We start from the raw sequence: 72,089 nt of genomic DNA on the forward strand, positions 1-72,089 counted from the left end.
TAAAATCCATGTGAAATTACTGCATTCCTTAAGCAGTCCTTAATAAAACTTCACCTCCTGTATGTATGGATATGTAAGCATGCTATTTTGCAATAGACAGAGCATAATTTTCATTTAATAATTTCAGTAGAAACTAGTGCATAGACATAGGAAGGCTGTGTGAACCGCTTTTTAAAATTTATTTATAGTGCAATGGAACTGCTTATTGTTTCTATTAAATGGAAATGTGCTTATCTATTGCTTCTTGCTTACAAGTCCAGTGGATGTTCTGTTATCACTCATTTGATATTGTCCTCATGGGACAACCTCTTTTCCTCAGATCTTGGCTATTGCAAGCCTCACACACCAGGACAGAAGAGGCTTCTGTGGCAGGACCTGCTGACTTCCAACAGGAAGAATTCCAGGAGGTCTGAGTGGGATGGACCCCCCCGAGGGATGAGCACATGCTGAGAGTCTGGCCTGGCAATATTTCTGTCTAGGCAATAAATAAACATTTTCTCAAACACAAAATATTGCTTGCAGCTGTCTCTGCGGATCAGGGATGAAGTTTGGGGTGTTTTTTTACTGCTTGAGGTTTTTTTTTAAATTTAACGCTGTGATAGAGAAATACTAGTCATGTGTAGATTCCAGTGCCTGGTCTCCACCATGTGTAATTGGGCACCTCTACCTTCAGTTATTGCAAAAATTAAAACACTGTTTTACTATGTAGTGGAGCTTCCTCTGCTCCAATAGTAAAGAATAGTAAAATTATCTCTGGCCATTGTGTGAATTGACTCCTCAGAGGAAGACTGCTGCATTTCCCCTTTTTTTAAAATAGATTTTTAGAATAAAGAGGTCCAAGCTGGCACAAGTAATTGTACACAGCGAGCTCTTAGAGATAAATTTCTGCTAACTAAAGCTCACAGCCCAACACCATCAGGGAAGCATTTAGTAGCACACAGTTATGTATAAACTAATAGTTAGTTGCACATTTTGCCAATAACCTGTGAAATCCACCAAGGAAACATCATTATTTCCAAGTTCTTGCATACAAAAGCCATTGCAGGCTCATCGAGGTGCTGCTGCTAAGTGTTGCACCTTTGCTTTGTCGTTTGAATTTCATACAGGAACCAGCGATGCTCTGGTCCTGCTGTCAGCACAACTCTATCTCAACTCTCCCATTACTCCATTCACAGGAAAAAACAAATCTTCTGAAGGATCTTTCCAATGAAAACACTGAGTGAAAGTCTCTTTTCCCTGCTGTCAGACAGCTCTCCATTGGGCTGACATCAGATTCTGTTGTTGGAAGAAAATTAAAACCAGAGCAACTATTCTGCACTCAAAGGAACAAAAGTTTATTTTGGCTTTGCATGAATTCTGGCCACAGTCTAATACTTTTGCCTGTTCTTCAGAACCCTGATGTGTTCTTCAGAATCCTGCCTGACAGTCCTGTCTGACAACAGATGTTCTCTACAGCTTCCTGTGATTTCTGAATTGAATCACACTGCAATAATCCAAACACTGCAGATGGGCACTTTAATTTTTATATTTTCAGTTATACTGAGTTTTGAATCCAATATCCATTGCAAATAGTCACATTAAAGAAGAACTCTTTTGTAAATAGAGACCTTTTTCTGGTTTTGTTCAGGTTGTTTCTAAGAGTAATTTTGTAATTCATCATGACAAAGTCTCCTACTCTGTGCCAATCACTCCTGTTGCTCACTATGTAATGCTTCTGACACATCCATTCAGTTGTTTTTCCCCTTCTTGGTGCATATGATCTTCTGTTGTCCTCTGCCAAGTGCTGCAATAATGGAACAGACACTTTATTCACAAGCCCCTTATTCCCAGAGAGGTAATCACCCTCCCTGAAATATCTATATTTACAGGAAAACGGTGCACTCATAAGAGAATTAGATCTAGCTTCTCAGCATTCTTATTAGCCACAATACTGCACATTTAAATGAGAATTAGTCACAGGGAGTGTGCTGCTCCATTCGTCTTCTTGATGACTTTTACATTCCTAAACACTTGCAGAATTAGGTATTTAGGGTGCAATGGCACAGAATGGGCATTAGGAAGTATTGCTTTCACCAGGCCTGAATGAAAGTGGTTTGAAAGGCAGTTTAAGTTCCTGCAGATGAAGAGGCTGGCACTTAATAACCTGTGTTTAGCAGTCATTTGCCTCAGCTGAGATGGTGGCAGGATGGTTTTGTTTCCTGATGAAGAATCCTTCCCAGTCGCTGCTCTGGGTAACAATGGGCATCTCTCAAGGCAGCTTTGTTTCTGGGAAAGTCTTCAACGTTTTTCTCTGACAAAAACAGCCATCCTCTCTCTCTTACATTTGTGTTACTGCTTCACCCTTCAGAAAACACAAAAACAATTCTCTGGGAAGGTGTTCACATGCAGCTCTAGGTGTGTGAGCAGCAAGGGGATTGTAGAACCTTGCATACCTGCTGGAGTTTGCTGCAGAAAGCCACAACCAGAGCCTTTGTTTTCCTTCACACTCAAACCTGAAACTCTCTAAATCCCCTTTGGTTTTACCCCATTTTCTGTTTTTAAAACAGATTTCTGGTGTTCAATGTTATGTCTCCAGGGCAAAGTGAGCTATTTGCACTTCTGAGAAGGAGCAGGGAGATCAAGGTATTGGTTTAACATCTGCAGGGGTCACTGCAGTCTCAGTCGGAATGGGAGGGTTGTGTTGTTGTAGAAAATAAAAAGAAAGCAGGCGGGTAGGCTGGGGGCGCGCGGCAGAAGGACGCACAGCAGGCAGTCTGCGGTTCTCCAGTGGTTTATTATGCGGTGCAGTAGGGAAGGTCCGGGGAAGGAGAGACGGGGCGGAGAAGCAGGGACGGGCGTGGGGTCTGGAGCTCCGGAGGCTGCAAGCTGTCAGCGGCAGTTGGTGTCAGGCAGCAAGGTGTCCCGGTGAGCAGGACAAAATGGCCGTTGAGCACACAGTGGAATAGGGTCTTAAGGGGAAGGAGAGAGGGAGTGGTTTGGCACGCAGGCCAACCGGGAAAGCCATAGGGAAGAGGGACAGGGGTAACAACCAATCATTACAAGGGAGGGGAGGATACATAATCCAAACCAACCAATGGGGTACAACTTAGGAGGGGAACAAAGAAGAACAGTCTGGAAACTAAGCCATATATGGGAAAGGGGCGGGGGAGGCGTCTGGGCCAATGATCTTCTTAGCTGGTGCATACATTGCCGCAGGGGCTCATGGGCTGATCTCACTGTCACCATGACTGAGACAGCACAGGCTGTCCCTGCCCCCACGGCCGGCCCTCTAGCTGGCAACTCGGAGGTAAAACCTCCACATTGTGTGGCTTCCAGCTTTTCCTCTCCAGGACACTGGAGGCTGGCAGCACCAGAAATACTCTCAGAGAAATGCTGCTGGCCTAGCCATCACCATAGGAAAGTGTCACTTTCCATCAGAAAAAGCTTTTACCCGGAAAATTAACAGTTTTTCTTTCTTCCTCATGTATGGATTTTTACCTTCCCCCAAAAGCAGCAGATTTGACTCTCAAGATCTTTTTATTAGTGATCTTGGCCCATTAGGGGTTAAACAATTCAACAGTGCTTCTACATAGGGACCCAGCCACAACAGATGAGCTTTGAATGTTTTAGTAATTTTCTATTTTCTCATTACCACTGCTCTTCTTGACCTAGTCCCTGACACCTTTCTCATCTTTGGCTATTCTTATTCTAAAAGAGATGTCACTGACACAAAAAGATTTTAACAAAAAGATTTTCAACTCTGTACTTGCTGCAAATGTTTCAGTTTCTCTACATCTTTCAGCAGACAAAATCCTGGTTTTTCCAAGTGTTCTCTTTCAGGCTTGATAAAGTCTTCATAACCATCAAGAATTTCTTGTACTACTCACCCTCACCCTGCCCTTCTGTCCCACAGTACTTGGAAAAGAGAGGAGACTCCAGGAGCATCAAGTAGATTTAACTTCAGCCCACTTTTCCCCAGAGGTCACTGCTCTTTTGGGTGCTCTTGGCTCTGTCCAGGGCTTAAAAAAAATACCAATATCAATATTTTCCCAGTCCTTAGTAAGACCTCAGCAGCAGCCTTGCAGCCAAAGAGGCTGGAAATGACCCAAAGGGCTGAGGATGCACTTTGTCAGAGCTGCTTGTGGGGGTTTTGTGCTGATGGTTTGTGACTCACAGGCTGCTGTTGGAATAGCAAGCACCAGCACAGAGCTGTCTTCTTTTTAATGACTTTCTACTTGGTAAGGTGAACCTGTCCAGAAACCCCCAATTTCTGTCCTGGTGAGAACGAATCTTGTCTCAAAGAGCTCACACCCCTGTGGAAATGGGTATTTGGTGCTCTAAACAAACAAAACAATTAAGCTCCTGCCTGAAGAGCTTTGTCTTTTCCTTCCTTCTCTCTGTCATGCTGAAGCAGTAATGGGAGATGAAGGCCTGCCTGCCTCTTTCTTTCCTTCTACTTTTAGGAAAATTTACCGTGCTTGTAAACCATCCAGGATCTGAAAGTCAAGCTCAACAGAAGCTCCTCCCAGATGGGAACAGCTGCACACCATCCCTGTCTGTGTCTCACAGCCCCTAAATACTAAAAACAAACCCAAGTGAGGCTTGTCTGGGTGATTTGCTGTGCTGCCAGCCTCAAGAGAGGTCCAGGCAGGAAATAAAATTTCATTAACCCGTTTGATGACAGGACACCTTCCAAATCCCTGGCAGCTGTGCTGCTCTGGAAAGAGCTGCATTCACACAGGGACTGGAGTGCATTGGAAAATTGGGAATGGGAGGCACTTTAACCTGAGGAAGGTTCTTCTGTCCTTCTCAGCCACATAAACAGCAGTGTCATGAATAACAGTGAGATCTATGGATCAACTAGGAGATTTCCTCCACCTTCATCCCCCTGAGGGTGGCTCTGCTGGGAACAGCTCTTGCAGAGCAATAAAAAAGAGCTCAGGGAAGGACTTAGCTTCCTTGAATTCTCCTGTCCCTGCTAAACCCTCTACAATCAGCCTTTCCAAGTGATATCAGCATTAAAGTTGATTTGGTTTATGTCATGTCACCCTTGAGCTTAAAGGAAAAAAGCCCCATTGAGAATATATGGAATTCAAAAGGCACAAGGTGGTTTTTCACTCAGGAAAAAAGCAAGAAAATTATCTGTCTAGAAAAAAAAATTATTTTAACATCATCAAACATAATGGGAAACAGACAATAAAGCTGTGCTTAGTTGTTTGAGTTTCTTTTTCTGAAAAAAAACCCCTATATTTTTTTTTCAGTACAAGTGTGTATTCCTCAAACATCTCCAAACCACAGATAGGTCATCATTCTCCTCTTCATTATGGAACAGCAGAGAAAGCTACATATGAGCCAGGAACACTAGGGTACAGCTACCTTCATAAAAGACAAAAGGATAACTTTTGGGCACAGGTGAAAGTTTAGCTTTTTAGAAATCTTTTTCCAGAAGAAAACCTGAGTGTGAAGCACCAGAATTACACATCTTCAAGGAACCATGGAGATGCTATGAATCACAAAATATCTGAGCATTGGCTCTTGGAACAAGGTTTAAGTATGTAAATATTCCCCATGGAAGAGAAACTCACTCTATTGTGTTTATTCCAGTCTTTTGTCACAGAATGTTGAGCTGGAAATTGCTAAACCTTTTTTTGTTTTGGTAAGGCTGTCAGAGCAGAAATGAAGCATTTGGACATGTGATGATTACTGAACATTAAATTCTCTTCCATTGGTAAAAGTAGAGTCTCTGCATATCAATTCCTGAGAATATGTCCAAGTAGGTAAATTAATTAACAAGAATGGAGAATACTGTTGGCTAGTAAGTTATTCTGGTGCAATGAAGGAAGAAAAGCCCTGTACAATAGTTACACCAACCCCTTCCTCTAAATCCCAAACCCAGCCCAACCTCAAGGCATGGTTCTTACACAAACTCACTTTGCCTCACATGCTGCTGCTCCTAGGCAACTTCACTAACATCTTGCCTTGTGAATTGTTCTTCCTTTTTCCTTCCTTCCTTCCTCCTTAAATCTTACTTCCTATTTTCCTTGCTCCATTTCTCACACTCATCCTCATACTGCTGTTGTGGCACATTTGATGTCACCTTCTGTTCATCTGGAGACAAATGCAAATTTCTCTGAACTGTGGCGGCACTGGAGGGGAACACAACCTCAGGAGGAGTTGGAGAATCCTCACATGGCCACATGGACAGTGCAGCATGGCAGAGCTCAGTCACCCACTGCAGCAAGGCTCCTCAGGGACTCCTGAGCACTCCAGCAAAAATCAAGTTCTAGGAAGGAAAAACAATTTTCCCATTCTGATCCCCTGAGTCTGAGCCATTCCTGCCAGAATCTATCAAGGATGCAAAAATATTTTCCTCATAATGTAAATTGATGTTTTTCTGAGAGGAAGCATAATGTCCCAGTCCCTCCTGGGCTGTCCTGGAGAAGTGGGAGCTCTCTCCAGGGTCAGGGGATAATTCTGTTTCCCAGAGGGGCCAGCACCAATAAATATGGTGGTACCAACGCATGTGAGCTTCTACTGTCACCCTTCCCTGCTTGTGGCACAGTTAATTAATTGACTGCTCATGTGTAGTTTGTTCAAGGCTGAGCAATTCTTTTAGTCATGGCTGTAACTGATGAAATTTTGGGCTTTCTATCAGCTTTAGTTTCCAGCTGCTCCTGAGTGACCTTTTGGGACAGATCTTCAGGCCACTTGAATCAACTGTCCCTAAGCAGCAGGTCAGCCAGAAGTTTCGTTGACCCTTAAAAATGTGGGATCTACTTTTGGGAAGAAGACAGGCAGAAAGCTGAAAAAACTTAGGAGAGTATTGGCGTGCTGTTTTCCTGAGACCTGGTGGCTCTCTTTTTGCCATGAAATGCAGCATTAATCTCACACAGGCAGTCTATAAAATACAATGCAGCTCCACAACAACAGGGTCAAGGGACCTCTGCACGTGTGAATTTGATGCTAAATGCCCCTAGTCTGCAAGTTGTTCATAAAATGCACTAAGGAAAAACCTTCATCAAGGTATGGACAAACATTCCTGTAAGGGAAAAATAGCATCAACAGCAACCCTGCAGCAACAACAGCAGCCCCAGAGTGAGGTGGTCCATGCTGAATGGAGCAGGCTGTCTGTCCCTGCAGTGCCACAGTCTGTCTTGTCCCACCAGCCAACTTCTAAAGCTGCTCAGGCTGCAAAAACGTCCTCAGCTCCCTCCACCAAAGACAAACTTTCCACTTTGCATCCCTGAAAAGTGTCTCCACTCATTAGATGCTGCTCAGCTCCTACCACGTTGAAAAACTGCTCTCACTCCATGGCTTATGACACCTTCCCCAGAACCCACTTCTGTTCAATATTTCCTCACCTTACCTCCTTCTGCTGTCCACAGGGCAGCTTGAGTTTGGATTTCTGTCTGCATAAACCCATAGGGGGATTTATGGCAAACTCATCATTGTTTCCCTTCCCTTAAAATCCTCTTAGTCATGTGCTCATTCCCATGGCAGGTCCATTCCTGTGATTCCAAGAGATATTTTATCCCTGGTAGCGTTTAAGAGCCAGAATACCTCTGTTCCAGAGATAAACACACTGAATTTTTTACCTATTCCTCTTGTCCTTTCCCAGATACTACCCTTCATAGAATTTATGCACCAGTACTGCATGGAAGGTTGTTCAAAATAAACTGGAACTGCTGTGCACCAACTGAAGTAGTCCTGCTCCACAAATTGGCACTGCCAATACCTTAACAAAGCGGTGCCTTTATGTGAATATTGCAAATAAGGCTTTGGTTTCCTTTATTTTCAGAGGACTTGAGATTACTCTTTCAACTGCAAGAGGTTTCCAGCAGCAACAGCTGCTGGGAAAGAGGAAAGAGATAATGATAGCAGATATTTGTTAATCTTCTATTCCACTCCAAAACCTGAGAACATTAAGGGTATTTGCACTGTGTCCTTCTCCTTCCTCAGGTTTGGTTCTGGCTAACTGTACAGGGAGGGGAAAATGCTGCAGTGAATTCTGATATAGACAACAGAATGATGAATAGCCCTGTCTTCCAATGATGGCAATGTTTCAGCTATAAAACTGAAGTGCAGACATAAAAATTCTGCCATTCATTCTGACTTCATAAAGTTTTGCCATTTCATGGCAGCAATTGTGTTTTACCTCCTCTAATTCTCATTACCACAGAGCTGATGAGAATGAGAAATGAGAGCTTCAGAACAAAATGTGAAGTCTAAGTTACCACCCTGCTCTATCCCTGACCCTTCCAACACTATTCCTTCTGGCTGCCTGCTCCCCAAAGAGCAGGGCAGCAAAGTTGGCCTCTCCCAACACCCATGGGCTTCATCAGCAAGAACCCTCTGGTGGCTGCTTCCCCTTGCCTCCCTCCAAGGAATTATGGTGTGCTGTTTCCCCCTCTCTTCCCTCTCCTGGGCACCCAGAGACCCCTCCAAACAGGCATGGGGATGTGGAGCAGAGCTGGCAGCCAGCAGCTCTGAGCCTGGGGTCAAGTCCTTCCTCAGGCTGTCTATGGTGCAAAGAGTGACCACAGGAACAAAAAAAGAGCAGAACATAAAGGAGCAAGACCAGAGTCAGCAGAGTCACCTTTTTAACCATTTTTTGCATTTCAAAAAGCAGTAACATCTGTGTCATCTCTGGGAGAGCAGCAAACACATCCCTGAGAGGCTGCTCAGTGCCATAACTCAGGAAAAAGCAGAGGTGTTTGCCTGATTTTTGCTTTGAACCCCTGGGACTTGCAGATTCTGCTCAGTCCACACTCTGCCCCATAGCAATCCCCCTTGTCCAGCCTCACCTCCTGAAGCTTCCCTTGCTATGTTAAACTGATTGCTTCCATCATACCTGGGAGGCACAAAGGGCAATCAATTTCATTCCCCCTTTTTAGCAGCCTTCTAAACATTTGAATGTTTTCCTGCCTCCCCCAGGCTGTTGCTTTGTCGATTAAACAATCCCTACTTTTTGCAGAGCCACAGACTCTTCCAAATTACTCCCATTCTTCCTTTAAATCCTTTGCCCCTGAGGAACCTGCTCACTCATCGAGATGGATGGATTCTGACCTTCCCATCCCAAAGTGGTGGGGTGATGCTGCTGGCTCAGCAGGCCAGGTCAAAGTTGGCTGTCAGTGCCTGGTTTTTCCACTTAAATTATGCACTTTCTTAATGAATCTCTGGCTAGTTGTCACCCGGGTAGAAATTGCAGTTGTTCTGCAAGATAAAGAGGTTTTAGGAAGAAACCTCAAGTGTGTTTCTGCTCTATATCATGTGACAAGAGCGAACAAGGAGACACCATCAACATTTAAAATGCAGGAATACAACATTCCCTCAGAAGCCTCCTGCAAACTGGTGATTGAGGACTTAAGTTGGTAGACTTGAGTGAATTAGTTAAGTCCTTATGGAATCCCTCCCTCTTCCATCCTTCACTTCGTGTTGGCATTCCCTGCAACTGTGGTCATCTTTGAGGCGCTGGAACACAAACAATCTAATTAAGACAGGAAATCAATTTGTGAAAGCGTTTGTATTCTGCTCTTCACATGTCTGTCTGAATTAAAACCACATCACTGTGCAAACAAGGGTCAGCATTGAATGTGGTCTCAAAAAGACAAACCCTTGAATGAACACGGAGCCTGCAGCTGAAACAGCCTGTGGCAAAGAAAGGCCATAATCCAACAAGGCTCAGTCACTTACTCTCTCATGGAGCCAATGATATAGTTTTAATCATGAGGGATTAGACCCCTCTCAGTTTGTTGGGTTTATGTTGTTTTTTTTAATGCAAATCTAAATAAACACAGAGAAAGTAGGTTAGTTCATAAACCATGAATAATACAAACACATCCAGGGCACTGTTGCTGACACTAATTCATGTTCAAACACTGACCCATTGCAGAGCTGCCTGGCTTGAAAGATTTGCAGAGCTGTGCACCTCCATCATTCATTTTCTCCCATTACTTCCTCCCAGGCCAAGGGGAATCATGCCTGGTGTGTAGAACTTCACCTCATTACAGCATTTCATGAATACAAACACCATTCCGCAAGTAATTTGTGCACAACCACGATGAGAACCACCTTAAATCATTTTCCCTGACAAAGTGTGTGTGCTAGATGTGGTTCTAACAGCAAGGTACAGGAAAGTCTCTGGTCCCTGGAGCTGCTCTTTCCCCTGTCAAAGAACAGCTGATGTACACTCCTTCCTAGCTGTTCCAAAAGGCTTTGTATCAGCCCATTTTTGGCTTAAGGTTGTCATAGGTACAAGATATAGGCTGAAACTAAAGCTAGAAGTAGAAATTAAAGGTTACCAGTTGGAGATCTATCAGCTGGTCAATCTCTGCTATGAATTAATAAATAACTCCATTACTCCATATTTAAATCCAAATAAATTAATGAAGCCTCCTGCTTGTCCTTAAACAGCCATTAAACGTTTAATGAACTTCTGATTACTGATTATTGCCTGGAGGAAAAGAGATGCAAATAGATAAATAACCACGTTGAAAACTTTTGTGTCACTGAAGACAATGAAAAAGAATTTAACTGATTACATACCCATGGCCTCAAGGAGACAGCTATTTACCACACCCTGTATTATTAATGACCAAAATTTCAGAGTGTGGTAACATACTGCTTATTATCTTTAATCTGGCTGAAAAAGCACCAGGTTTGTAAATAAGTATTTGTAGATAAATTTATTTGCAAATAAAACCTAATGGTTTTTAGATAAGGAAGCTTTCAAATAGTCTACCCATTTTTTATTTTCTGTGCTCACTTCTGAAGAGACAGATACATTTAATAGGATCTTTAATCCAGTTTGATGGAGCAGTTTCTGTTAAAAATGCAGATAAGTTGAAACTATAAACCTACTCTGCAGAAATACATCACCTGAAATGACAGTTTTAAAATGGGGGGGGGGGGGAGGAAATCACAACTTCAGTATTTTTTAATTATTACATAAGGCTCTTTTAATGTTATATTGAAACAATGTATATATTTAGCATATCATCATAGCATTTTATATATACTATATTAAAAAAAAAATACTATATATAAAAAAAACCCCAACCCTGACAACACTCTTTTAAAAAAAATTGTTTCAGTTATGATAGTGGTCCAGGCAGAGGCTTTGTTAGTTTTTCAAAAATAAACTACACTGAAAGAAAACTGTGGTGAAAAGCCCATCCTGTGCTGGATTCTGTAACTCCCTGTACAGAAGGTATTCATTTCGCTAGAACCCAGACAAAACATGTTCATGGAAATAGTGTCATGCTTTTCCAGAAAACATATTTGATGCCCTCCCCTCACTCATTTTCAGTGGGATGAGAAAGCAGTAAAATAAGAAGATAAAAGATGAAGGCTAGAAAAACATCTCTCTTGTTTGCTCTGGCATGCTGCTGACCTGGGTCAAGAGTCCTTGCATATTCATCCAAAGGAGACGGTGCATGAATTTATATGACACTATTTCAGTCCACACAGAACCTCATCTGGAAAGGCTGGTGATGAAGTGTTCTACCAGCACCTATCATATTAGTTAGCAGATATAATGAGGAAAATCAGCTGAAGTGGAATGGCTGGTCTCCTAGTGCCCATGCATAATGCTTTTTGCTATAATCAGATATTACAATCTAATGCATTGGTAAGACATAACTTTAAATCCATCTGCTTGATGCTGATTTAGAGACTCATCAAAGCTCACCATTAGAGCTGCAGTCTCATTGAATATTTGTGGCAATTATTTAGATAAATACATGGGAAAGATGATAAACACATTTAGGAAGACACGTTTGGATAAGCAGGTTGCCCAGAGAAGCTGTGGCTGCCCCAGTCCTGGAAGTGTTGGTTGGACCTGGAAGGCCAGGTTGGACAGGCTTGGGAGCAACCTGGGGTAGTGGAAGCTGTCCCTGCCCATGGCAGGAGGTTGGAATGAAATTATCTTTAAGGTCCCTTCCAACCTAACTCATTCTATGCTTCTATGCTTCAATGATTCTATTAAATCATTAAATCATTCTATTAAATCTCATATATTTGAAATACAGCTGGAAGCCTGGAAGGGTGTTATCCTTAACCTTTTAAAAGTTTTTCCTGCTAATAAATAACTCCATTTTGCTCAGAGAAGTGGCATATTCTCTGTGAAACTGACACTATAAGCAGGATGCATTGTTTGCATGCAGAGAATCTGGATAGGGGCTGGAATTAGGTAGAGCAGATGTCACATTAATATCTGGCTGATGAAGAGACAGATGAGTGATTATAGCATGGAAGCATCAGGCAAATTGATAATGGGCTTCCCAATTCCTGCTGTTGTTGTTTCATCTTGCTGGACTGAATCTAGCAGTGACATAGAGAGGAAAGTTTTGTGTTGCAGTTCATAGTGCTCAGTAATAGTCAATAGTAGTCATGTTCAGCTGTTAATACCTGTTCCTATTCATCATGTGCCAACATACAAAAACCAAACCAAAGAAATCATTACGTTTCTGGGGAAAAAAAAAAATGAAAAAAATTCTAAAAAAGCCTGCAGAGCAATAAATTATTCTGTTTTGCTGGAGGGAAGCTTATCCAAACACAAATGATTTCCAGTAATGAAAAACCCAGGTGATTTTTCAAATCTTTCTTTTTCCCAGAACAAAGTCAGCAGTATCACTTTTCCTGTAGGCTTGGCCCAAAGAGGTAGCTCAGTACCAGCCACTTGCTCCAATACCTGCTAAAGGTGTGGGCTTGGGTTCATACCTGGATTGTAAAGAAAAATAATTGGGGCATCATGAGCATTGCTATGGCCATTGCTATGTGCCTGCCAGGGAAAATGGGGTTTAAAAATGGGGGGAAAGGAAGGCAGACTCATTAAAAAAAATCATTTCTAGTATCTGCAACAACTCTGACAACACAAATGAAGTTCCAGCTTCAAAGCCATAGCTGGGAATTCTTCATTGCATTTGAACCAAGAGAATGAGATCTCAAAATATTAATTCTTTTCCTTGTCCAGTTTTACCATTTTCCCCTCTTACTTTCATCACTACTTTTGCTTCCTTGATACTCTACAAGATTGACTCCTGGTGATTTTGAAATAGGTTTGCAAGCAATCTCTTGGCTGCTCTCCCTGGCCACAGAGCACATGCAGGTATCATTAATCAGGGAGATTAAGGGTGATTAAAACTTCAGGTGATATGAACTCTGTGTGTGAAGAGAAGAAGGCAGGCTGGATTGAACAGGTGCAGGAGATGCACCACACACAGCATGGGTCCCACCTGTGCACACCCCAGGTTTTATCTCAGCTTGCAGCAGAATGTTCAAAGCTTAATAACTCACAATGTATCAGGCAATGACAATTACTCATCAGCTGCAGAGATGAAAGCCTTCTGCTGAGGTTCTTATCACTGCAGATGGGCCAGAGAAAAATGTTTCCTGCCTGATGTTGCTTTAACTGGAGTCATTAACCATGTCCATCATCAGTGATGTTCTAATTGACAGGAACTTGCCTTTTTCCTCTCTCTCAACATGAGGTCATTTGTCTAGTAGGGTAATGGGAATGCTGCTGGGACAAAGCAGCTTTAGAACCCTTCAGCAAGGTAGGAAAGTCTTCTATTAGGGTGGGGGAGAGCTCTGCCAGCCTTTCCCCATGAACTTGAGTGAGTCATAGTCACCACATTCTTTTCAGTCCCCTCACCTGCCCACCTCCACCCCAGCCCTTGTGTGTGCAGTTGCACAAGTCACCTCTGCTTATGTCAGATTCCAACCCTGTTTTTATGGAGTCCATGATAGTAGTAAGAATTTTCCTTCTTTTATGGCAATCTGAAGGCACATGAACAAAGGCAATCACACCCTTCTGCCCATCTTCCCAGTTATCTCTGTGTCTTGCATATATTTATTTGTTTTTCCAGCCTGGCAGACATTGCACATGAGATCTTTAACTCAGTGTCACTGCAGATCTCTTTCAACAACATTCAAGAGCTCCCCAGGCCTGCAAACACAGTGAGCTAAGCCATGTCCTGTAAATCTAAATACCTTAGAGACCTTCAGAAAAGCACATTATCCCCAGACTGCTGCCCAGTTCCCAAGGCACAAAGGCCAGGCAGGTCCTTTCAGCTGAGTGGCACAAAGCCAATGGAGAGCTTTGATTCCCTCTCTTTTATCCACAGAAAAGCAGGTGCTTTGCTAAGAGCAGTGGTAGGTCCATGTAATAATAGAAACCTATCCAGGCAGATGTTCAACCTATGCCAAAATAAACGTTCCCTTTCTAACAGAAGGGATGAACTCCAGACAGCTCCTCTTCTTTCTGCCCAGCTCCTGTCCTGGCAGGCAAAGTGAACATTCCTAGAGACTTAACTTTGGGGTGCTTAGCACTTGGAGGGGAAACACACCAATAGGTGTTGGAAAGAGGCAAAGAAACTCTGTTCAAGGCAAAGCCAGAACCCCTTGCTCCTTCTTCTGGTCACTGACAGCAAAAGCAGAGTTTTACCAGCACTACCCTTTCTTTTCAGCAGCTCAGAATCTGGCAGGGAGGTGAGAGGCAAGTCTGAAACTCCTCTGCAGAACAGAGGAGCTGCCTCTTTCGGTGGCCCTGTGTCTTCATAAACTTTTCAAGAGGCTGCAATCCCAGTTCAAGACAGGCATCTGCAGTAGAGCTATCAGCAGCTGAGGCACCAGGGAAGAGCCAGCTGAAGGAACATTTCCCCTTCAGCATTTGTCACTGATATGTCTAAGAGGTTCTTTATTCAAAATAAAACAATGATACTGCAACACACATCCAACAGATTGTTGCACTCTCTGCCATTTAGTTTGGCAGAGTAGTGCCTAACAATTTGAAATTTAACAATAAATGGTGTAACTATGGCTTTTTACAATGGCAGTTCTCCCTGGCACCCATATCCCCAAAGAGGGTTCAGTTTCATCAAGTGAAAATAAATAAAAAGCACTCTAAACACTTACATTTAGCCTGGTTTGCACAAAGAAAAACACTCACCTAATACAGATAAAAGATTTTTAAGCCATGGAGACAATGACCACACCAATATAACCCCTGCAGGAGTCCAAGGGACCAGACAAGTAAGGGGCACGTGTTATTTAGAAGCAAAGTCAAAGTGGTTTTGATAGAGATACATTAACAGAACCAATACTGATGGCAGTTAATCTCTAAAATCACAGTCCTGCTTAATTCACAATCATAATAATTCATATATTGAAATTTAAAAATCCATTTCTTACAGTATAGATGGCCACCACTTTCTTCACTCAGTCCTCTATTTTTACAAGTGGACTTGTTTTCCTTTTCTTCTCCCTAACATCCACTTTGCTTTGGCTATGCTGCTGTGTAAGAATGACAAAAACTGACATTGGAACTTGTATTAGCCCATCCTTACTTTTGCCAGAATTTTATTTCCAAGTCCACTGACTATTTCACCGTAATAATCTTCAGTCAACTTAGCAAAGAAGATCTGCAGTCTGGGTTTCTGTGCTCACAAAAGATGTTTTCTGTCTCCCTTTCTACACATCCAACACCCCTATCCATGGGATTCTCACCTAGAGATGTGGATACCTGCATGTTTGGATAGAAACCATGACTTTACCTGCAGAAATTGAGGCTTGTTAAGCATAATTTAAAGCACACCAGCAAGCAGCCAGTGTTGGCTGCTCCACCAAGGATGGGGATCCAGGGTGGAGGATGGTGACAGGTGTAGACTCAAGTATATTCATGGAGTGCCCTAATGGAGAAGTCCAAACCACCCAACATTTTCCCTATTCCTATAGAGATAGATTTTTTGTGTGCGTCCATTTTGAAGAGGGATGTATCAGTCCTTGTTAGCATGATTTTCCCTTTCATTTTTATGCATGCTGTCGTGTGTTGCTGTTGGCTGATTTTACATTTCCTACTTTACTAGTAATTTTAATTCAGTTCCATACTTTCTGTTTGAGACTGATGAACGACTCTGTCCATGTATTCTTACAGCTGTCAGGTCTCATCCATGGTGATTTATCCCAGCCACTTCCAGGAGCACTTTGGAGAACATGTCAGCAGAGTTTCACAGTTTGCTGAGAGATAAATTGCTTCTAATCAGAATCATGCATTTCTCTGATGGCATCTGCCCTAGAGGAAACTGACCAACCCGTTTTCTAAAATCATCAAGAACAGCAACAAAAGCTTATCTTTTTCAGTGAGAAAACCCAAAACTAAAACAAAACAAAACAAAGAAATGGGAGTTTTTTAAATTTGTAAAACTCGAGAAAGCAAAGATTTGTTCCTGGGACTGATTCCAGCATTCAGAGATTAATCTGATAAAACATTTCAAACTTAGTTCCTCACGCCTCCTCCTTTTTTCTATAATTCCTCAACATCCTCACCCTCTTTGTCCCTCGGCAGGAACAGAAGCATCCATGGTGAGCCACAATCCCTTACTGTGGGGGAAGCAAAACTGAGTGTCCTTCATGCTGCTGAGAAGCTTTGAAATTTCATTTCCAATTATTTGTATAGTCCGAAGTTCTTTCAGAGTACTTGTAAGAATTGGAAGTGCTAGATCAGCTAAAATAAAAGGCACAAAAAACCCCAAACAATGTAAAAGAAATAATAAAAAAAATATATAGTTGGTTTTATCCTTTTAGAAAAAAAAGGAGGATTTGATTTATTGGTGTTTCAAATATGATGCTTAAGTACAGTTTTTGCCTCACTCTCAGAGAGTACAATAAAAAGAAAATGTTGGATTAACTTGTATTTTGCTGTATAAGACTCACAGAAATGATGAAGGTCTGCACTGATTAAACCAATCTCTTGTAGTTACAGGCGTTACAGTCAACTAAACCTACAGAAAACCTACTCCAGCAGCCTCAGCCACTCAGTATTTCAACTTGCCCCTGTCAAATTTAGGATTTCCAGTCAAATATCAGGCAATACTTGAAATTTTGATGATGCTTTTCTGGTGTTCAAAGTTTTACTTCCCTCTGGCACTTGTAGATGCAGAAAGAGCAATTGTTTGGGAAACAAATTTTGGAAGTGTACAGCTCCAGAAATATGTAAATGCTTGAAATATGTAAACTTTGCATTTAATCAGAACAGCATCAGTTTCTACAACCTCTTTTCCAATCACTGCTGCAATTACAGATCAGCAAACTGCACACAGAAGCAGGTAGTAGCTCCTGATAATTCTCTGGTATAAAATTCCTTACTTAATAAAGAAAATTCAAAAAGAGCTTGTAGCCACTTTAGAGGAGCAGAAACGATCTAGAATATTATTTTTAAGGCAGTGGAGGGAAAAGTTTATTTTAATTTTTATGCAGTCAATACTTTTACTGAATATTCTTTTCAAAGAAGTATGTTTATGTTTCAAAATATTGGAAAAAATCTTCTCACCTCTTATTTGCAATTTTTAACAGAAAATAACTTCCAAATTTCACTCAAATTCAGAAATATTTTAAGCATTTTATCTATCACAGAAACTATTTGGTGATGATATCCCTGAGTTACCTATAACATTTTGGGAAGCATAATCATGCATTTTTTCAGAAGAGTCCAAGGAGATCCTGTGAATTCCTCTTATGCATCTTGAAAAAGCAGGCACTTGTCAAGGACTAAAACATACTCTTATTCTGGAATTCTTCAGCTGGCATATTATTAGTGACGATTTGGTTAAATGGGAAGGGAAGAAAGAGCAGCACGTATCATCCCCATGTTTTAATGTGGCTGAATGCAGTCACATCAAAATATTCCTTGCCTTAGGAAAAGGAAAAGACAATATAAAAGCAATATTTGTATTATTGTTATAATAAATAAAAAATACATAAAAGCAATACATGTATAGATCAGGGACAAGAAGGCCATTCAATGTCTTTTATTCAGAATATCTTAATGTTCCAGCAGCAGATCTGGGACATACATTAAGGTATCCAAAATTTTAGGCTACTAAAGGATGTCATTGCGGACAAAACAATGATGAATTAACTTGTGTGCAGCAGGTCTCCACCTGTGTGAGGCTTGTTAGTTGTTGAAAGAACCCGTTACTTTGCATACCATCATCAAATGAGATAATTTTCCTTACAAATTGCAAATAAGGTAAGTAGCCCTTTTGTGTAATTTTGATTCCCCCAAAACTCCCACGTGGAATTTCTAATCAGAAAAAAAAAAGAAAAAAGCTGACAAACAAACCTTTGACAATACCACCACTCTGCTAATTTTTCATGTTTTTATCATCTAATTTCCATTACCCAAATTTGCACAGTCCATTGCTAATGTCATTCTGGTTAATCGTTACCCTGGGGTGATCTGGAATGATTTTAATTCCTCATAACTGCACTCGTAACTTGTCACTGCATTTAAGTGTCTAAAATCCCAAACCAATCAAATCTATTAGGGGTAGCAGGAGTTACAAACCCAGATCAACTCCCTTATGTGAAGACAGCACATTTTTCCTCTTGGCCCTGATGTATGGGGGTGTAGGAAAGTACTTTACTCTTCAAGCAGCACTTTGGCACTGCAGAAAAATACCTCTGCTAGAAAAATTCACCTGGTAAAATTAAGTGTGGTGATCTGAGATTCCCAGTGACTGAGATATTGGAGTGGAAAACATGGCTTTGCCAAGCTTCACCAAATTCCCTCTAATTACCCCCTGCTGCTCTGCTCCCTGAACTTCACAATTCATCAGGAATCCAGTATGGGAACACAGGGAATAAAGCAAAAGTGTACTGAACAAAACTCTCTGATTTTTAAGAGCTAAGCCTAGACACTGAGGCACAAAAACAGGACTGACAAGCTGGTTAGTGCCTTAAACACCCAGACAGGAAAGTTTCTTAATCATGACCTAACTGATACTAAAAGAAAAGATTCTCCCTAAATCCTGTCATCCAGAGAGGAATGAGAAGTGTGTGGCAGAGAGCTCTACCATACAGAAAAGGAGGAATTTGCAACTAGAGCCACATTGCAGTTGCAGTGTTTGATGAACTCCTCCAAAGCAGTGAAACTTCTGCGCTCTGTGTGGGGGATCAGGTGGAAGAATGGGTAGAAAATAGAGCCTGAAAAAACAAACTTTTCCAAAAAGTCAGACAGGCCAGTGATTTTCAGTCTTGTCTAAGAGTCACATTTCGCCACTCTCACAGCCATTACAATACATAATGAACATTTTTCTTTCAATGCGCTTCTTCCAAAATCAAAAACACTTCAATGATTTCCTCTTTTGCTCTCAAAACACTGGTTTTGTGACAAGAAGGATTGATTTACCAACACATTCCCTCAACAGCACTGTATTTTTTTTCATGCACAATTATTTTGTCAGCCTTTGTTTTATGAGCTTTACATCTCTTTTAACAGAAGAGGCAAGAAGAAACAATTGTTTATACCCAACCTTTTGTGGCTTCACCTTAACAGATGGTCCTTGGGGAAAAGGCAGGAGTGCTGCAATGAATTGCCAATAATGGTTTCAGCTTTGTAACATATGCTTAATATTTTCTATAAACAGAAAAGTTGTGATTTTGGGATACAACTGTCCAAATACAGCTCAAAGCACATGTACCTGACACCCAAAGTTTGCCAGAATCCTGCTGATCCTTGGTTAATTTGGGATCAAGAGACCAATGACTAAACTGTCACATAACTCCACAAAATACCCCTCACTGGAAATTTATGTAATTTGTGACTGAATAAAAGTTGGAGTCTGAATAGAGAGGGACGGCAGAAAGCACAACGTAAGTGCTTAGATTAAAATTATTCCTGTCTGGACAGACCTGTTTAAGGAAGCGGATGCTTCACTTTACACATCATCCTGTGTCTGCTTTTTCATCACAAAAATTTTACTGCAAGGCATGTATCAAGTTAGAAACCTTGAAAAATCACTTTTTCTCTACATTCATATGTCTTCCACCAGAGTGCAAGCAAGAAAATGGACTATTTCATTGCCTATGACATCTTGTGGCATTTCTGGCACACTTACCTGCCACACTCTTCTTTAATGAAGACATAAACCAGAGACTGCAGCATGTTGTAGAAAAGCTGAAGTGCAAGAGGTCCTGTTTCAATCTGTGCATTTTTATCTAATGTACTCACAGTGAATAGGTGATAAAATAAAACAGGTTTTCCTGTTATGATCATTATTTGTAGACAGCCAAGCTATGGAAGGAGGAACTGAGTCCTACAAAGGTGTGATGTTTATGTGTGTCAAATATTTCTCTCATATATCTGAGCATGTCATGTAATTAATACATTTACACTAAGTATGTTAATGAGAAACAGACAGTTCATCCCTGGATGAGTGGCACCCAAGATAACTAATGATTTGTTGAAGGTGAAATGTGGTAGAGTACAAAATCCTCACACCTTCTCAAGATTACATCTTTACCATGACTGTGGTGTGCCTGAGAGAGAAAATCACCCAAGACATGTCCTGGTTTTTCCTCCAGGGAAGTCAATACCTTTGCCCCAAAGCACCACCTGTTGAAGGGATGTCATACAATATCAACCTCAATCCACTTAAATTACTGGGTTTTGTTTATTTATTTGTTGTTTGCAGTTAATAGCCAGTGTCATTCTGTTTTGGTTGCTTTGACCTTTCTCCGGTTTTATGGACTGTTTGCTAATACTCTTACCCATATGTGCTGTACATGAAGGTGACAGGAACAGAAACTGTCACCTCTGTGACCAGTTTCTGTTCCTGACAATGAGGGAATGAGGGCTCCTGAAATGAGGGTACCTCAGCATGGCTCTTTTGGCCACTGAACCCCACTGATGCTCCCTTATACCGGCAGGAATTTCGAGACTTTTGCCCCAGGAATATTCTTCAGGTTTTGTTATCACTGAATATTCTGCTTGGAGAGGAGTATTTCAGAGAACTTTTTCTTACTGTATCTCAGACATCAGAGAGATCAGGCACTGAATTTAGAGAAACTAGCTCTGTCACCTTGGATCCAGGCATTATTCCTCTCCATCCTCAGCAAATGCCACAGCTGAGACTCCAGCACACCGAGGGAGAGCCCCTGCCAAACAGAAAGCCAGTAGCTTATGACCGAGCTGTGCATTTGGAGAAACCTCCCTCACTGAGAGTCCTTCGTCCAACAACAGGATACTTACTTCATGTCTTGAGCAGGTTGGCAAACAGCCTCTTGTGCAGTATTGACACCCAGGAGTAGCAATGTTTGACTTACAGATGTGGTGAAGGCCTCCTTCCACAGGTCAGAATGGCAAAGAAGAGGGATTTGGCCTCCCACACCTCAACAGCTGACACCAAAATAGTCTTTAAATCCTGAAACAAACAGCAGACATCGTGCACTGAGAGGCTAAATTAACTTTATGGAACCACTGTGCACTGCATGAAATAAAGCACACCTTTACTTTCTCTGGTTTCAGTGCTATTTTAATATTCTTGTTCAGTTGGCAATAGACCTGAGTTATCATCACATTACAGAACAGATGCTACAAAGTCCCCTCAGAGCATAATGAGGCACAGGTCAAGTGACAGACACATTTTCCTAAGCATCCCATTCTGACTGGCATTGCTATTACACCACTGAAGTGACTTAAATATCCTTCCTCCTTTACAAGGCACATCAGAGCATTAGTGTAAATAAATGTCAACTAAAGGTATTAAACTCTTTCTTCAGCTTGGAGGAATATCTTCATGCTAAGATTTAGTGTTAGGGAAAGCCCTATTTATTTATGTCTTGATCAGGTAGTCTTCTAATACAGTGAAAGAGTCCTCTAAGAAATCACTAAAACTAGAGAAATTAAAACAGCCGTGGGCACTGAAAAATAATATTACTAGTTTAAGGTAATATTTCCCCAAGACCACCTCTAACCAAAAGGAAATGTTATGTTTGCCTTACAAACAAAGACAAAAAATACCTTATCAAAGGTAGCAAATGCTAAGACTTAAACAGGGATTGTTGGAGCATTTCTCCTCAATATATCAAAATAGATTCTGAAGTATATGAGTTTGAGTTTTTTATTCCTAAATAATTAGCCAGAAAGATTTGTTTGGTTGGTTTGGGTTTTTTGTTAAAGAAATGAAAACAAGTATGAGAATTTAAACTTGCATTAATTTCAACTCCAAATCAAACTGCTGTGGTATTGCACAGAACATGATGAAAGTTGCACCATAAGTGGCTCTAAAAGATGCAACTTCCAGAGGGAAGAAGAGCAATTTGAGCAGTTTATGTGACCAGTTACAGAATTTGATCATGCAGAAATTATACTCATTTCGACTCCAATAGCATATTTTTGCTGTAATCAGCTATTGCAGTTCCTTGAGAGTCTTTTATCACACAATCTGTATTTCCTTAATTTTGCTTTATGTCCCTGGCTCATATGTCTTTAGCAGTTCTACTTAACAGCAACAGAAGTGGTTTATTCACAGGGAAGAAAGTCATCATATTCCCAAACCAACCACCAGTTTAGCTATCAAAATTCTGGTTACAGCTGCGTACTACCACACCATTTTTGTGCACACCCATGTATTTTTCCCAGCTACCAAGAATTAATGGCTTATTGCCATGATCATTTACTTTCCCAAGATTGCAGATGGCTGCAGAGACAATCAGATTTCCTCCAGAGGGCTGCTGGACCAACCACCTGCTCCTGGGATCAGAAAGGACTTCAAACCAGGTCCCCTACGGGAATCCAGAATGGAAAGTTAGACACCACCACTCAGAGCTGTTCAGAGGGCATGGTCAAAGTATCAACATCACCAGCTGGCAATGTAGGAGCACTGAGGTATTTCACCAGATGTTATTAGTCAGAGGAAGGGTCATGGCACCCCACAGGAAGATCTGATCACAGTCACCCAGAGCAAAACTCAACCCAAGTCCAGCAGCAGTTTTTTATTACAAGGTTTTTTCATCTTCCCAGGAGCATTTTGGTGACGGTCTCTGCTGGCAATATGGTGACTCTGGGCTAGACAATACTTTATTTTGTAGGAACCAAAACTCCCAAGTCTAAAAACCTCAGACGTGGAAAGGAATCCAACTCAATGAAGAATTTGACCCTCTATTCTCAAGAAGAATATTCTGAATTTTGAATTAATTTCTTTGCCCATGCTGTGCTCAGCTCAGCTCTAATGAAAGTTAAAAGAGGAAAAAAAGGAAGGGTGTTTTAGCCAACTCCAGTCACCTCCAGTGAGATAAAGATGTGCCACCAGGAGTTGACATTCTCTCCACTGTAGAAGACGTTGCTTAAGATGTGTAGAACATGTCATAATAACTGGAGCTGGAAAGGATTTGAACCAGCATGTGTCTTCATTTCATAGCTAGCTTTTCCTTTAACCAGCAGAGCAGATGTGCTTTTTGCTACAGATGAACATGAAACCTTTAATGAGAAGGGGGATCTCATGCAAGGTGGAGGCTTTCTGAGAGAGTAAAATCTACTTATCCCCTGTAACTAGGCCAAGCATCTCCACTCTCATCACCACAGGAGAAGATTTCTGCATCTGTTCCCACTTCATTTTCTTAGACTTGTCTGATGTCAGCAGGTACAATATGAGTTGCAGACACTACCTGTAAATACTTACAGTGAAATATTCAGTGCCATGCTGCTCCAAGGCTGGTAACACTGCCAGGCACTCTAACAAGCATCTGATTTCCCCTCAGCTCCCACATAAGCAGCAGCATGTTTATGATCAACACCACAAAACATCAAAACTTAAGAGACACATGGCAGTAAAGGATGAAAGTTCCATTTTATTTTATATCAGTGAGCATGAGCACATATGATGGGATTTAGAGAGAAAATTCTTCTCATCCTTCTCTACTCAAATGCACTTTAGGCAAATTTTTCTCATCTCCAAATGAGCACAATTAAGTTTATGATGCAAAGATCCCCCAAAGGAAGAGAAAAGGCAGGTTTATCCCCAAGTATCCCTGAAGTACAGCTACTCATAGCAAAACTTGATGCTAAATTTTTGCCAGAAAGTGTTCAGAACTCCCAGGACACTCACAACTGTTTCCCTCTCCTATAGACTGCAGTGAGTGTTGGGTTCTTTGCTGCCCATGGGCTTAACCTTCAGCTCTTGAGGTTTTACAGCATAACTAAGGGAAGCTTTTGGGTTTCAATTGCTCTTGCATGTATCATCATCCACAGAAAGACGTTTTCCAGAAACAAAGTCTGGCATGGAAAAACTTCATTTAATCATGATGTTTCAGACATCTTATCATGGGCTCTGTTCCAGTGTTTTGCAAGTAACAGCCTGTAACAGGAACTAAACTGCAGTGTTTTGACTGACACATGCCACATACTTTCTCTCTCTTTTGCAGTGATTTTCAAGGATTGTAATTGTATCCTGAAATGCAAGTGGTATTTTTCATCATGTGCCCATTCAGATACTTCCTTGCTATTGTATTCTCCTAACACCAGAGCTAAGAGCAAGAAAATTTCTTCACCAAAAAGATTTTCAAGCCCTGGCACAGGCTGCCCAGGGCAGTGGTAGAGTCACCATCCCCCAGGGATTTAAAGATGTGTAAATCTGGCATTTGGGAATGTGATTCAGTGGTGGGCTTGGCAATGTTGGGTTAGTGCTTGAACTTGATGGTCCTAGAGGTCTTTGCCAACCTGATTCTATTCCAACGTGATTCTATGGTTCAAAAGTCTCTACAAACTGAATTTTCAAGTTTGTGAAGAACTGTGTAGGAAAGGAAAGCTGAAAAGGAGTAGCCTCACCTGATGGAAATGTAAACCTGACTCACAAATAGAAGAACTAAGGGTTACTGCAAATGCAAGTTTTCCAAGACAAATGCATCCTATCCTGCTTGTAAACAACAGGTGGCTGGGCAGGAAAACCCAGGGTCTGGCAGTCAACACCCTCATCTCCTAGGATGCTCAGACAAGTCCCTAAAAAGGAGAAAAATGGTTGGGTATTTTAAATTTTTTTTTCTCCCCTAAGGAGAAGAGCCTTTTAGGGATCCTTAAAAGTTCCTGCCCTTAAGAATGTGAATGGTCCAGAAGAGGCTGTGCAACATTTTTGGTGCCACCCCTGTCACTGAGCAGGGTCAGTGCAGAGAAGGAGCTGGGCAACATTCAGACCAACCACACCACTGCTGCAGAACCTGAGAAACAGTCTCGTTCTCCAAAGCAGCACAAGCTCTGATTTAGAATTTTCAGCTGTTACTGAAAGGTGCAGTCTCCTCAAACTAGAGGATCTGCTTGGCCTGCACTAGCAGAAATTAGGTATTTAGAGCCGAGGAAGGTAGGGTTGTTCAGACCACTGTGATGTGTCCAGGGCTTTCTCCTGAGAAGATAATGCCAGAGAAAATGGTAATGGAGAGGTAGAGAAACCATCCTGATGCTTAAAACACTCCCTTCCCCTTAACCCAGGCTTTCAGCTGTCACTCAATCGCTCCCCACAAGCTGTCCTTCAACAGCCCAGGGAGGCAGAGAGGACCCTGCAGGGAGCCTAGCTGCACTGATTTACAGCTCCCTGAACACTGCAGCTGAGTGGATTTGGGACCACAGTGAGGAAAGGGATCTAACCTTGCTCAGTGGCCCCACCACCTCACAGGAAGCCTTGGCAAGGTGTCAGGAATGGGGATGAGACAGGGTCAAGGGCAGGTGATGCAGGTGGCTGAGGTCGAGAAACATGCAAATGTAAAAACTCAAAAAAGGAATTGGTATTTTCATTTTCTCCTGATGTAATGTGCCTGCACGGGTGGACATCTCATTGTGATATCACTGACTCCTGGATGGTGACATCACTGAGTGGCAGATTGTGATGTCTCTGGGGATTTATTGTGACATCTCACTGCTTGTATCTGGATGTCAGCAGAGCGTGGGCCAGTCTGGCTTGAGACAAAAATGGCCACAGACACAGATGGCAACTGCCCCATCTGCCAGGACTCTCTGAGGGATGTGACTTCTGCTCGGCCCTGTCACCACCGGTTCTGCCTGGGCTGCATCCTGCGGTGGGCACAGCGAAATCCCTCATGCCCACTCTGCAGGACAGTGCTACAGACCGTCAGGTTTTCTGAGAAGAATGAATGGGACTACATAAACTTTGTCATCACCTCCCCTGCTGAGTCACCAGCAGCCCGTAACCAAGCAGGGAGGACTCACAATCACCTGGATCAAAACAGCTGCCATGGCCTTGGGGTGTCCCCTCTGTTTTCTCCACAGGGAACACTGTCCCCAGCTGAGCAGAGGGCTGCAGGGCCAGAGCCTGTGGGTGGCCTCCTGCCCGAGGTGTGGGCAGGACTGTTCCAACAACATCAGCATCTTCTGGAGCCCGTGCGGCCCTGGCTGCACCAGAGGCTGGAGCGAATGTACCGAGGCCGATGGTGGCTGGTTGAGGCCACAGAGAGCTGCATCCTGCGCTACCTCTGCCTCTGCGGCCTGGATAGAGAAGAGCTGGCCCAGAAGCTGCAGGTCTTCCTTGAGGAGCACACAGCACCGCTGCTCCGTGGCCTCATCGAGGTTATTGCAGCCCAGTGCAGTCAGGAGGCCCAGAGGCTTCTGTACTCCCACACTACTGGGGATGAGGACAGCAGCCCAGCAGAGAGCAGCAGCTCCAGCAAAGCCAAGTCCATCAGTTTTAGCTCCGGCAGCTCCCAGGAGAGCACTCCCAGCAGTGTCTGCAGTGTGGAGAAAGAAGCTGGTGCCTCAGAGGTCCCTGAGCACGGGGGTCCCAGCCAGCACCCAGCTGTGCCCAGCCCTGCAGAGCAGGACCAGCCCCCGAAGGAGCCAGAGCTGCTGGGGCAGGCAGCAGTCGCAGGTCCCTCTGCCCAGGGCAGCAGCTGCAGCCCCTCTGTTCCCCGTCAGGGCAAGGGCTGCTCGCCTCGGGTGGCTCACTGTGCCCGAAAGAGGAAAGCCCCCAGGCCTCTGGATTCTCCCTAGTCCAGCAAGAGGCCATGATGGGACTGACTTGACCCCTGCAGCCCTAAGAGACCCTTGTCATCATTTCAGATTAAATGATGAAACTTCATCTCTCTCTTCATTTCCCATCCAAGGCCAATGCAGCCCACGGCACCTTTGGGAAGCGATTTCACCTTTCCATGTCTGGCTTCCAGAAGGTGTTTGTGAGGTCTCCAATAAGTGAGTCCCACAGAGCTGGGGCCCCAATAAATCTATAAATGTCTGAGTGCCTTGGTAACTTGAGAGAGTATGACATCCTTAAATGCAAGCGTATTAGAAAATTTTGCTTCCTACACAATTTGGCTTTTGAAAGGAATGTCTGAATCAAAACCCAAAAAAGCTATGGAGAAATAGGATTCCATTAAAATTCTTAGTTCTTGCAATTATATGAGCTAATTTGAAATAGATTGTTCAAGTCTGTAAGGACCTAAACCAGAGCCCAGTAGTTGCTAGGCAGCAGTGCCTTTGCTCTGCAAAGACTCTTCTGTGAATGTGAGGTCAAGGGCAAAAAGTCTTATGATGGTTGAGTCAGTTGTTCTGCTCCAATCAACACAAAAGGTATTCTTCAGTGATCTCCAGGGCCAGGAGGCCAGTATCTGACAGACAGGGTGAAATTAAAGATTTAATAAAAATGGTGACCAGAAGTTTTCTATTTTTTTAACACTAGTAGTTACTTAAAGTTGCAATGGCAACCAAACTTACCTCACACAGAACAGTGCATGCTATACTCAGCTGCACAGAATCCTCTTGAAATAATGTATTATCTACTATATTAGTAAAGAGTGACAGCATGTCCCATCCCCACAGCAGTGGTGCAGTTGTTAAAATAAAGTAACCATTTAATCTCTAATGCAGTGGCTGATCATTTTCTTACATTACTCTGTAATTATTGCACAGCAAATTGTTCACCCAGGTGGAATAATGGACAAGGATGAGTAGTTTTTTAATCTTTCTTCTCTCCTCTCCGAGACTTCGTGCACATTTCCTCCCACCTTTCTCTCCTTTGTCATGCACAGGTGTGTTTTCAGGTCTGGGAAACCTTGATTTTAATGTATAACTTTGCAGATATGGGTTGCTTATTTTTGTTGCCCCTGACAGGCACAGGATACCACAAGTCAAGTGGCAAAAGGTCATGGTGAAAAGCTCAGAGTTAAAGCAGCTCATACATAAAAGGAACTGCACATATAGGAAGGAAGATTTCATTTTATATTGAGACCGGTGGGTGCTACAATTCCAAATGTGACTTTTGACCTGGATGTCTCTGGAGTCAGACTCCAGGATATCTGATTTTAATTCTGAGGAATTCATTCACAGTATGGATCTACCCTGGAGCTGCTGGTCCTAGGAGAACATAATGTCTTGTAGCAGCGTTTCAGGGGTCGAGATCCCCAACTTCCCCAACTGTCAGCCTCCAATGACCTCAAGTGACAGTCAGGCTCCAGTTTCTTAGTTCTTTGCTGCAGAGAGAGGTTTTTGAAAATCTCATGACCTTCAGTTCTTGCTGGAATTGTCTTTTGGTTTCAAAAGGCAGGGCATGAAAAAAAACCAGTGGCCAGCAGCACTGGCCAGCATCATGGCTTGAGCAGCACATGCCTTCTCAAAGTTATTTTCACCTATCTTCAGTTTTATCCCTCAGCAAAGTTTAATTCAAGGATGCTTTCTGTACATATGGAGGCTTCACACAATTTTTAAAACAATTCTGCTGATTTATTTCTTTAAATAAAAAAAATCCTACCTGACTGAATAGATGTGTCACCTACAACCCATTAGATGAAGAAAAAAATGCAGGATAGCTGCCTTTTGTGCTTGTTTTTCTCTTCAGTTTGTCACTCTTTATCTGCTGTTTTTTCTTTTGGAGGCAGGCTAATGAATGACAAGGTTAATAAATATTTGGTCTAACACAGTAAAACCATTTTTATTTATTTGCATTCCATTCTGGATCTGTGGGATTAACTGTCCCAGAGAAGTCTTGTGTTGCAGGTGTCCATTCCTATAAATTCTGCTCTGGGCTTGCCATTTAGGGACATGTAGTTTTGCAAGTGCAAAACCCTACCAGGACTGAGAACCTTAGTTGCAAGTAGCAGAACAAAATCTACAAGAGCACAGACTTTTACGTAATTAAATTCTTCCCATTTTATTGACATCGCAAATGAAAGGGATTTCTGCAAGACCCACAATAGCTAGAAGAGAACTCCTTTTGTGAGACAGAGCTCCCAAAGATAAGGAAAACTAGACAAAAGGAAAGCATAAAAGCAAAAATCTCCGTGTTGTAGAGGTTTAATACATGACTGCAAAAGAATTATAATGGAAGATTTTTTACACAAATTTTGCAACACTGACTGAAGCCCCATTCCAGCTGGGAGCTCACTGAGATCCAATGTGAGCGTCTCATCATCTGTCAAACTGTGGGCAGCTTGCAAACCAGTTAGATAAATGGCTTCCATCCTTGAAATATTTAAAGAAAACAAAAAAATGCCTTTACCCTTGAGGAACTTTCAGCAGATATTAGCAAACACAATTAATCCAGCTGTATGCTGGATATTTGATTTGTGCCATATCAAATGGAGCATTAAATGCATTCCAGAGGTCATGGGCTCTTAGACACAAATCACCTGAGCCTGTCAAGGAAGATTTGGTGAACACTGGCATAAGAGAGAAACAATAACATGAGCATCTTTGTGATGACAGTTTGTGAGGTATCTTCTGAATTTTAAAAAAGACAACATTTTTCTATGTCCATTTTGATCAATTCCTCTTAGATTTTGGCTCCGATTTCACTGACTATTCCCCAGACTCAGTGCCAGCATCCAAAGTCAGCTCTGCTATAGCCTTCTCCTTAAAACCTTGAAGCAAGAACCAGCTCCTTGTCACCATGGCAATTCCCATCTGTCTTCTCTCTTCAGCCATTTGGCCTCAGGATCTCTGTGACAATCCCACCAAGCTCTGCAGAGAAGAGAGCAACAGGGAACTCATCCCCAAAGTTCTCTGTCACTCACTGGACCAGCTGATTGTGAGTGACCAATGAACTTCTAAAATGGAAGGACATGCAGTGGAGATGGATAAGGGTCATGTGCTCATGAAGCTCAGGGAATATTTTGGTGTGTGATCTTCTTCCTACCTTCTGGAAAGAGGATGCATTTGTGATTGTAAGCATCACTTCAGCACAGGAAAAAAAAAATTGGATTTAGTTGGAAATTAAGTGAAAGGAGGCAGAAGATCACACGGAAAGCTTTTATAAAAAGAAAACTGCTTTGCCCCACTACAAACCTTAAATCATTCTCTGCTGAAAATTCCCCAAAGCACATTTTCTGTCGCTATTGACTGATTACTTTCAAGAATTGCCCCAGAAGGATGACACTGCCCATCCTGTTTCAGCTGCTCAGATATGTCTCTCTGTTCTTCCTCGCCCATGACTTCCTTGCCTTACATTCCCAAGAAAACCTGTTGATTTTGGAGGTGATGATATTAATCAAACCTACAAATAATACAGCCTGGCAAAGAACACAATGGACCATAATATTTGCACATTATTTGGTCTAAATGACCTTGCTCTGATTTCTGGAGGGTCATTTTGTAATTTAATGGTTCAGCTGAATTCCTTATCCTGAAAGATTAAGTTTCTCATCAGCTCATTCAATAAAGATGGAGCCATTCCAGACCTTCTCAAGATGAAACCAGCCATAAGAATACTGCACATGTATGTGGATTTTCTGAAGTGATTACTTTTCTTATCTAATCCTACAGAAAAATTATACTGCTGAAAAACAATTGCTGGAACTGAACTGAAAGGCTGGTAGGTAAAATTTATTACAAAGTATAAGTTCAATAAAATTATATGTAAAGCAAAACATTAATATTGACAATGACTCTTTACAATGCTACTCTACATCTTTTGTGTTGGTGGCAGAAATTCCTGAGGGGGTTTTTTTTTCAGTCCCACAATAACAAAAAATGCTATAAAGCAAATTGCAACTGAATATTTTCAACTCCTGCAAAAACCTTAAGCAAAATAGCAGAAAGAGTTTGAGCTACATTTCCAAAGCAGGGGGTGTTCTTTAATTATTACAGTCAGAGAAGGGAGAAGGAGAGGATTTTTTTGTTGAACAAAAAACCATAATGGAACCATAAAAATTTATTCTGTTCTTCTCCTGGATGGATATGCTCATATTCGAAACACCATTGAAAATTGAAGCCAAAATTGCAAGTGATTTTTTTTCAATCAGCTGTGTTAAACCATTAAAAAGAGCGTTGTTGGTTTGGCTTAAGATGTATCTGAATGAATGACAAGCAGAAAATCTTCACATTCAAAATGATACTTTCAGTTTCAAGTCAGATTTTCCAGAGGATTCAGAAAACTGGTTTGGGTTTGTTTGATGTATTGGGGGTTCTTTTTCTGTCTCTGAAAGAAGCCAAAAGAGCTCACACCTTTGCTTAGCTAGCTCAAGGCAAACAGTTCTGAGGGGTCACTTGGTTACTCCTGAAGACACAGATCTTGAATTCTGAGCACTTCTGAAAAGTGCTTCCTTTATTTTCAGACTCATGACTGAAAATACGTAATCAAAGAAACAATGAAATCAATTTAATTCAGACACTGTTTTGCTCTCCATTAAGCCACAAACCTACACTCTACCTTTCTCATTAATACAAACACAGAAACACTGACAGCCTTGGTTTGGAGAAAAAGGAAAACTGTCAGTACCAGCCACCTCATCATGATGAGAGCAGTCAGGGTTGGCAGAGCTGCTCTGCATTTAAGTCTCCAGCCATCATATTGACTTATTGTATTCACACTACGTGAAAAATGCAAAATAAACACAATATTTACCTCCAAATGAGATACTGTGAATTTAAATCTGTTTACTTGTTTGTCATCAAGGCATTTATGCCAAAAGGGAATGTAACATGAATCCCACAGAAGACTCCTTTTTGTCCAAATAACACTGTTACTTTATTGGTCATTTAAAATGAGTTATATATTTCAAATATCTGTGCCTCAGAGCTCTGAGGATTAATATCTACATTTCCTAGATAAATCTAGCTGCCATTTTACATTTCTAGTTCCGTCCTCAGGAAGCAAGATTGTATGAAACAAAGAGGTGAAAATGAAACTTAAAGGTAAATCTCTAAAAGATTCTGCACATTTAATCTGTAGAGAACTGATTGTAATTTAATTTAAAATTATTTAAATTAATTTGTAATTTAAAAGGAAAGAAAAATTTGACATTACACAGCACATACTTGTGATGGAAAATGGTCTTTTAAGACTGCATTATATAATAGATGATAGTAGGTGACACTAGAGCACTCATTCAAATACCTGATATATTGCAAACTCTATTTTTAAAAATTAAATAATCTAGGCAGTCCAAGTTCCAAGCTCCATCCTCCCAGAGCTAACCTGAGCAGTGTGCAGCTCAGCCTGCCATCCCCTGAAGGGTGTCTGAAGCCAAGCTCAGATCTTGGCCAAGGACTGTTTTTTGCTCTGTTTTCATGGACCATTTCCCTGCAAACTGAGAAAGACAGAAAGCTCTGCACTGCTTTCTGGTTGGCAGCAGTTGTATGACCTGGGTGACCAAGAGGCTCCAGCCACTGTGTGCTGCTGCTCAAAACAGCTTCAGGCACCATCCAGTGACACTGAAAATATGTTCTGGATGTCTGCACAAGGAAAGACTGATCCCACAGGGACAGGCTGCAGGGCTGTGACCATGCAAGGAGAGCAAAAATTACAGGAGACATGGAAATTGAGGTGATGTCAAGCAGAAAAACTAGATAAAACTACATTTAAATTCATGTTTTAACAGAACAGATAGAAAAGACATTCTGAAAAATAACATCAATTGTAAAATTGCTCAGATGGGAGGAGGAAGTAAAAGGACAGATCATGTCAGTATCATCTGGATCACTGTTCACATGGATTTATTTTCACATTTAAATAATCCATAGTGTATTGATTTCATGAAACGTCTCTCACATACGGATTCCAAGCTGTAACAGGATATAACCTGATCAGATGTAACCAGATGTTACAGGATGTAACCAGATCAGCAGCTTGATCCTGCGCTCTTTATTAAAGAACACCATCCATTGCTTAGTCACATTTTCCTGTCCATGAATCCACAGGCAAGTGTGAGGCACCACAGTGAGAAGCAAATTATATGTTAGAAAGGTCTGGAAGGGCAAAAGTTATAGCCAGAAATACAATTTAATTTTGACATCTAGACTACAGAAAATCATTTTCAAAGGAGACCAAAGGAAGAACACTTATTTAACTACCACTCACAAATTGAAGGTAAAACTGTAGAAGGCTGAAGGTCTCAGTTTTGGTTGGCAACTCCTGGTTTTGAAAAGGGGAAATTCAAAATTCAGGCTTCACCTGCTTTACCTTAGACTGGGCAACATAATCCTGGCATATGTCCAAGTAACTATTACTTGTGAAAATTCTGCTTATAATTAAAAATATCTGGCCTCTCCTGGAATGCCAATGCAAGCCTATTTCCTATGCACATGCTCTCTTCAGAAGGATCATGTGTTCCTCCTGGCTGGAGTGCAATCCAGTGCTGGGAAGGATTTCTTTTCATTCTTTGGAATAAGCTCCTTTTAAATACTTTTCTTTGTAACACTCATTTCATACATTTCAGTGCAGTTCAGTTTGCAAGTTCATGAAGAGATTCAATCTCCTGGCTTTAAAAATTTGAGATGGTATTTTAGTAAACACCAACTGGGTGAAAGATTCTGCAATTGTTTGTATTATTGCAAGTCTGGTGTGATTCCATAAAAGTGTTCTTGGTGTAACCCAGCACTTAGCTTGTGGTTGAATTTCATCAGTGATAGTGGTCCTACTTGTAATTTAATAATATGAAGACTTGGGTGAGAATAAAAATTACAATATTCAGAGTAGAAAGAGGTCAACATTACTCACTATTTCCACACAGGTGTCTTTCAGCGACCTGAAAGACCTGTGGTTGGTGGTTGTTGCACCTTCCTCTCTGCTAGCTCGTGACGTGTATCAACAGACCAAAGACCAGATGAGAAGTTTTGATCCCCTCCTCTTTGTTTGTATAGAGACTATTTCAATAATTCTTTTGTCAAGACCTGGGCCAGAACGCTCTTGGATCAGACAAATGACAGCAGTGCTCCTAAGGAAATTTATCGGCTTTCTGAGAACTTGAAGTTAAGGCTTGAGTGGTTGCAATACAAACTATAAAGAGAGTAATTCTTTAGCAGAGGGGCCTCACAATAATAAAATTCTCCTCACCATTACAGTAACAGTCAGAAATAGAAGTCATCAACTCTCTGTTTTTTTTCTCCCAAAACCTTTTAGCAAAACACTGTGCAATTTACAGAAAAAAAAAAATAATAGTATCAAAGATTTCAAAAATCAACAGCCCAAGTAAGATTAACAGATTTATTATTTGGACATTTAACTCCTTTTGCAGCTGAATTAGAAATCACAGGTTTGATTAGGACAGTGAAGCTCCAGAAAAGGAGAGGTTCAGCTGCCTTGAGTATCATTTACCAGATCATGTCAGAAATTCAGACATCCTGGTGCACCTGTACATGGCATTATAGACTCTTCTTACAATTATATAGAAACCTCCCTTTTTTCACATGCATTGACTTTGAACTACACTTGCTAAACAAGCATTTTATTAAAATGTCAGGTCTCAGCCTCTGAGGCTGCATTAGAAAGGCTGACACAGAAGTCTCTGGCTCCGATAATCCCTGGAATCTGTGTGAAATGAAAAAGGGGAGAAAAAGAGCGAGGTAGAAAATGCAAACTTTTAGCTACACTTGGAGCCAGATATATCCTGCTTCTGAGCCCTTCTAATAATTCACTTTCATAATTCAAAAAATGGTCACCAATTCTTCCTTTCTCATGAGTCAAAAGTGTGCTTAACATTCAGCAACAAAAGCATCTTCTTATCCTGTTTATTTTAAATCAGACCTACCAGTCTGCTAAAAGTAGAGGTGAAGGAGAACAGAAAATTATGATAAAGTTAGGCCTGTGCCTGAAGTCTCTTTTTATCTACAAAGTGCCATTACACATTCACTACTATTTTGCCTTTCAAAGTACATTAGAATTCCATAGTTCACAGAATCACAGAATCACAGGATGGGTCAGCTTGGAAGGGACCACAGTGGGTCATCTGGTCCTACCTCCCTGCTCCAGCAGGGCCATACCAGAGCACATAGAACAGGATTGTGTTGAGATTCGGAAATATCTCCACTGAGAGAGACTTCACAGCCTCTCTGGGCAATGTGTTCAGTGCTTGATCACAGAGAAATTCTTCCTCATGTTCAGGTGGAACTTCCCAGGCATCAGTTCCTGGCTGTTCCTCTTGTCCCAGTGCTGGGTCCCATGGAGCCTGGGCCATGCTCTGAGCCCTCCCGGCAGACACTGACAGACAGGAGTGAGAGCTCCACTCAGAAGTCTCTTCATGAGGCTGAACCACTCCCTCAACCTTTCCTCATAGGAGAGATGCTCCACTCCCTTTGTTGTCTTAGTTGCTCTCTACTGGCCCCAGAATCTGCTTCATAATTTCTTGCACAAGGCATGGTCAGATTTGTGTCTCTTTAAATCCTCATTGCAATCATCTGCCCATAATCTGTGTTTGATGGATTGTCCAACATCACCAAAGGCACACAGGACAGGGCTGGCTGCCATAGCTGACCCTCTAAAGCAGCTGATGAGGATCTGGAAGCCACTGTCCATGCAGGAGCTTATGTTGCAGCCTTCAGGTGCTGGTCAGGAGCAAAGAGTGTGCAAAGGTTACTAGTGAGGGCTCAGCTTCTCCCTTCGGTTATTCCAGTTTCCCTCTTGCAGGCTCCTTTAGAGCAGAGTTGCAGCATTCCCAGGAGCAGAATTTACAAAACACAAATATTTAGAGTGAAGCTCCAACTGAATCTTGGAATTATGGTTTGTCCACATGAAAGTGCTTTAGTGTGGTTGCTTTCTGGCAAGAAGCAAATTCTAAAAGATCTCTGATTTTCCTCCATCTTCTCCCAGGTGAAGGTAAGTCACAGCTGCTTTTGAGTTTCTGCCCTTGAAGAGACCACTTTGCAAAGGTCACCTGAGCACAGGTTCAGACCACCCTGCACCTAGAGACCTCCTTCTCTCTGCTGTCTTCAGTGGCCCCTTGCAAGTGCTCAGCACCTGATAGGATGCTTTCCTGTTAGGCATTTCCTTCAAGAACTATTTGCTTTCACAAGTACTCTCTTTCAACACAGTTTCATGAAATTTCCAACCATTGCCCTCATATGAATTTTTCTTTATTTATGTTATTTCTGCCAGGCACTGGCCCACAAGTGCTGGGTCACAACTAAGACCCTGTTTTGAAAGTCTATCCAGAATCAGGTGAATTTTATGCTATCCCCTCAGCTTTCCTTCCAAGTCAATAAATCTGAAGGGGAAACAAGAAAGCAATAGAGGTTATGAATGGATTGAGAGCAGCCCTGCAGAGAAGGACTGGGGGATACTGGAGGAGGAAACATTGGATATGAGTTGGCACTGTGTGTTTGCAGCCCTAAAACCCTTCTGTACCCTGGGCTGCATCTAAAAAGCATGCCCAGCAGGTCAAGGGAGGGAATTCTTGCCCTCTTCTTCAGTAAAACACAGGAACAGGTTGCCCACAGATGTGGTGGATGTCACATCATTGGCAGTGCTCAGGGTCAGGTTGGATGAGGGTCTGATGGACCTGCTCTAGTGGAAAGTGTCCCTCAGCATGTCTGGGGGCTTGGACTAGATGTTCTCTAGAGGTCCCTTCCATCCCCACCCTTTCATGATTTCAGGGCACGTGGGACAGGAGGAAAAAGAAATAAAATGTGATCATGGCACGCAGTTAATGGGGGGATGCTCTAGGGTACAGATGTGAAAGGAACTCAAGATGAACACAGCACCTTGGGGAAGAGTCCCCTTAAGTATACAGTGCATCTCCTGGAGTATCTGTGGCATTAGTTTTCATATAAAAGAGGGAAAATCTTGGTATTCTGAAATATCAGGTGCTGCCTGCATATTTAGACCTTTAAAAGTCCAATACCAAATGAGAAGGAATATAAATGGCATACTTTAGGACGCACTTACTCAAACAAAAAGAAATACGCCTCACAATAACAACACAAAAAGGTCCTGATGAACAAACTTCTATCTTTTTCCATGTAGATTGCTAAGCACCCAAGTATGGCAATGGACCTCCTTCATTTGCAGAGGTCTGAAAAGAGACCTTTGCGCCCTGAGCCAGAGCTATGTGGTGATTGCACACAGCACCCTCAGCTCACACCAGCCAACCCTCAGCTAACAGAGAATGCTTTTCCAAAGGGAAAAAGAACTGCTTAGGCTGATGACTCCCTGGGATGACAACAGCCAGAGGCAAGAAGGGATGATGACACAGCACAGCTCATGCGGTGATGGATCCTGGGCTCTCCTGAGTTGTGGCAGGGCTCCTCTGGCTCTTGTACCTCACTCTGGAGGGGCAGCAACTCCAGCTCCTTCCTGCAGCTCTGGGAAGGAGATGAAAGCACTGGCTTCCAGAAGCACAGAGACATGGGATGCAGAGAGGGACCTGGCACTGTTGGCCAGCAGGAGAGGATGGGGCTAGTTTGAAGCATTCCTTTCTCCTTCTCTCTGCAGCAAGGGCACAATCCACAGCAGTGGGAGACTTTCACCCAGGGCCAGATAAAAGCACCCAGGTTCTCCAAATCCCAGCATTGCCCAGAGAAAGGGAGTGACAGGAGGAGGAGTTGTCCAGACACAGGTAGTCCATGCTGATAGGTCCCAGCACTCTGCTCTTCACAGAAAACTTTGGCAAGGGTCAGGAGCAGGGATGAGACACATGACGCAGGTGGACAAGGGAGAGCAACACGGAAATGTCAAGGTTGAAAACAAGAAGAAAAGTATTTTCTTCTTTCTCCTGACAATGTGCACAGGCGGGGACATTGTGACATCACCTGCTGATGAAGGATGATGTCAGTGAGAAGCAGACTGTGACATCACCGAGCTCTGGACTGGGACATGTCACTGCTTATATATGGGCGTGGGCAGAGCCAGGGCCAGTCTGGCTCCGTTCTGAGCTCCTACCGAGCGCGACTGCGAGGTGTGGAGGATCGAGCCAGGTTTCTGTGGTGCTGAGTGGTGCCTGTTCTTGGCAGGTGCCAGTGCCAGACCCAGAGCAACCAGCAGTGTTTGCCCAGCCCTGCCTGCCTGGGGCAGCCGGGCACTGCGTGTGCTTGCAGCACTGAAGGGAAACGTCCCCTGCGGCAGGTGACAGGGCTGTAGGGAGGTGGGAGGGTGTCCTTCTCCTTCCTCCCCTCTCCTGCAGGGTGTGACCCCAGCGAAGGAGAACAGCTCCTGATCCTCAGACCTCCCCAACGTGCTGCAGAGGACAAATATGGCCACAGAGACAGGTGGCAACTGTGCCATCTGCCAGGACACCTTTGCGGACGTGGCTTCTGCTCTTCCTTGTGGCCACCATTTCTGCCGGGGCTGTATCCTGCGGTGGGCACACATAAATCCCGTGTGCCCACTGTGCAGAGGAGCAATAGAGACTGTCAGGTTTTCTGATGATGAAGGTGACTATCTGGAGATGGTCATCACAGCCCCTGAGCAGCTGCCAGCGGCCACCAGCCAGGCAGGGAGAGCTCCAGGCGGCCAGGACAGGAACAGTCCCCATCCCTCTGTGCCGCCCCATCCCTCCTCTCCTCAGGAGACACCAGCCCGAGCTGTCGGCGGTGTCCTGCCTCAGATCTGGGCACAACTTTTCCGTCAGCAAAGAGATCTCCTGGATCCTGTGCAGACTTGGCTGTGCAGGAGGATGGAGACCATCTATGGGCAGCGGTGGTGGCTGGCAGAGATCTCACAGAGTGCCATCCTGCACACTCTCTGTGTGCATGGACCAGACCAGGAGATCATGACCCAGCGTTTGCAGGACATCCTGGAGGAACACACAGTGCCAGTGGTCCAGGGCACCATCGACATCATTGTGAGGCAGTGCAGAGAGGAGGCCCAGAGGCTTCTGTGCTCCCACGCTGCTGTGGATGAGGATGACAGCCCAGCAGCCAGCAGCAGCTCCAGCAGCTCCAGCAGCTCCAGCAGCTCCAGCAGCTCCAGCTTTGCCAGCCCCAACAGCCCCAGTTCCCCACATCCCAACAGACCCAGCTCCCCTACTCCCAACAACCCCAGCTTGACCCACCCCAACAGCCCCAGCTCCAGCTCCTCCAGCTCTTGGACAGGGACTCTAGCCAGCACTCCTGAAATCTCCGTGGAGGAGGAAGAGGAAGCTGCCACAATGGGGGCCACCCCTGCCAGGGGTCACAGCCACCCCCCAGCTGTGTCCGTGTCCCCAGAGCAGCACCAGCTCCAGGAGGAGGCAGGTCCCTCTGCCCAGAGCACCAGCCCCAGACCCTCTGGTTCCACCCAGCGGCCCCAGCGGCCCCGGCGTCCCCCAAGGAGAAGAGCCCTTAAACCTAAGGAATCTCCTCGCCCCTATAAGAGGGCCCACCGCCAGTAGAAGTAGCAATGTTCTTTCAACCCTTTAGTTAGGAAATAAATAAATAAATAATTGGTTGTTTTTCCCTCACACAATCTCTGGGCAGTGCTTCCTCAGCCTCCTGGTGCCTTTGCCCTTCCCCTCATGGCCCACCGTGGCACCCATGTCCTGTGGGGCACAGCCTGAGGCCGAGGGCCATGGCAGCAGCACCTCTTCCCACAGGAAATCCAATGCTCCAATCTCTCTGGATTCTCTGCATGACCTCTTGCCCCTCCAGAGACTCAACAGCCCTTCCCAGTTTTGGATCAGCAGCAGCCTTGCATTGGCACATTCAATTGCACCATCCCAAACTATTTAAAAGCCCAACCTGCTCCCCCAGCCAGGCTTCCCACTGTCACTCATTTGGTCCATTCCCACGAGTTGTCCCACAACAAGCCAGTGAGACCCTGCACTGATTTGGACACATATTTATTTATTCCCACCGCTCTGTAGCTTGAATGATCCCAAGGGGCTTTCATTTGGTCAACAATGATGTGTCAGACTGCACCTTGCTGGCACAGTGTCCTTGCCATTCTTCAGGATTCAGGAGGGGAAGACAACTCAGCAAAGCCATGTGAGGCAGGAGGAGAAAAGTGGCGCTGCACCTATGGGGCACCATTTGTGTATTTGCAGATTTCCTTTGCTCAGGGGCCCACATGCTGTCCTTTGGAGTGTGTCCTTGTCACCTCAGCAGTGCTCCCAGGATGGAGGCCTGGCCTTGTCATTGTGCTGATGAAAGAACTCTCGGCAAAAGAAATGGCAGAGAGAATTCCTTCCTGGGTTTGGAACCCCCCTAGACAGCACTAAGGGGACCCAATTTCCTGAGCAAGCAAGGCACAACAGTCCTAGAGCCCTAAACACAGGGGCAAAGTGTCCTTGTGCACATCACCCTTGATCCAGTGGGGCAGCAGGGAGGACAAACTCTGACTTTAAAACCAGGTGGGAAAAAACCTTGTACAGGGCCTGGCCTGAAATGTCTGGATGTGATGGCCTCTCCCAGGGAGGCTGACAAAAGGCTCTGTGAATAGAGACCAGGACTGGCCCCAAGAAACCACGGCAAAATGTCAGGAGCAGGGATTAGAGACAGGGCCGAGGACATGTGATGCAGGTGGCCAAGGGAGAGCAACATGCAAATGTAGAAATTGAAACTAGGAAAGTGTATTTCCTTTTTTACTCCTGTCAACATGTGGCTGCAGGGATGGAGGGCCTGCTGTGCCATCCCAGGGTGGAGAAGTCTGAAGTGCACATGGTGACATCAGGCAGCGATGGATTGTGACCTCATGTACCTCACTGCTTATCCTGGGCTTTCAAGGAGGCTAAATGCCTTTTGTGCTTTCACTGGGGGTGGAGGCTGATGTCACAGAGCAGTGGACTGACATCATGGGGGGATGGATTGTGCCATTGTGCCTCTCGCTGCTTGCATTCAGAGATTGGCAGGGCCAGTCTGGCTCCAGCCTGAAGTGCTCCTGGGCAAGACTGCAAGGCCCAGAGGATCAAGCCAGGCTTCTCTGGTGCTGGGTGGGGTCTGTTCTTGGCAGATCTCACTGCCAGTCCCAGAGCCATCACTCCTGTTTCCCTGCCCTGCCGGGCTGGGGCAGCCAGGCACTGTGGGCTGCTCCCAAATGTGCTGCAGAGCCCCAGTATGGCCACGGAGACAGATGGCAACTGCCCCATCTGCCAGGACTCTCTGAGGGATGTGACTTCTGCTGGGCCCTGTCGCCACCGGTTCTGCCTGGGCTGCATCGTGCGGTGGGCACAGCGAAATCCCTCGTGCCCACTCTGCAGGACACCGATAGAGACTGTCAGGCTTTATGAGCACGGAGAGGAGTATCTGGAGACAGCCAGCACTGCCCCCGAGCAGCTGCCAGCAGCCACCAGCCAGGCAGGGAGAGCTCCCGGCTGCCTGGACGAGAACAGCCCTCATGGCCCTGTGGTGTCCCCTCCAGCTCCTCCAGAGGGGACACTGTCCCCAGCTGAGCCGGGGCCCTCAGGGCTGCAGCTCCTGGGTGGCCTCCGGCCCGAGGTGTGGGCTGCACTGTTCCGTGGACACGGGCAGCTGCTGGAGCCTGTGCGGCCCTGGCTGCGCCAGAGGCTGGAGGGGATATTTGGGTGCTGGTGGTGGCTGGTTGAGGCCGCAGAGAGCTCCATCCTGCACGACCTGTGTGTCAACGGGCTGAATGCAGAGGTGTTGGTGCCGCTGCTGCAGCCTGTCCTCGAGCAACACACGGCAGCACTGGTGCATGGCGTCATCAGCATCATTGTGGGCCAGTGCAGCGAGGAGGCCCAGAGGCTGCTGCGCTCTGGTGCTGTCAGGGACGAGATCAATGGTCCTGTGGCCAGTGCCAGCTCCAGCTCCAGCTACAGCTACAGCCCCAGCTCCAGCCCCAGCTCCAGCTCCAGCTCCAGCTCCAGCTCCAGCCCCAGCTCCAGCCCCAGCTCCAGCTCCAGCTCCAGCTCCAGCTCCAGCCCCAGCTGCAGCTCCAGCTCCAGCTCCAGCTCCAGCCCCAGCTCCAGCTCCAGCCCCAGCTCCAGCTCCAGCCCCAGCTCCAGCAGCTCCGTGACCAGCAGTTCCTGAATCAGAATTCCTGCCAGTGGCCCCAGAGGCTACGAGATGGAGGAGAAAGCCAGCACATCAGAGGCTGCTCTCCCCAGGTGTCTCAGCCACACCCCAGCTGCGCCTGTCGCCATGGAGTGGGAGCAGCCCCAGGAGGAGCCAGGGCAGGAGGTAGTGACAGTGGCAGATGCCTCTGCCCTGGGCAGCAGTTTCAGCCCCTCCACCCCTGTCCTGAACTGGCACCGATTGCCATGGGGACCCTGGCACCCCGTTAAGAGAAGGGTCCCCAGCCCCCAGGACTCTCCCCAGCCCTGCAAGAGGCCAACCCACTGTCAGCTCTAGCAGGGCTTGCTATTCTTTATTGAAGAAAAAAGAAATAAATTGTTATTTTCCTCGCACAATCTCTAGGTTCTTATTTCTCTCCTTTTTAATGCCCTTCCCTTTCCCCTCCTGCCCCAATGTGGGTGGCACTCAGGTGCTGGGGGGCACAGCCATGGGCACACTGTGCCCCAGGGCCATGGCAGCAGCACCTCTTCCCACAGGAAATGCTGCTGCAGCTGCACACCCACAGGGCAGCAGATGCCAAAGGCAGAGCTGGCAGCAGGGACAACTGGTCCTGTCACAGGAGCATGCCCTCAGCCTGCCTTCTGTGCCCCTCTCTGCCCAGCCACTGGCACTTCAGCTCTGCTTTGCTTTCTCTGTGCTCCCTGATGTCAAACAGGGCAACCTGCAGAGAGTAAATTTTCTGGCAGACAAGCAAGGTCTAGTGCAAACTTGATCCTGAATTAAAATTTTATTTCTATGTCCCAATCAAATAAAATTGTTTCATCACAGATTTATTGTTATTGATAATATTATTGAAGGAGAAAGTAATAAGTTTGCCTGTAACCATTATTACATCTTGGAAAACTACTTTATAAAGCAATACTCTTCATTTTCTATTAATAAAAAAGCTGGAATTTCCCAGTTTGAGGGAATTCACTGAAATTATATGTCAAGTAGATACACTATCCCAGGAGAGTAGAATAAAAATGACTTGTTGAAAAAGAAACCAATATAATAGTGCTGAATGAGAATCATATATCTAATGAGGAACACATGACTGAGATTAATGGTGACCCAGAGATTTAACAGCAGAGGGACCTATTTTGTTGTTCAGTTTTTAAGGGAACAAAGTTCTGAAGCCACATTCCCTTGTTATGAGAGATAAGAAAATCACCTTTTCAGGAAAGAGAGAACAAGTTATTTTCAAAATCTTATTCTTTTAAAATACTTTAAAATAAAAGTAAAAGAAAAGCCACAACTATTTTAATTCAGTAAAGAAAAATCCACGAGGAGATCGATAATGGACAACTTAATTGCCAAATATTATTTCTTTTTTTCCTCTTCATCACCTCTTTCAGCCTGTCTCCCCAGTAGAATCACATCATTTTTGTGCTGAGGCCCCCAGAACTGGATGCAGCTCTACAGGTTGGGGTTCAAAAGAGCAGAGGGGAAGAACCACTTCCCTCGACCTGCTGAACAGCCATCTTTTTATGCAGCCCAGGATGTAAGTGGCTCTCCAGGCTTCCAGCATATGTTGTACCTCTACATGGAGAAGGACTGGGAGTATGTTCTGCCTTCCCAATGGTTTTAGAAACCAGCTTTCAACGTGGACAAATGATGTAAATTTCCAACAGAAATAAACCGGAAGGAAGCTGTACAAAATAAATAATAATAAAAAAAGGGAAATGTCTGGGGAAGATAAACAGATGCAAGAATGGCTGAAAGTGCAGTCTACAACAGACCCTGGTGATATACCCTTGAAGTACAGATTGGTTCTCCAACCACAGTGATAATTCTGCACAATATCAGATTTATCTGGGGTTAATTTTAAACTGCCAAAGTCAGGCATTTTAAGTAGGTAAGTAATAGACTTTCAAATGCAAAGCCATTTTAAGTGTAGGCTGGCAGGTTGGAAGTTCTACTAAGCCTCCACCTCTAGAACATTTCAGATTTTAATTCTCTGTATGCATCTTGGGAACACTGTGGAAATACCATCAGTTCTTTGTCTGCTGTCTCCCAGTGGGTACCATTCTCCCAATCACCTTCTCTTCCATGTTCAGATCACTCGTGTCAGATATGGTGTTTCCTTGAGGTCGACTGTGTGTTTCAGGAAATAACTAGGTTGTTACACACCCAAGGAAACCATGTTATTAGATAGTATTACCTTTATAAAGAAACACACTGGAAGACCAGAATGTTACACAGGGAAAAGTTACGATTTGAGGTCTAGAATAACCTAGATGATTTGAGACGTTTTGATTGTAGCCCCTGAGATCAGATACACTGGACTACCAGTCAACTGGTCTTGATGAATGGGCATCTGTCCCATCTCCCTGTAAAAGGGGGAGTTGGGAATGATTCTTTTTAGTAAATTTCTCAGACAAAAATAAAGCACAAACACGGCAATATTACATCTGAGAACTGTTTATTGATAAAGAAAGGCAAGTGCTCCTACTAAAGTGGGACAGAAAAGGGAGCAAAGAGGGAAAAAGAGAGATGGAGAGAAAAACCAAAGAGAGGGACAGATTGTTACTTCTGTGTTGGAAAATAAACCAATTTAAAAAAATTTTATATAACTTTAGTCAAGGGTTTTGTTTGCCTTTGTCCCAGAAAAAAGAATTTTCTTTCCAAGGCATTGTTGCACCAGGTGAGGTCTGATGAACTTAGCATCTCCACAGACTTGGGAGCAGCACAAAAATTAAGGACCATCAACAGCCACTAACGGAACATCAACTCCAAACCTCACCCCCTGGCATGGTCGGAAACACCTGGTCTGGGAACAATCTCTCTCCACATTAGTGCATACCATGGATTTGCCCAAGGAAAGAAGGACAGAGAGAGGAAAGGGTTTTATTGACACAGTACAAAGGGATATTTGGACATTTCTGCAGACACTGGGGAAACAGAGGAACCAACTGGAGCAGTGTAAGACATGTTATGTGAGCAATGCAACGATAACTCAGAGCTGCAAAAATTAATGGTTATTTTTCCGTTTAAATTCAGTGAGGCGGTAGGTCTCTGTGATATAAACACTTGCATTAGTCTTGATCCACTATTCAGCAATGGAGATCTGCTGAATCAAATCAGAAACTCATAATTAATACAATGGGCTTTTCTTTTTGCTGTAACATATTTCTTGTTCTCGCTGAAAAAATGAACAAAGACATGCACACACACAAAAACCTCACAGCTAGACAGGGTCTTTATGTGTGGAGCTCAAGGTTAAACTTGATTTTAGAATATCTGAGTGATTTCAATTCACTAGACATGTATAAATGAGGTGAAATAAATTCTACAGGAAAGAAGGAATTCCAGAAGAGGAAAATGAACATTTTCTAAAGTGGAAACTTAGTTTAAGCAAGTATTCTAAACCCCCATTAAAAAAAGATAAAATTAATATTTTAAAAGCTGCCTTGCCCTGATTATTTTTTCTTATTTTCTTTTCTTCAGAGTACTGCCTATATAATATATGTATTGGCTTGGTATTACTCTCAAACGCAATTATCATTTTAAATGAATTGCCATATTTACCATACAGCACTGACGTTGTTTTTAAAAAATTTCAGTCAAATGGGTAAGTTTCAATTCATAGTCTCCTTGCAGTGAAGCATGTAGGGTTTTGAGACACAATTAACTCTGAAATAGTCAGAAAACCTTCATCAGCTTCTTAATGAGATAGCAGCAATTTAATTCCCTTTCACAAGAGAGAATTAAAATTTTAATTCCTTATCAAGGATTTTATGAAACTGATCAAAATGATCCAGTGATACTCAAAACAATTCTGTGGTATTTTCTATACAAGTAACTGACAACTTTCAAAGTTTTGTTTGTCAAACATATTGTCCCAAAACAACACAACTAGCCAACCAATGTACAACAAAACGAAAACGCTGATAAAAAGTCATTGAACCTTCACCTCAAAAGAAAAAAGGGGGAGCTGTGCTCTTCTAGAAGTGAGACAGAGCTTTCATAAAAGAACAGAAATATTTCTTGTGAAGTATTTCAATTCCTTGTAGAAATATATGGACAAAATTCAAACACAGTATATGGATTTCTCTTTATATATATTTAAATTTAAAATTAATTTTTAATTTTAAAATTTTGGTTTAACTTTTGGTGTTAATTTTTGCTTGAACTGCACAAATAAATAACTTAAGAGAGAAAAAAAAATAGTGTTACTAAAGCCCCACCAAAGTTGGTGGGATCAGGTGTGATGAGAGCAGGGGCATTTTCAGGATGCATATTTCTCTACTGAAAAATTTGCCTCTGAATAGTTATTAATACTTAAGGAATGAGGGACTCTGTTGCCCAGATTCCTCATTCTCCCACAAGAATATTTAGCTGCTCTCTGCCACTCTAACTTATGCTAAACCCAGCAAGTTTCAATTTATTGCTAAACAAGCCCAGGTATTTCACTTATTTTGCTCTCAGACACAAGCACTGCGAGAATATAAAATCAACTGCCTTGAGAATCTCCTGCAGTGACCTGATTTTAGAGTAGCTAAAATACATTTCTTCCCAAGTGTTTTTCCATAAAACGAGCCTTAAAAAAAATATATATATATATTAAGCTGAGACAGTGATGATGTCAGCTACACAAATTCTTATCTCCCAAATTTCTGTTATCTTACTAGTGGAATTATAAAATTGCTTCTATTTTCATGGTCTGTTGGTTTTCCACCTGCCAATTTTGGAGTTATGCTTGACTTCTGGTTTTCTCCTAGACACAGAATAGAGGATAGAAACACAGATCCAGCAGCTTGAAAAGAGTGTAGTGTTTTATGAGCTGCCCTGGTTGATACAACCCTTATTTTTCAAGCTGAGGTCACACATACACACAAATCTAGCTATTTGTAGGTGCATTTTGCTCTATCAAACTTATTTGTACTCTGTGAGTTTGTTTTGTTCTGCTTTAACCATACCACAGCCAGCAGTAAGCTGCTTATCATAATCTCTCTTCAGGCACAGTTCTCATTTATCACAAAGCCCAAATTCCTCCTAGAGAAGGTAATTTTCTGAGATACCCTCTGACGTTAATGGCAATTCAGAGGCACTAAGCTGAGTTCCCGAAGTGCCTAAAAAATAACTATTCCTCCCTACAGGGTGCAGTGAATTTCTAAATAAAATACAGGAAATAATCATAATAACAACTGGAAAAATCAGTCACTTTTCTCTAGTCACATTAATTTGCCCCCACAGTCAGATTTTTCAGCTGTTTTTTGCCCTTACTAAGGGTGAAGTTTGTTCTTTTCAGGCTGAATATAGGGGTGAGAATTTCTACATCTTATAGCTGAAGTCCCATCCACTCCAGAGAAGCTGCACCCAGACCTCCTTTGTTGGAAGAATGCTCACTTTGAAATGAGAAGTGTGTCTTTTTTTCTCAAAACAGCAGATTTCACATCTCGTGGTTTTGTCATGCCTCGCAGTGATCTGCTCTATTGCCTAAGAACTCTGAGATGACTGAATATTGTTTAAATATATTAGGATTTTTAACACCGCTTTCACAAAGTCTGCACAAACCCTTTTGGACTTCTCTCCTCCTCACTCCAAGAGTTTCAGGCACAGCAGCTGCTTACTTTCTGAGGTAGCACAAAACATTTCCATTTCACCTCCTGCTACAGTTTCACCAGTGGTAGCAAGTCTTCCTGAGGGAAGGAAATAGAGAGCTTTTAGGATTCTCATTGAAGCATTCAGCTTGTAAATCATGTCTTTTTTCCCAATGAATAGCTTTGAAAACTGTCTCCCAAAGTGAATCTTTCTCCAAGCACATGGTCTAGAAAAACCCACGTACAATCAAGTGATAAGACAAGAATTTGTACTCTCACAAATTTGTTTTTCCTAACACCTCTGAAAACCTATATTTTTTCTGATTTTGTTAGTTCTATAGTTTAGAATCTATGAGCAGAAGACAGAAATATTTTTGCCTGTTGGAAAATGCCATAACAATATGCTGTTGATTAGGCACTCTCTCTTGTCCTCACCATAAAGCAGAGACACTGAACTACCAGAAACATCAGGGATTTTGTGGGAGGAGGTAGGAGACACAAAATCTGTTTCGTTCTTTAAGCTCTCGTGAGTAATTCTGCAAGTTTGCAAAGTGCTTATAGATGTAGTCACTAGAATAAGGCCATTACTAACATGTAGGAACCCCAAATCTTTGCTTCATAGTTTTCATACAATTTATAAGTGAGGGATAAATCAAAGGTTGGTCTAATTAGTAAGGGTGAAGGTACTTTTGTCTGGGGTTCAATGTGTGGGGATCCCTGCAGTACCAGAAGGAATGTTGAGACTGACTTCTTTGATTTCATTCCCTCACAGTTTAAAATTAAGGAAATAATTATGCTCAAAACACACAAGTTAAAGCAGATTATTACAGTAAGTAAAAAGTCATCTAATATTTACACTGCCATTTCTGTGTATAGTTCAGAAAGAATAGCCAGTGTACCTACATAGTGTGGTTCTTGTATGTTTTGCGTTCTATGAATTGAAAATTATACCAAGATATGAGATAAAAGCATCCTAGTTTTGTTCAGCTAGCTGGCTGGACCCCATGCATGATCCACTAACATCCTCATTCGAAGAGAGGAGATAAAAATGACTATAATTGAAGCAGCAAGCTGATGGCCACAACTGCTATGCTGACCCACAGACTGTGACTTGCAAGTCATGGGTGTAGCCATGAGAAATGGGAAGCTACCACAGAACAAAAACATTTGCAGTGCCAAGATTTACTGTTTCAGCAAGTGTGGAAAAAACTCCAGGACCAGTCAGCCTGAGTTTTTGCAAGAAACAGATGGTAAAAGAACTCAACAGAATTAGCATGCAAACACAGATAGATTGCTGCAAATGCCACCAGCCTTTCTTGCACCAGAGCACATGTGTGGGAAGATGAGTAGTTCATCAATGACCTTATTTCAGATTTCCCAGCAGAGCAGTGTCATTTCAGAGAAATTCATCTTTCCCTACAGAAGTAGTACGAGTTTTGTTCCAATGGCTGAAACAAAACCTCTCTAAAGGAATTCTCTAAGAAAAAAGTTTGGGTTTCTTTTCACCCAATACCAGAGAAAATTCAATATTTTCAACCATATCACATAATAATTTAAAGCAGCATATAATGGCAAGGGAAGGTGTAAAATGAAAATGCTGTCTTTAGCTCATATTCAATTGCAATAAAATTGATTCCTTTTGTGGAGGGGGTCATAACATCAGAGTTTTGATTTCTTGTGAAAAATATAAAGTTTACCTAATTTGTTATTTCTAATCATCTCAGTGCATCTGCTGAGCTTGGTGAGAATGAAAAGTGACAGTAAGAATCATTCTGCATTGGTCCTATTTGCTGTTAAATGCTTAAGGTTAGGGATCCAAGTGCTATTTATGCAAACTTTCGAGTATTGTGTTTGGATTATTAAATCAAAAAGGCAGAAAGGCTCAAATATTATCCATGGCAAAGGGAGGGATTGCAAAGCTTCTCAGGGCCAAAGCATCAGGCTTTTCACTCCATTACCTAATCACATTCACTAGCACAATATATGATGAAATTTAGCACTTGTCCAACGCAATTTCTCTAAAACCAGCTAAACGCTAGAGGTGTGAAGGAGACCTTCTTTAAAGGTTAGCAAGGTTTAAAGATTGCTTAAAACTTTCAGAAGATTGACAAAAAAATTAATTTAGGATTTTTGTCTCTAAACATAATGAAGTGATGGGATCTAACTGCTTCCAGAAATTTAGAGTTCAACTAGAACTTCCCTCGAGTTGTTTGTAGGGAAGATGCCAGCTTAGCATAATGTTCAAAATATTATCATTTACAGCCTGTATTTCTGTTGCAGTTTCCCTCATAATTTCTCATTTACTTAAGACACATTTTTCTTTCTTCCCTCTTTTCCTAAAACCCTCTCTGTTTCTATGGATGCCCATTGAATTTAGGTGAAATCATTCATCAAAATTTTGATTTGGCAGGTCAATGTAACATTAGATAAAAAACCAACTGGGCTGTTAAAACATTTTGATTACTCTTTTACATCAGGAAACAAGATGATCAATGTGTGGTAAATACTATTACTAGTTTTAGCAGATATTTATAGATCTTTATCTGGATGATGAAATACCTCCACTTTAATACCAAATGGCTCACAAAACCAGAACATTTTTAGTTTGGAAAAGAAAGAATATGATGTATAAAAGGAAAAAAAGAACAAATGGATATAAATAATATGAACTTATTAAAATATCAAAGCATTCTTTCCCAAGTTTTTCCCATCAGACAAGCTCTTTCCAGCTTTTCTTCAAAGAAGAGAAATCCTGACTATTTTAAGAAGTCTGAGTGCCAATGCTCATGTCAGATCATATGTCAAACCATTATTATTCCAGAATACTTGTTTACTTTTCTCTCCAGTTCCAAGGAAGAATTGATAAAGACATACTGATTGTGATTGTCTTATACCAGGGATAAGAATCATTACATAAAATTTTGTGAGTCATTTTTCATATAGATTGAAAAAAAAAATTGTACATTAAGAGCTGAACACCTGAAGCATTCAAAAACATTCTATGAGCAGAGATCTCTTCCACAAAGAAAAAACTATGTCCATGTCATATGCATGGATCCCTTTAATGGAGTTAACACATCAAATACTTAGATTTAACCGTAAATTTGAGCCTGTACCTTAATTTCTTAATGTCTTTAATATTGCAACATCAGTACAATGTGCAATAATTTGAGGCAAGGCTAGCATTATTGCAAACATGTAAGTCAAATTTTAAATGTATTGATAAAGGCATTACAGGGATGTGTGGAAGCTGTAGCTTTATCCTATCACATCATCCATTTCTAAAGAACAAAATCTCATTTTAAACCTTGTTAATTACAGGTAATTTAAAAAAATGGATTTGAATGAGTTGCTTACAGCAATGAGAACATCATTTCATACACAATCTTTATATATTTGTTACTGGTCTGAAAGCTGTTTTAAAAAGCAAAAATATTTATTTTAGTTTTCCCCAGACTTTCAAAATGTGGAGAAAGTGCAATGCATAATAACAATATTACATATCCCAGTCTTTTTTAGGAACAAGCATTGCACATGATGTCAAATGCAATTGTGTTTTGCAGGTAAGGCCATCTACTAGAAAAGAAATGGAAATTAATAGGTAATTTCTTAAAGACTGCTCATATAGCTCATTCTTAAGAATGCCACCTGGCTTAACTCTCATTTAAATATCTCTTACTATGTTGTGTTCCTGTAAGCACTTCCATTTAGAGAGACTAGAATTTACTAAGTAAAAAATGTAAAAAGAGAACATCAGGATACTGTCAGTCCTACTCTCTTCAGGAAGAAAAATATCAGTGGAGTTTCTTATATTCCCATTTTTTTCCTCTGGAGGCACAATCAAGATTAGAAGTTTATTCCTCCTTATGTTAGAAATACCCCCTTTCTCCTTCTCAAGACAGTATAAAGCCACTTTTTATGAAATGGGAAAAGTTAAGTCTGGATAACAAATCACTTAATTAGAGCCATGTAATTAGCTTGCCTTGAGAGAGCCCAGTAAAAGCAGCATGTTCTCAGTAATTAGTCACCATAACAGTGAGAAGAGAATAAAAGACAGAAAATCACTAAAATGTTAGTATAGCAATGCAATCTACTTTTTCTTCTTCTAGTCAATAAATGCTACAACAGTATGGATTTAATACTTCAAGATAGATTTCATATTCTATCAATTAAGAAATAGGGCAGCTAAACTCTGAAAACAAATGAATAGGCAAAAAATGAGTTCCATCGTTGAACTTTTCAATAAAATCATGTAGCCATTTGCAGAGCAGCAGTCACTTCCCTTAAAGGTTTCTTACTGCTTGAGCTTTCTTTCTTCCATTTGCAACTTATTTTTGTATAAAAATTCAGATATTCCTCCTTGTTAAGGCACACATTACCTCTTCATATGAGGTGCAGAGTCTTTGGTATGTTTTTCCTTGGCTGTAAATTCTACACTGTGACTCCATTACAGACTTCCTATAATCCCTTCAGCACCCCACATGTTCATCCTTTTTAATGTCATCCTGTTCTTCACAGTTTCAGTAAGTTTGTGATGCCAGCAATGACATACACTAAATCCTAATGTACATGTCCTCTTGATAAGTATCATTATTACAAATTAATCTTCTGAGTCAAAACACTGACCAAATATTCATGTGTGCATAGTTGGTGTGTACATTGAGCATACACATAGCTGTGAAAATTATGTATAAAAGAGTAAAAGACAGTAGAAAAAATACAATTCCCCTATATTCTATATCCACTGGGAGGGGAGAGGAGGAAAGACAGACTGTCAATAGATTTCACAAAGTCTAGCCAAAGGAAAAGAAATCAGTACAAAACATCACTGCATTTAGTTTGGTTCAGCTGACCCACATGACAGAAAAATGAGTCTGTAATGATTAGTGCCCATCACAACTGGAGCCACTACCCTGGGATACCTCAGGGTTTCTCTGTTGTTTCCAAGAGATCCATGGCTTGACTGGGGAAAACAACACCAAACCAGTATCAAGAAACAACCACAACAAGAGTGTTCTTCCAGTAAGATGAAAAATCCTACATCAATATTTTCTCTCTACTGAGGCACATTATGAATCAATTCACCTTCTACTTTACCTGGAATTGACAAAATTAACTCCTCTAGGCATTTTGGATGTCTAGACACAATATTCTAGCATAATATCCAAACATTTTAAAGAATGATTGTCTGCACAAATAATTAATCTTTTCCAGTGATGAAGCAGAAGAAAATTACATGGTGGTGGACTGGTGATTCATGGCTAGTTCAAGACATACCATCAGGATCCTGGGCTGTAATCTAAAGATTGAAGAGAAAACTCTTTAAGAAACACTTGTTCTCAAGCCTCATGCATTCTCTCCAGCTGTTAAGTACTCCAACTTCCAGCTTACCAATTATAGGAAATCATTATAATAATGGTGTCCAACGGCTAGTTAGACTCAGATATAAAATGACTGACATGATAATACACCATTAAAATTCATAGAATTGGCAAGATATTAAATTAGTAGCTTTTCCACTCTCATTCACTAAGCTGCAATAGAAGTTAAAACTCATTCTTTGGAATTATTTTAATTGTTAAATCCTGTCTTATTCATATCACACTCTCAGCAGTTTTTTATTTCAGAAATGGATTTCACTGTGAATTATATGATGCAGGAAGGGAATAAATACATGACCTCTCCAGCTATAAATTGACAATTCAGCATTCAATAGACTAAGGGAGAAATGAAAACAGAAAGTGTAATGATCTTGTCAGACAACTGAGGTGTTAAATGAAAAGAATTTTCCATATTGACTTTTCATTCTTCCTTCCCCCATTTTGACTGCATCATATTCAGAGAACACAGTTTTTTCCCTCAGCTTCAACAAGAGTTGAGAGATACCAAATTTCATAGTAACCGAGCAGTCCAAGGGACACATGAACTGACCAGTGCCAGGGAGATTTACACATATTAATTAGTCTGTGCTCTTTCTGTATCCCAGGCAAAAGAGACACTAGAAAAGCCAGCTCAGAGTACAAGAAGTCATAAGCTGAATGAGTGACCCAGGAGAATGGAAATGACATCATCTCAGTGGGATACCAATAAACTTTAGAGACAACATAAGCTTGTGGCTATCTAGAGCATCATTCCATTCTGGGCCCATAAAGACCTTGAAATATAACACTGCCCAGGGCATTTACCAGTCCTTTCCCTATGTGATGTGATGCAATCAAAAGAGAAGGAGCATAACACATTGCTTCAATAAAGCTATCAGGTTTCATACAATATTTATGATTTTGGGTTGCACACATAGGGATAATGTGGAATGGGCAATGCAGAAATCAATTTTTTTTTTTTTTGCCTCGGAGCTCTATGGTCCCTATAAAGCATATAAAACACAAGAAAGCATTTATAAGCAATCTATATATCATCCTAGTAAGCAGATTTTAAAAATCAGTGACATGAAAAAAAGAAAGAACTGTGTAGAAAATATATATTGAGGGTTTCACAGAATGAAATTTCACATAAAATTCATCTCACAGATGCTTTCCCAAAGAAAAATGTTAGGTCAGTTCTATGTTTGAAGAATATCTTCTGTGCCTCACTATATTGACTTGTACATGAGGACAGAGTCCTTTTTTTCTTTGACTTTGTTGTATCAGGCAGCCCCACAGTACTTTATTGATAGACATAAATTCAAAAGGAGGATGGCTGCCAGCTGATACATGAGTGTCTCTAATAACATCACGTCTGTCTAGCTGGGTCAAATGAGACTGCACAAAAGGAAAATAAAAGCAGGAGCACTGTGACAAGTGTTGATGAGCCAGTTCCAAAGGTTTCCCTTTATTCTTAATAGTCTGTGAAGGAATTTATTAGTGGTGATTCTCTGCCAGCAGGCTTCCTGTCTGTGTAACACACACTAACAATTAATGAGTTTCTCAGCCCAGTGTTCCAGTGAATCCTGTTAGGAACAGCCCATGTCTACATCTGAGATGAGATTCTGACCCTGACTGCAAGGATCAGAAGAGAAAGTCTCTATGTCAAACCAGAAAAGGCTGGAAAAGAGTTTCAAAGCAGGGGCAAATATTGTAAGATGACATATCGCTGAAGAAGGGACAGTAGGGGAGTGAAATGGCAAGAGAGCTGTGACAAAACAAGGCCCTGACCTGTGTCATGGCAGATCAGCTAAATGCCTGAGCAATCTCTTTGTCTACACCTGTTGAAAGACCAGTCTATGGCAAACAGGGGAACAAAGGAATCAGACCGTAAGAAGAAGATATAGAATTAAAATAATGAGAAATTTAGCTATGTGATGGATGTAATGCACTGGCATTTCTTAATTTGCTGGTCCTCCATGTATAGCAAACTCGAGAGTTCTCTGGCTCTGACAGGTACTACTCAAGAGTAAAGAAGAAACAGTTTCCTCCTCCCACACACCTAGTTGGTGTCATGTTTAAATGTTTTATGTCAGTCTCTGATAAGAAACTCAAGGCAAATTTGAAGCAAACACCATCATAATTTCATTCTGTGGAGCTCTATTGAAGTGTTATCAGTACAAAGTGCTATTCCCTTCAATTCAAACTTCACTGACTGAGTCTCTCAAGGGTCCAGCTCTCATCCTCTAGTGCTTTGATATCTGTCTTTAGTAAGACCCAAATTGCTCAACACCTTCTCTCCAGGACAGGCTTTTCTGCCTCTCCTCATACTTTCCTCTATCTTGTTCATGAAAAATCCCCTTTTTTATTAATCTGTTTTTCATAGTCTCAGAAAGACCTTTGCCCAGAGAGAAGTCAAAGTCTTTCTCTCATGAGTGAGCTTACAGGCACTAAAACACAAGTATCATGCAGGCCTTAGCATCAGAAAAGTGATAATTATCTAAAACCACAGTCAACATTTCAGGTATCATTAATATTAATGTTCATCTAAAGGCATGCGACGTAACTACTAACCTTACAAACTAAATTTCCAGCACATTCAGGAGTTAACATATTTTTGACTGACTGCTATTCAGGAGTCCTTTCTAGCTTGGCTGGAGTTTAGGAGCAATAACTAATAGAATTTCTGACCTACCAATTTAATGGCTTAAATTGAAGGAGAAAATTAAGCTCAAGCATGAGTAATCATGGATAACACCTTACAGCACAGTTATGTAAGGGAGGGAGTTATCTGAAAAAAGCTCAAAGCATAGTAGAGGCAAGGAATAAGCAAAGTATTCTGGTGATAATTTATGGAATGCAAAAGAGATTGGCATTTTTGACAGCAAGACAGACTACAAGACTGGCCTTGGAGGATAACAGTGTGAAAGAGAGACTGAACACATATATGAGCCTGCAGAAGAGCTGGAGTTCAAGAATATTTAGTGAACAGAGAGCAAAAATGTTGTTTGAACACATTATTTGAAAGCCTAGCCGTGGACTCTAAAGGTTAAAGTACTGTAGATATCAAAATTCAAGTGTCAAAACAGAGAAGTAAAAGGCACAGGAAATGTGAACTAAATGAAAGATTTAGCAGGGAATTAAGTTCATCGATTTCACAAGGGCATTGGACAGATTTCCAGGGGTAAAGCAGATGTCCATTACTACATGGACTTTTGAGATAGGGAATTCTGAGTTGCCTTCAGAGACCAGGAGAAATTTAGAAGTGTTGAAAGGGTAATGATGCCTTACTCAGAATTACAGCACTCAGACCTCTGAGTGGGCAGAGACATGATTCCCTCACAAAACTCATCAGCCACTTTCAGGGAAGAGGAATAGCTGTGATGACTGAAGCTGTCACAAATCCCCATCAGATCAGTGGGTGTGAAGTTGTGCCTCCTAGTCAAAACACATGTTCACCAAATTATGCTTTGGAGAACTGTAGAACTCTTATGAATCTGGGACAAATTTTCAGAAATTTTCTCTCAGCTTTGCCTACCAAAGAAGGAATAAACTCAAGTTTTCATAATCTTTCTTCATCATAAGAGCATGAAGACCTGAAGCATCTTTGTCTGAGAGTGTTTTTATGGCCTTTCCTGAACACCACCAAAATATGAAGATGAAAGAACATCTCCTTAGATTGTGTTATCTTGCACCATTGAGCCTCACTGAACTCGTTAGGATTGTAGAAGAGCTTGCTGTTCCCATGTTCAAGCTCTTTTGTGACTAAAACTATCACAAACAATGTTTTAGATATAGAGAACAAAAGTGTATGGATTAAAAATGCATAGATTTGTTTCTAGCTTATCCATTGCCTGTCCAAAGTATTCTTCAGCTGTGGAAAACTAGTAAGTCTTAATATTTATACGGTATTTTTATGTTCAGTTTTGCTTGTAGAACAACTCACTGCTTTCTACAGAATTTTTCTTAGTCAAAAACCAAGCCATACCAAACCAAAAAAAAAGCAAAAAAACATCGCAGCCCACAGGTGCTGAATAAAGACAATACTCCTGCAGAGATGCTGCTAATCCTGCCTCAACCAGGCTCTAACAGATGCTCATGGGAGGTTAAATAACTGGGAAGAAATGGAGATGATGCTTCCAGTTGAAGTGTTTGAGTGCTGAGGAACATGGCTAGCCAAATCCCTACAAACTTATTTCAAAGATTTCTACACCTCATCTTTATTGGGTCACAACTGCAGTTCCATTCCTGCCTCACAGCTACCAGTAATTTATGTGGATGCAGTGAACAGCAATGGCATAGCAGTGCTTGGAAGCTCTGCCAGCTGTATTGCTTCCACTCTCATTTCTGAAAGCAGTAATAAAAAAAAATAGGCTCTGATTTAGAAGCACTGCAATGCTTCATGTTTTGCAAATGGGTCTAAAGGAGAAGGGGAATATGCAAATTAATTTTTATCTCTAGAATTGGAATTAAGTTTTTTCAATTAGACAAAGTTGCCAACTGAGGACCCTACTCATTATCATAAAATCCCTGAAATGTGATCCTGAGTATGTTGAAATATATTTTTAGTTTAGCTTTGGGTACACTGTGAAGAACGAGTCACTGAATTAATACCAAGATCTGGCTATAAGCTTGCAATTGATTTCTACCCTGATAAATGCCCCTGCACTTTATTGGTTTGTAGCAAAAAATCATTTCTACCATTCACTTTTCTTACTGTGGTCTATGCAAGAATGTGTGGTTATACATTCACAAATATTTTCAAACAGATAGGTTTTGTGCTGAGCTTTCAAAAACTTGTCTACTGATACAGACCCAACACCCCTGTCTGATAGCAATTAGCAGCCTTCTCAGAGCAATCAAAGCCCTGAAAACTAAACAGCAAGTAAAGCCTTTTGAAGACCTTCCATTTGTATTTTCCAGAAGGCTCGTTTTAGGGCTGACATGAGAATCATAAGACTACAAGGAGAAAAAACATTCAGTTTCTTTAGAATTAAAAGCAACGGAAAATTATTTGGGAACCACAGATTGCTATGGGAAAACACTCAGTGTACTTCCCCCTCTCATCTTTTTCCATTAGACATTTGCTATTTGTGCACTGCAAGGTGGAAAACCTTGTTGTTGCTGCAGTCTGGACAGAGGAAGACCAGTTAACATGCCCAGAATGCCACCACCCCAAATGCCTAGAAGTATTAATTTGTAAATTCCAGGTAAAGGAGGTGAATTGGTTCACAATATGCTTCAGTAGAGAGAAAATATTGATGTATGATTTTTTCATCTTACAGGAAGAAAACTTTTGTTGTGGCTATTTCTGATTTTGGGGGTTTTGTTGTTGGGTTTTGTTTTGGGGGTTTTTTTGTTTGTTTTGGTTTTTTTGTTTATTGTGATTTTTGTTTGGTTTGGTTTTTTGGTTTGGTGTTTTGTTCGTTCATGGTTTTTGTATTTGTTTGCTTTTTGGTTTTGTTTTTTTGGGGTTTTTTTGGTTGGTTGGTTGGTTGGTTGGGTTTTGTTGCTGTTGCTGTTGGTTGGTTGGTTTGGGGGTTTTTTCCTAATCAAGCCACCAGGTCCTCCAGAGAAGGATCACTAGAATGTGCCAAGAGCAGTCCTGTCTTAACCACATCCATGTGGACACCAATCCCACAGGGGCATGGGGATTCTTGGGTTTTGTCTTTCTGTGGACAGGATCCTGAGGAGATGAAGCAAATGGAGGTTGCTCATCAGGTCCATGTGTAGCTAGTTTATCCTCCTCAGCTGAATACACACCCATGTCAAACACACCCATGACAACTTTTCCATTCTCACTGAAGTGTTTCCACGCTGCTCGTTTTGATTCACTGGGCTGTAAATCAACCCTAAGGTAATTTTAGACCCTGTTTTTAGCTCTCCATGCAATTAGAGTGGCTCATTATAATAGAGATCAGGAACTCCAGCAAGATTTAGCAGCATAAAAACTAGGAAGCCACGATACATGGATATCAGCGTACAACCTCCAAGTATTAAATTAAGAAATCATTATTATGTACAATCAATTTGGATTCCTTATCTTATTCAATTTTAAGGGTTTTCACACTCAAAAATATGTTAATGCTTTAGTTTTATGAGCCCGATATATCAGGTTTTTACACTTTTCTCATCTGCATTTTCCTATCGATCAAGAAATCTGAGTGTAGAGTAGATAGATTCATGAATGATGGGCCTCAGTGCCACTTGCCTTGCATTTCAATTTCTTTTCTGTCTTTCTGTGCCAAATTTATATAACCCCTGAAATACAGGTGAGCTTTAGCTTTCACACTTTTATGGCTTCCAAACCCTGTGTTTATGTGAGCAGTTTACTTTACCCAATTAGTAGTAGTAGTACCAACAGCCAAATGACTAATTCCCCAAACATACTCGTTTCATTTTACATTATCCCAATTTTCTAATCATAGAAAATTAGGTGAGCTAAAACCAAAATTAAATTAAATTAAAAACATTATTAAGACTGAGGACCTGCTTCTTATGAAGAAATAAAATCTTGTCAATAACTCATGTGCTTATACCTGGTCTGTATTTCTTCCTGTTCCCAAGTCTAGTACATTATTTTCCTCATCCCACAGAGCTGTAATATTCTCACAGTCTTTCTTTACAAGTCTCAGTCCTACTGTTATTTGTCAATAAATCTAGATTTTGGCTTATCTTCTTTCCCACATTTCATCTATCTTGTTTCCCTTACCATAGCACCAAAAAAGGAAACAAACAAACCAAAACAACCAAACAAAACCCAAAACAACAGCAACAAAAAAACACACCAAACCAAAAACCAAAATAATGTCATGGCTTTTCTGGTACATGCCACATAAAATTCAGAGTGCTTCTGTCAGTTTCTTTGATTGTCACAAGAGTCTACAAAATATACCTTTGCCCCTGCTTTCTCATTCCACATCCTTTGAAGCATTCCTTACAAACAGGACAGAGTCTGGGGAGTTTTTCAGATATTTCACCTGCACAATTTCAATCTTCTGCAGGAATCATTTCAGCATGTTCAACTTTGCAACAAAACTAGAATAAAATAATAACTATTTTTTATCAATATGTGTATTTCATCACGACTAACACGCTGATGCACACAAAGATGTTTTAACTGCTTCATTATAACTTTTCAGTGATGTCATCTGACCTTCCCAGTCTATGTGGTCCTAGGTAATAAAGCAGGTGGTATCTCTAGCACAACAAATAACCTCAATCCAGACAGGTAACATGATTCTCATCTCCATTTCAGGTTGAAGCAGTTTGAACAGTGCCTGGTCACTAAAGGTCATGAAACTGATGTGCAGATCTCAAGATGAGCATGGAAGCAGGCCAGCAGGAAACAGACACTTAATAGCCAATAAAAATAGGCAAAAGTAACCTGGAAAGCCAGGGGTTTGCTCTTGTGCCTCTTTGCCTAGTTTAAATCTGGGAAATTTGGGTTGTAACAACAGATTATTTTTCTGTGTTACATGAAAGCCTGAATTATACCCAAAGTTTAACCACTTGGAATAAAGTTCTCAAAATGCAACATATTTAATAAAGTTCTCAAAATGCAACATATTTACCCAGATGTAGAGGAACACAATTTTATTTTTCAAGTGCTGCTGTGCCCTCAGGGAAGTGAAGACAGATGCTTTCTTATCTTGGTGCTTTGCTTACATAGAAAGTGACTAACTACAATAGTATCAAAACATCATCATCTTAAAAACACTTGAAAAGCTGTACAGGATTTAATTTTTTTCTCCTCATCCACCTGAAAACCACATGTCCCAAGCCCACAAAATTATTGCCTTGCCTGTCATTGGAGAAAAAAAATATAAAACACATTCCCAGCACTTGCATTTGTAGAGAAGGCCTCATGATCATGATGCATTTAATTTCCAGAGTCAGCAGGCAAATTAAATTGTTTGACTTTAATATCAGTCTCATGATTTTTTATTTTTTTAATCAGCCTGAATTGGCAAAAGTGCTGATGGAAGGCAGAACCTTCAAGTTTCACCTCTATTAGTAAGTGCTTAGCACACAAGAAAAATGAAGCCTAGGCTGGAAGATGCCCAATATGGTCTTAACTGTGTCTGTGGCATTTCAATAGGAACAAAACTAGATCCAGACCCCAGGTTCTGAAGAGAAGGATGGTTGTGGCTGTGTATCTGTTGGCTTTCAGCCCTGAGGATATATTTTATACTGTAATTGTCAATTGCATGGGAAACACATATGGGTAGCAGGTAAACAGCTGCTGTTTACCAGATGGTTGCTGTTTCAGAGACAAAACCCAAGCACAGCTGTATTTGGCAACAGAGGAACTGACTTAACTCAGAGTAGAACTTTTGATAGATTGTTGCTCAAGAATTTGCAGAAAAGGATGTGCAGTCTATAAGAGCTTTCTGCAAACAATATGTTGAATTAAAGCAATGGGATTTTTGAAAGGCATGTTCCTTCTAACCCCACATTGACTTGAATCGTACTCACCCCTGATGCTTACCTATCATTTCACTTTAACTGCACCAGAAAGTACATTCATACTTCCCAAAAATAAACTCAGATCAGACTAACCTGCACCAGGCTGGGAATTTAAGTCCCTGCTCATGTAGGCACAGTGCTTACATGTCAACTTAAATCATCCAGTGCAATATACACAACAACATATTACAAATGTATGTGCCTAAAAGTTAAAAATTCATGTAGCCATGTTGTTAAAGTGTGGGCCTACTAAATTAAAGGATTAGCCTCCAGAGATATGCATGCTGGAAGACGATCCCTATTTCTTCCTAAAAATAATTCTTAGTCCCTCTCCAGCTTCATTTTGTTCTGAAAAAAAAGGAGAAAAAAATGTTCATGTCAGTTTGAGGCTGTTTCTAAAGAATTCCCTCCATGTTTAATAACCACAATATTATTTTTCAAATCACACAATGCAGTGCAATAATTCTTAAGAAGTATGCAGCTAAAAAAAGCTGGAACTATTTCATAAACAGGAAGGGAAAGAAAAAAAAAAGAGGTTGAGGTCATTAATAAAAATAACAGCTCTGGGACCATGATACTTGGTCTATCATTTAAGGAGAAATTGCAGTAATTATGTGGGCCCAGAGGGTTTCTGCACAGTACCTTATTTACCTAGGTCAATGGTGCCTGTCCAAGCTCCACATTTGTGAGCCATTTACCACTCCATTCATTACAGCATACAACCCAACCGAGGGTGGTTAATGATTTGTTATTATTCAGGAAGACGACATCATTGAGGCAGCTAGTCATGGCAAAACAGCCATCCCAGCAGTGCTTCTGTTCCAGCATGCCTGAGCAGAAAATGTGTTTTAGAGCCTCAAAGATGATGGAGGGATGGAGGATCTCATCCAAGTGTGCAGATACCTGATGGAGGATATTAAGGAAGACAGAGTGAGATGTTTCTCAGTGTCACCCAGAGACAGGACCAGGGTCAATGGGCACAAATGAAAGTACAAGAAATTCTGCAGAAACCATATTTCTTTCACTGAGTATTAAAACAGGATACCCAAAGAGGTTGCAGAGTATTTGTCCTTGGAGACATTAAAAATTTGACTGGACATGGTTCTGGGCAACCTGCTCTGTGTCTGAACAGGTGGGTCAGCACCTGCCAGCCTCAACCTTGCTGTGATTCTGTGAAAATAATTCAATTTCTAGTTATTGCCAAGGAAACAGAAGGAGGGGAAAAAAGAAAGAAAATACAGGAAAAGGAGAAAGGGAGAAAAAAAAAAGGGAAGGAGGGAGGGAGGGAGGAAGGGAGGGAGGGAGGGAGGAAGGAAGGGAGGGAGGGAGGGAGGGAGGGAGGAAGGGAGGGAGGGAGGGAGGAAGGAAGGAAGGAAGGAAGGAAGGAAGGAAGGAAGGAAGGAAGGAAGGAGAAGGAAGGAAGGAAGGAAGGAAGGAAGGAAGGAAGGAAGGAAGGAAGGAAGGAAGGAAGGAAGGGAAGGAAGGAAGGAAGGAAGGAAGGAAGGAAGGAAGGAAGGAAGGAAGGAAGGAAGGAAGGAAGGAAGGAAGGAAGGAAGGAAGGAAGGAAGGAAATATTAAGGAAAAAAAAAAAACCACAGCAGCCACTCAAATTGGAAAACACACTTGTATGACAATCCCATAAGGATGGGCTGGTTTCTTGCCTTAGGTATATTTTCAGCAGCTCTGTATTGAATTCTACAATCTGTGGTGCAGCCAAAACATTAACAAGGGAGAGAGGGAGCAACAATGTGACTGCTGCCTTTTAAGGCCTTCCCAAAGATTCATGAGTGATCCACAAGAGGATTAGGACCAGAGATATCTCCCGTCCACTGGGGTGTTTGAATGTTAGCTCTTGAAGCTTTGACAAAATTGAGCAGTTTGAGTTAGAAGGGTGTGGTTCTGCTCACTCTCTACAGGTGGGACTGCAAAGGTGGATCTACAGGTGGGTGAAATGCAAAATGCATTGTGGGTTTCAAAGACTTTTTTAAGTCTTATTCCCAAATTCTGGAAAGATCCCGTCAATACCCAGCACCTTCAGGTGTTGTCTGTCATAACAAATAATTTTCTTTGGAGACAAAGGAAAGATTTCCGCCCTCTGAAATACTTGGGTCAGAAAATTCTGCAGCAAAAGCAACACTGGTGAAAATTAACTGATCTTGCAGAACTATGCATTTCATCTGTTGGCACCTTATAAATGTCACCCTTGTAATATGATTAGAACAGAGAAATTCATAATCCTAACTTACTATGTTATTTTGAGAGCTGACCAGGGAATTTAGTACATCTGGTCTTACTCTGAGCTCATAGTTATTGAACAGAACAAACAGTTTTCATTTCTCTTAAGGCTTTGTATCAGCCTAATTACTAAAGCAATCTGTTAAGCTTTCCCAGCTGCACTAAAGCCAGAGCTCTCAGACAGCTTGGGGCTGGTGTTCTCCAGCTCCTCCAAAGCCAAAGTAAGACCCAGTTATTCTGTAAGGAAGTGCCAATGATAGTCTGAAGACACCATTTCAATCAATACAGCTCAGATTAGAAAATCAGAAAATGGGCTGTAGTTAGTACATAGGATTATGTACTGTCTAGGCATACAGTTTACCTCTGACCACAGGAAAACAGTTGAGCTGGATGTCAAACAAGCACTACAGACTGTCATCAGCAGCCAAGCCAAACAGATAATTAGGAAAAGTCAACTCATTTATGCTCAAATGCAATACAATCTCATCTCTGTGCAGTGATACTTATGGGATGGAGACTAGAGATGTCAAGGCTTAACTCTGTAGAGACACTTGTTTCTTTCTACTGGCAGATTAGTAAATTAACCCGTATTTTAACAAGCATTTCAAGTTATCTGACTTCCCTGAAGCTCCTGGTCACAGAGCACTTATGTGAATTTCTAATCTGCTGTGATTTATTCCCATCATGGCACTGCCTTCCATGAAAGCAAAAGAATCCTTCTTCTTTGCAGGTAAGTGTACATTTTTACAGCATTGCAATGCTCCTGTCTGGAAATGCTATGGCTGCATGGATTTTTCTATGCTTTTATCTATTGCTGAAAGATTTGACTGTAAATGTCAGTATACATGAAAACTCACCATCGTATCAGGACAGATCCCTGGCAGAGAATAATCCAGTTTCTCTACACAAATCAAGACAAAGACCTGATCTCCTCACAGCTTTCTAGAATTGCTGGAGGCCTCCGGTGAATTATTGAGAAAATATCCTAAGAGCTTAACAACCATGTTTGAACTGTCATGGAGTTTCAGCATTACTGCTCAAATCCTTGCCTTACTTTTCCCTTCCTTTTGCAAAAACTCAATAAAGTCCTCTTTTCCTCCTACAGTTTTTTACTGTTTTCCCTGAAAATAGAAATCCAGGGTTTGATCTTTTCTATGGTTGCATATAACGCAGGTTCTCACGCTCAGGGTCCAGTAGCTTCACTAGAATTGGGAAATTTTTTTGTCACAGAAATTTAACAAATTAAGTGAGGAACCAAATTAACCAATTAAAGCTTCATCAGCACTGGAATAAAGATTTATGATGTTAAATGGAATTGGCACTACATTACTTACTTAAGAAATCTTGGGGATTTAGAAGGATAACCCAGAATGCACAAACCCTCAACCACCAAGGTGTGGGATCCCCACCTCAAAGAGTTACCTTGGGTAACTCCTGGCCAGTGGTTCAACTCCAGTGGTTTAATTCCGTTTGAGACCAAAAGGGCAAGAATATGCTTCATTTCCCACCTGGATTTGCTAAGTTTCTGCCATCACCCATGGATTTGGCTGTAACTTTTTACTACAACACATCTATAGACATATTCAAGTCTGTTTAAGATTTTAGGATGTTTTTAACTCAGAGATAATTAACATGTGTTCAGCGACCAGTGTAGTCAGAAGGACATATCCAGGTGTCTCAAGGACAAATATCTCCACAGACTGCTTTTGTAAATTCACAGTGCTGCATATTTAAAACATCATAAGTAACACATATCGTTGTCAATCCAGTGGAGGTCTTTGCACACCAGATCTGATTCTAGGCTCTAGGGCTGTCATCAAGTTCTTTCCACCCACTCTTCATTTATGCTGCCTTATATAATCATAGGGTAAGCTGATCCAAATTTTACTTAATCTTTGCAGATGGAAATATAATAATTGGATTAATTCAAAAGAGTCTCAATTTGCTGATCACAAAGTTTTTTCGTCCCAATGAAAAATTGTAACAGAGCAGCAAAAAAACAGATCCTTGAAAGCCTTTAAAATGCTTTTCTGAACATATTAGACAGGTTAGATGATGAGCATACTAATATGAGCACTGTTTAGATTGAAAGTCAATCAAAAAGAAATCAAATGGATTTTTCTTCAGGTCTAAATTATGAATCATTTTTACACTGATATGTTCTCTCAGCCTTGTCCAGTGGGCACATAAAATAATAAAACTGATAGGCATTCTTATTTTGTGTGTTTCCAGTAGACCAGTTTACATACTGCACCACCAGTTTCTCAGAGGTTTTATCAAGCCTCTTAAATGTAGCCTTGCCTTCACTGTAAACTTTGCACACCCGTATCATACAGGTTTTAAACAGTTTCCATGTGTTGTGCAGATTGATGGTGCTTACACAATGAAAACCCAGTGGAGAGAGAAAAGGTTTGGCTTCCATTTGTTTCTCCCCCATTTGCTGGGACTGCAGATAGCACTGCAAACACAGTGATAATCCCAGTCCCAAACTGCAAACATGATGGTAGAAAATTAAATCACAGCTCAAGCACTTTAACTCGCAAAGGGAGAAACGATTGCATGGCAACGTGTTGTAGCAATTACTTCTGTAAAATGGGACAGAGTTGTAACAGAAAGGTCCTGGGGAAATTGTCAAGTGTGATTTAATCTGAGCTGTATGTCCATAAAAAGAACAGTCTTCTGAAAGAAACTGAAAAATCTGATCTCATCACCAGAAAGCAATTTCTCTTCTGTCTCCAGAGAAATGCACAAACTTAGAGTGGGGAGAGGTGTCATTTATACATGCAAAATGCTCAAGAGATAAGGATTTCCCTGCAGGTGTGGCTTTCAACAGCATCAGAATGATTCCATTCATTTTACAGCTGTGGATGTGGGGAAGCAGCCAGCCCTCCCAATATGTTTACTGACTAATAGTGTTGAAGTAGCCAAAAGCTGAAACCATTTCTGATGGAAATATGCTCAGAAGCAATTCTCCCTTAGAGAAGTAAAATTGTGACTTTGCATTGTAATGGTCCAGAGACCACAAGGCATTACAAAAAAGACCTGAAAGCATCAGAAACCAATAAATATCTCCCAAGTACCTGAACAGCACAGAATTATGGAGGGTGTCTTGTTGCACAGGCTTTAGCTTACCCATGACAACAGGACAGAAAAAAAGGAGCATGCAAGGCAGCAGTGCCATACAACCATCTCTCAGAGAAAGAATAATCAGCATCATAAAGTGGACTACAGTCACCACTAAGCAGGAAGTGGAGTATTTTATTCAAATAATTCAAATAATAAATGCAGATAATAAAGCCAGAAAATCATACTGGCTTTTCCTAGCTTTTTGCTGTGCTATGGCTGTTTTGTAACCCCACTTCCTAATTCCTGGGTTTTCACTGCAACATCTCCTAGAGCATTACAGTCCCCAAGTTACATTATTTCCTCAGCTGAGCTTTCTCACAACTGACTCATGCTGGAAACTGTATTTTATATAGTTTCCTATACTGCTTGGAAAGCTAAAACTATAATTAACTTTGGTAATTAGAATTAGAATATTGCAATAACTCTCCTCCCAGAACTACATTTACCATGAAGTTATTAATCTTTGGAGCCTATTCTTGCATGAGCCAATTAATACATTGACAACATTGTGATGCTCCATAAATAGTCTTAAAAAATGAAGCCCCAGAACACTGCAGTCTCAAGGATTAATGAACAACAACCTGGGCATCAGATTTTAATAATCGCAGACACTGCTTTTGAAATTTTTATATGAATACTAATGAGTTAGGGCCCAGCTTCAGTACTCAGTGGTAATTAGGGGAGGAACCTGGCAGTAAAGCTTTTAGCTTTATCATTTGCAGTCATATACTCCTGGGTCTCTGCAGGTCCTCAAGAGAGGAGATCTTGATCTGTTTTCACAGCATCATTCCACCACCTCATGGGTTTCCAGATGAGCAGCCCAGGGCTGTCTCCCATCAATTCCAATAACAATCCCACACTGCAGTGGCGAGGAAAGGCTGCCCAGAAAGCCCCTGGAAGGACCTGAGTTCAGCTGGAACTGGTGACAATGGGATTGTCATTCTTGATTGCAGGAGAAGCAAAGCAAAGCCAGGGCTGAGGGGTCTCAGAAGTTCCTGTGGGGGCCATACACATATGCTTGGCTTAACTGCATCAAAATTTAAACTGGCCTGAAATTTTGAGTCAAAGTCCATGTTTTCATAAAAAAAATTAAGGTTTTACCAGAGTTTCCAAGATTCAGAACAGCCAGCTTTAAACATATCCAGGCACCACGGTATCCAGACTTTGAACATAATCCAAACAGTCACCACACTTCCAATCTGTGACATCTCTTTTTTGTGTTTGATCTTTCTTTTTCCATCTTTTCCAAAGAAATTCCACCCCCCACAACCCCCCACCACCACCCCTTGAATCAAGTCCACAGGCACAGTCCACAGGCAACAGAGAAGAGCTTCCTTTACTTGGCTACTTATACAAGCTTGGCAGCTCTTCAACAAATATATAAATAAATTTAATAGAGGAAAAAAATAAATAAGGACGATGAAAATACCAAGCAGTTAGTCTTTGCAAGTTAAGAAGTGGTCTGGGTACCATGGATCACATATTGTCACATTATATGTCAGGAATCCTCTAACTCTTTCCCTTTTTAGCTGCACTCTGTATGAAATGCTAGAGTTGTCAGAGACTGCAAGTGATCCTCTCAAGCATCCAAACAGCAACCTACAAACTTCTGTTTGGGTTTCAAGGTGGAAATGGCATCCAGATTTTGAGTGGGAAGTTTGAGAATCAGGAAAATAAATCCAATTTAAATGTACCTTAAGAAGAAGCGGTACAGATTTTATCTGCATAATTAAATCAGTTGCAATTCTTCAGCATGTTCTCAGGAGAAAGTTTGAATTAATTTAACAAAGTTAAATTACAGGAGTTGTTAAAATTAGGGAACCACCTTTATCCAGACAGCCTGGTCTTAATACCAGACCCATTCTTTAAAGAGAAAAGTGTAATATTAAAGGCCAAGTCTTCCTATAGGGTTTGGAAAAATTGTGATATGAGATGTCTTGAAAGGACTAAAACTTCACAGGACAAAGACCCAAGTGCAAAGTCCTGGCAGCACAGTGTTTCTCTTGAAAGTGCTTGTATTTGGAAAGAAAGCAATTTGCAGGTTATGTATTTCACTTCTGTATTCAGCAAAGGAAGCAGCATTGTTCAGGTTAATACTGATTTTCTAAGCTACCTTTAATACTTAAAAAAAATGCACTAGGTAGTCAAAAGAAAGCACTAATGTTTCAATTGACTCAGTATTCTTTTTACCAGGGTTTAATTTCCTTAACTGAATACCTACAAAATGGATAGAAACACACTCCCATATCTGCATGTATAGCATCTCTTGTAAGAAACAATCTGATATTTTGATTTTTGGGGGGCTTTACTCCTGTTACTGATGTGTCATACTAAAGTCACTCTTCAGACAGTGTATAATGTTGCCTTTTAATTAAATTTAAGCTTTCCCTGCCATCACCCTCCTTAGATATCTGTCATAAATGATTGCCACTTTTAATACAGCCTCTGGAGTATATGGATATATTGGCTTTTGTTGTTGTATTGTTTGCAATTTTAATAAGATGGAAGAGAGATAACAAAAAAAATTACTTATTTAAATATAAATTTCTGGAAAGGAAAGCTTATATATTATTTTGGAAGTGAAAATATTCTTACAAGATTTCCATTAAACACACCTCTTCATTTTGTCCCCTTGGAAACTGGTTTTCTCAAAACAGTATAAAACCCATGCGAACTAGGAAGCACTCCCAAATTTACTAATAGACTCAAACGTGTATGGTTTTGCAAATGCAATTTCATACCCGAAACTCCTCTCATTTTGAGGAAATGCCATTGTGCAAATACCATTTCTGAAATCAGTAGTACCAAGCCTCATTCAACTACACCAGGAAATAATCCAAGTACAAAAAACCACAAAATATGGAGTGGAAGGGGCAGTGCCCTAAATGGTTCAAGTGAAATTTTATCTGTTTGTGTGAGAGTGATATGAAATCAGACATCCTTTCATTGCTAGCATAGGTTTTCAAGTGACAAGCCTTAAAGGGTGACCAGAAACCGAGGGATTGTAGCAGCCTCATGACTGCACAGTCCAGCCTGCACTTTTCTCAGTCAGATTTCTGTAGACAGCTGAGGTTAATTTGAACTGAGTCTGAAAGCCTCAATTTTCCACCCAAGTGACACATTATTCTGGTGGCACAGAACCAATAACAATTTCACATACTCTGAGCCTCTTTAGAAACAACTAATTATGTGTCACATTAGCAAGAGAATTGCCCAAAACTTAACATAAGACATGCTTCTTTTGCTTCCTTTAATTATTTTTCTCATTCCTGTCAAACTTGCTTAAAACAGACAAGTTCAGAGAAAGTTATACCCTTTTCTCCACATTTAGTACCGGAAGTTGGCTGTCAAAAGAAAGTTATCAGTTTCACCTAGCAGCTACAGACAATTTCGACAACACAAAGTGTTGGGATTGCATATGCTATAAATCACCTTTTTTTTTTTCTTTTTTTTTTTAGGTCTAAATTTGAAAAACTTCCTGATAAACTCCTGTTATTGGCTGGTAACAAGAGGTAAAATTTTAGGTAGATGATGATATTAGAGCTACCCCCAAAGTACAGCAATAGTCACCCTCATCATACCATGTGAGAAAAATCATTTCCAGTTTACACAGTTTGGTAGCTTCAGGAAATGGTATGCACATTCAGAGAATTCTGATTTCAGAACACGTAACATTACAAACAAATAAGCCAAACCAAACCAAAGCACAAAAACCCCCAACCAAATACCAAAACAAAACAAAACCAAACTCCTATACAATGTCTGAGTCGTAATAAGCAGTTTGGGACATGTGGAATTACTCCTAATTTTATACTTTGTTGAATGGATATTTTCCCTGTTGAGCTGGTGGTTAAAGCCTTGATTCTTGGGGCTTGTTGGTTTTTTTCCAGGAGTGCAAAAATCCAGGGATTACACTTGTATTTGATGATTTTTCAAGACCTGCACGTAAGATTGACATTGGCAAAAGCACAACCTGGGGGCACAAGCTGTGGGAGTTGACAGCCTGACACTGAAAAAAAGCTGTCATATATAGAGGCCTTTGAGATCCTTGGCCATAAAAATGAGAAACAAAGTGAAAGGAGAGAAATCAAAAATAAGAACTTCCAAGATACTTCTTACGGGGGCATTTAATCTACTGTTAGTTTCTGTATCTACTATTTAAAATGACCTTCATTAAAGCTGCTCAATAAGAAATTCATGCTCACTCTCCACTCTGGTCTTCCAAAAATTGCACATTTCAGTGACAGATAGTGGGTTATCTGAGTCTGGAGCAGTAAACCAAACTGATTATTCACATTGTAGATATCTCTCGAAGATAAGCATGGATGTTCCATTTCTTTAATTAACAGGAATTAATTATCTGGGTCTTTCAGGCAGCTTGGCTGTCTCATCCTAAGCTAAGGGCAAGGAAAGGAATAGGAAGGAACCACATCAAAATAAATATGTTCAAAAGAATGCAAATTCACTCTGATATTCTTGTATGCCTTAAATCCAAAATCAGGCTGCAGAGTCTCTGAAAATACTCAAACTCCAGGGTCTTTTTGCAGGCAAATTTTTAAGCCATGCCAAGGGATGACTTGCAAGGAATCACAGCAAATCACATCAGAAATTCTGCAGTAAGGCTGTTGCAAAGCCATAACCACTACTCTCTCATTTTTAGTTGTGAATAACCTCACCTGTGGAAAGTCTTGCTGAAAAACGTTGGGCAAAGGCTTATACAACCTAAATCCACAGTGTTCTGCAGGTCAGAGCAGGGTTCTGTGCTGCCCCTCTGGGCTGATTTCAGTGGTTCTGGCAGAGAGCTATGTCTCTGCTTGGGGGAAAAATTAAAAAAAAATTTAGAAGAGACTGCCTGAAGGCAGAGTCCTCCTCACATGTTCTGCCTGTTTTGCCTTCCTGCACACAGAAATAGGATGGTGACTTGGATATGTCCCTGGCCTTTCACTGTGGCTGAAGTGCTGCTGTTACACCACAGCCTGGAGACAGGCTGGTGACAGCATCACTGAGCCTGTGAGGGTATTTGAAAGGCAGACAATGACATGAAAAATGGATGTGCAAAAACAGAAATTACTAGAAGAGATTAAAATAAAGCTAATGAAGGCCAGGAGCTTCCGAGAAATCTGCTTAGGATCATTAAAGGTCTAAATTCCTGCATGGAAAAATGTAAAACACTGTTCCTTAAAATACCAAACAAAAACAGCAGTATCAGATTCCTCTCTGGCAGAAAGCTACAGAGATGCTACCTAGAAATAAAAGGTAAAATAGCTCCCTGAAAGCAGGAGCATAATTAGTCAGAAAATAAATTCCCGTGGGATCAATATCCCACCTGGCAGACCAAGCTCAATTGAATGTAAAATCATAAGGAACAAACATAATCCAAGGTTTCTTGACTCAGGGGAATAAATATCCTGATGATGCGTGGATCATCAGTCTAGAACTGGGGTATTTTTCCCATTCCTGCAA

At 41.5% G+C, this 72,089-nt stretch overlaps 2 protein-coding genes and 1 long non-coding RNA gene across 4 annotated transcripts; 2 read left to right on the top strand and 1 right to left on the bottom strand.

Annotated features, from left to right (window-relative positions):
• Window positions 1-20,053: 20,053 nt before the first annotated feature.
• On the bottom strand, window positions 20,054-21,176 carry LOC146424310 (uncharacterized). 2 transcript variants are annotated; one of them, XR_014847011.1, is made up of 4 exons: window positions 21,011-21,176; window positions 20,841-20,916; window positions 20,634-20,745; window positions 20,054-20,538 (listed from the first exon to the last, which is right to left on the bottom strand). It is a non-coding gene; the product is annotated as an uncharacterized LOC146424310 (long non-coding RNA). The 2 variants fall into 2 exon arrangements; XR_014847010.1 differs by having other exon boundaries at window positions 20,054-20,745.
• Window positions 21,177-25,648: 4,472 nt separating this feature from the next.
• Window positions 25,649-27,501, top strand: LOC146424311 (uncharacterized). Its single transcript, XM_085043065.1, has one exon. The coding sequence runs from the start codon at window positions 25,679-25,681 to the stop codon at window positions 26,750-26,752; it is 1,074 nt and encodes a 357-aa protein (XP_084899191.1). The 5' UTR covers window positions 25,649-25,678; the 3' UTR covers window positions 26,753-27,501.
• Window positions 27,502-38,154: 10,653 nt separating this feature from the next.
• LOC146424312 (uncharacterized) lies at window positions 38,155-39,273 on the top strand. The gene has a single exon (XM_085042835.1). The coding sequence runs from the start codon at window positions 38,155-38,157 to the stop codon at window positions 39,271-39,273; it is 1,119 nt and encodes a 372-aa protein (XP_084898961.1).
• Window positions 39,274-72,089: the final 32,816 nt, after the last annotated feature.

This window comes from Lichenostomus cassidix, chromosome Z (genome assembly GCF_008360975.1).
Source record: "Lichenostomus cassidix isolate B80296 chromosome Z, HeHo_3.0, whole genome shotgun sequence".
In the NCBI taxonomy this organism is placed as follows: Eukaryota; Metazoa; Chordata; class Aves; order Passeriformes; family Meliphagidae; genus Lichenostomus; species Lichenostomus cassidix.

Coding starts and splice junctions, on each gene's coding strand:
- LOC146424312 (XM_085042835.1), top strand. CDS start 38,155: ATGGCCACAGAGACAGGTGGCAACTGTGCCATCTGCCAGGACACCTTT.
- LOC146424311 (XM_085043065.1), top strand. CDS start 25,679: ATGTCAGCAGAGCGTGGGCCAGTCTGGCTTGAGACAAAAATGGCCACA.